The sequence below is a fragment of the Triticum aestivum genome, chromosome 2B, assembly GCF_018294505.1.
Source record: "Triticum aestivum cultivar Chinese Spring chromosome 2B, IWGSC CS RefSeq v2.1, whole genome shotgun sequence".
Classification (NCBI taxonomy): Eukaryota; Viridiplantae; Streptophyta; class Magnoliopsida; order Poales; family Poaceae; genus Triticum; species Triticum aestivum.
In genome coordinates this window covers 173969150-174041238 of record NC_057798.1, presented here as the reverse complement: position 1 = coordinate 174041238, position 72089 = coordinate 173969150, and the positions used below count along the sequence as shown (strand labels likewise).

General features: G+C 46.1%; 2 protein-coding genes across 5 annotated transcripts; both read left to right on the top strand.

The window, feature by feature from the left end:
* The first annotated feature begins 40827 nt into the window (after window positions 1-40827).
* Window positions 40828-47258, top strand: LOC123044172 (pentatricopeptide repeat-containing protein At4g28010). Of its 4 annotated transcripts, XR_006419869.1 has the most exons (5): window positions 40828-42859; window positions 43225-43952; window positions 45577-45618; window positions 45830-45928; window positions 45990-47258. XR_006419869.1 is itself a non-coding variant. In XM_044466832.1 (2 exons), exon 1 carries the CDS (start codon window positions 40952-40954, stop codon window positions 42839-42841), a length of 1890 nt encoding a protein of 629 aa, XP_044322767.1. In that variant the 5' UTR covers window positions 40828-40951; the 3' UTR covers window positions 42842-42859; window positions 43230-44129. The 4 variants fall into 4 exon arrangements, 3 of the variants coding, with proteins under 3 accessions (XP_044322767.1, XP_044322765.1, XP_044322766.1); XM_044466832.1 differs by lacking the exons at window positions 45577-45618; window positions 45830-45928; window positions 45990-47258 and having other exon boundaries at window positions 43230-44129; XM_044466830.1 differs by lacking the exons at window positions 45577-45618; window positions 45830-45928; window positions 45990-47258 and having other exon boundaries at window positions 43225-44129.
* A 548-nt stretch (window positions 47259-47806) lies between these two features.
* On the top strand, window positions 47807-49543 carry LOC123044171 (GEM-like protein 1). The gene is made up of 4 exons (XM_044466829.1): window positions 47807-48110; window positions 48276-48377; window positions 48535-48809; window positions 49170-49543. The coding sequence occupies exons 1-4, from the start codon at window positions 47957-47959 to the stop codon at window positions 49344-49346; spliced, it is 708 nt and encodes a 235-aa protein (XP_044322764.1). The 5' UTR covers window positions 47807-47956; the 3' UTR covers window positions 49347-49543.
* The last annotated feature ends 22546 nt before the right edge of the window (window positions 49544-72089 follow it).

Sequence of the window (72089 nt, the reverse complement as noted above, 5' to 3'; positions counted from 1 at the left end):
AAAGAGGAGTTGTATCGAACCTGTAAAATGAGCTTTGGAAAGTAACACCCTTTCAATTACTTTCGTTTAGCCTCATGTTCTTCGATGTGTATATGTTGTAGTTTCTGTTTCTCTTAGCCTCGTGTTCTTCGATGTGTAATAAGAAGAGTCTTAATCGTCCTAATGCTTTTGTTTTTAGCTTGATGTAGGAAGTGGGTATTCTCACCTTGTAGTCTGTTTTTATATTTTTCCTTTTGAATTCACTTTCTGAGTCATGTTTATCTGGCTTCTACTAAATGGATCTGGGTTGCTCTGAGTATTCATCTAAAAAGAAGTAACTTCATGTCAGGATGCAGTTCCTGCATGGAGGGAAGTATGGTCAACCTCAAGATCATGTTTCCAAAATGAGGCTGGATTACACACAAGGTGTCAGTTCCCTAATGATGCTGGATTAGACACAAGGTGAAAATTCCCAGATGATGCTGGATTACACACAAGCAAGGTGGAGTCGTCAGCTGTTCGTGTCCTTGTGGCTCTAGTAAAGGCTGAAAGAAAGCATGCAGCAGCCCTTGAGAATGTAGCTGAGTTCCTAAAGAAGCGAAAAGAGCAATCAGATGCTCTCTTCACCTAAGCCAAAGAAGAGATGGAAGAAGCCAGAAATAAACTAGTAGAGGCAGTGCAGGCTAGGCGTCTCCTGCTATCTACAACTATTGTCAATACAAAATTTCCTTCATAATAGCTAGGTTCAAATGTTTATCTAGTCAGCATGCCTGTTGTGATGTCCGTGCATCTACTGATGTGGCACAAAATAATATATTTTTCGGGTCATGTAATAACAACAATTACTTTCCAGACAATAACAGAAGAAGCATTCGACATGGTATAGTTCACGCGCAAGCCCGACATTCCAAGTTCAACTTCCACATCAAACTCATGTTCACAGATATCTGCACATTCATAAATAATGTCCACAACCATGATTCACTTCAAAGCCAAAAAATGGGAGGAGAGTTATAAATAAAGAAAAACCTCTAGTTCCTGCTACCAGTATGAGCAGAACAAGTCAAGACCATGCGTAATTAATTATATTTCGGTCACTTTTTGTGTTCTAAAATGTCGGCTGGCTCACGGAAGGACGCGTTGCCGGCACACACGCGGATTCAATGGAGGCACGCGGGGCAGTCTGAAGCCGGTTGCATGTAGCGAGGAGGCGTGTTTAGCCGGGCCTGCAGCGAGTGAGGCCCTTTGAAGGAAATATGCCCTAGAGGAAATAATAAAGTTATTATTTATTTCCTTATTTCATGATAAATGTTTATTATTCATGCTAGAATTGTATTAACCGGAAACTTAGTACCTGTGTGAATACATAGACAAAACATAGTGACCCTAGTATGCCTCTACTTGACTAGCTCGTTAGTCACATATGGTTATGTTTCCTAACCATAGACATGTGTTGTCATTTGATGAACGAGATCACATCATTAGGAGAATGATGTGATGGACATGACCCATCCATTAGCTTAGCATTATGATCGTTATAGTTTCATTGCTACTGCTTTCTTCATGACTTTATCATGTTCCTCAGACTATGAGATTATGCAACTCTTGAATACTGTAGGAACACCTTGTGTGCTATCCAATGTCACAACGTAACTGGGTGATTATAAAGATGTTCTACAGGTGTCTCTGAAGGTGTTTGTTGGGTCGGCATAGATCGAGATTAGGATTTGTCACTCCATGGTTCGGAGAGGTATCTCTGGGCCCTCTCGGTAATGCTCATCACTATAAGCCTTGCAAGCAATGTGACTAATGAGTTAGTTGCGAGATGAAGTATTACGGAACAAGTAAAGAGACTTGCCGATAATGAGACTGAACTAGGTATGATGATACCAACGATCGAATCTTGGGCAAGTAACATACCGATGACAAAGGGAACAACGTATATTGTTATGCGATTTGACCGATAAAGATCATTGAAGAATATGTAGGAATCAATATGAGCATCCATGTTCCACTATTAGTTATTGATCGGAGATGTGTCTTGATCATGTCTACATAGTTCTCGAACCCATAGGGTCCGCATGCTTAACGTTCGATGACGATTTGTATTATGAGTTATGTGTTTTGATGACCAAAGTTTGTTTGGAGTCCCAGATGAGTTCATGGACATGATGAGGATTCTTGAAATGGTCGAGACACAAAGATCGATATATTGGAAGGCTGTATTCGGACATCGGAAAGGTTCCGGGTGATTCGAGTATTTTTTTGGAGTACCGGAGAGTTATGGGAATTCACCGAGGGAAGTTAATGGGCCTTATTGCGCTTAGTGCAGAGAGGGAAGAAGGGCCACGAGGTGGCACGTGCCTCCCCCCTACCCAAACCGAATTGGACAAGGGGTGGGGGCGTGGCCCCCCTTTCCTTCTCCCTCTCCCCCCTTTCCGTCTTTCCTACTCTGAAAACGAAAGGGAATCCTACTAGGACTTGGGAGTCCTAGTAGGACTCCCTACACTTGGCGCGCCCCTAGGAGGGATGGCCTCTCTCCCTCCCTCCTTTATATACGTGGGCAAGGGGCACCCCAAAGACACACAAGTTGATCTTTTAGTCATGTGCGGTGCCCTCCTCCACAGTTACACACCTCGGTCATATCGTTGTAGTGCTTAGGTGAAGCCTTGCGCTGGTAACTTCATCATCACCGTCGCCACGCCGTCATGCTGAGAAACTCTCCCTCGGCTTCAATTGGATCAAGAGTACGAGGGATGTCATCGAGCTGAACATGTGCTGAATGCGGAGGTGTCGTACATTCGGTGCTTGGATCGGTTGGATCGCGAAGACGTTTGACTACATCAACCGTGTTAACTAAATGTTTCTGCTTTTGGTCTACGAGGGTACATGGACACACTCACCCCTCTTGTTGCTATGTATCACCTAGATAGATCTTGCTAATCGTAGGAATTGTTTTGAAATTACCGCGTTCACCAATAGTGGCATCCGAGCCAGGTCTATGCGTAGATGTTATATGCACGAGTAGAATACAAAGAGTTGTGGGCGATAATAGTCATACTGCTTACCAGCATGTCATACTTTGATTCGGCGGTATTGTTGGATGAAGCGGCCCAGACCGACATTACATGACCGCGTTCATGAGACTGGTTCTACCGACGTGCTTTTGCACATAGGTGGCTGGTGAGTGTCTGTTTCTCCAACTTTAGTTGAATCAAGTTTGACTATACCCGGTCCTTGTTGAAGGTTAAAACATCACACTTGACGAAAAATCATTGTGGTTTTGATGCATAGGTAAGAACGGTTCTTGCTAGAAGCCCATAGCAGCCACGTAAAACTTGCAACAACAAAGTAGAGGACGTCTAACTTGTTTTTGCAGGACTTGTTGTGATGTGATATGGTCAAGGCATGATGTGATATAAATTGTTGTATGAGATGATCATGTTTTGTAACATAGTTATCGGCAACTGGCAGGAGCCATATGGTTGTCGCTTTATTGTATGTAATGCAATCGCCATGTAATTGTTTTAATTTATTACTAAGCGGTAGCGATAGTCATAGTAACAATAGTTGGTGAGACGACAATGATGCTACGATGGAGATCAAGGTGTCGCATTGGTGACGATGGAGATCATGACAATGCTTCGGTGATGGAGATCATGAGCACAAGATAATGATGGCCATATCATGTCAGATATTTTGATTGCATGTGATGTTTATCTTTTATGCATCTTATTTTTCTTAGTACGGCGGTAGCATTATAAGATGATCCCTTACTAAATTTCAAGGTATAAGTGTTCTCCCTGAGTATGCACCATTGCTACAGTTCTTCGTGCCAAGACACCACGTGATGATCGGGTGTGATAAGCACTACGTTCACATACAACGGGTGCAAGCCAGTTTTGCACACGCAGAATACTCGGGTTAAACTTGACGAGCCTAGCATATGGAGATATGCCCTCGGAACACTGGACACCGAAGGGTCGAGCGCGAAGCATATAGTAGATATGATCAACATAGTGATGTTCACCATTGAAAACTACTCCATCTCACATGATGATCGGACATGGTTTAGTTGATTTGGATCACGTGATCATTTAGATGACTAGAGAGATGTCTGTCTAAGTGGGAGTTCTTAGGCAATATGATTAATTGAACTTTAATTTATCATGAACTTAGTCCTAATAGTGTTTTGCAAATTATGTTGTAGATCAATAGCTCGTGTTATAGCTTCCCTATGTTTTTTATATGTTCCTAGAGAAAACTAAGTTAAAAGATGATAGTAGCAATGATGCAGACTGGGTCCATGATCTGAGGTATATCCTCATTGCTGCACAGAAAAATTATGTCCTTGATGCACCGCTAGGTGACAGACCTATTGCAGGAGCAGATGCAGACCTTATGAACATTTGGCTAGCTCAATATGATGACTACTTGATAGTTTTGTGCACCATGCTTTACGGCTTAGAACAGGGAATTCAAAACATTTTGAACGCCACAGTGCATATGAGATATTCCAAGAGTTGAAATTGGTATTTCAAACTCATAACCGTGTCAAGAGGTATGAGACCTCTAACAAGTACTTCGCCTAAAAAGATGGAGGAGAATTGCTCAGCTAGTGAGCATGTGCTCAGAATGTCTGGGTACTACTATCGCTTGAATCAAGTGGGAGTTAATCTTCTAGATAAGATAGTGAGTGATAGAATGCTCTAGTCACCATCACCAAGTTACTAGAACTTGGTGATGAACTATAGTATGCAAGGGATGATGAAAACAATTCCCGAGCTCTTCGTGATGCTAAAATCGACGAAGGTAGAAATCAAGAAAGAGCATCAAGTGTTGATGATTAACAAGAACACTAGTTTCAAGAAAAGGGCAAAGGGAAAGAAAGGGAACTTCTAGTAGAATAGCAAGCAAGTTGTCACTCCCATGAAGAATCCCAAAGCTAGACCTAAGCCTGAAACTGAGTGCTTCTACTGCAAAGGAAATGGTCACTGGAAGCAGAACTACCCCAAATATTTGGCGGATAAGAGGGATGGCAAAGTGAACAAAGATATATTTGATATACATGTTATTGATGTGTACCTTGCTAGTGTTCATAGTAGCCCCTGGGTATTGGATACTTGTTCGGTTGCTAAGATTAGTAACTCAAAACAGGATTTACAGAATAAACACAGACTACTTGAGGGTGAAGTGGTGATGTATATTGGATTTGGTTCCAAGATTGATATGATCATCATCGCACACTCCTTATACTTTCGGGATTAGTGTTGAACCTAAATAAATGTTATTTGGTGTTTGCATTGAGCATAAATATGATTACATCATGTTTGTTCCAATACGGTTATTCATTGAAGACAAAGGATAATTGTTATTCTGTTTACATGAATAAAACCTTCTATGGTCATACACCCAATACTGATGGTTTACTGAATCTCGATCGTAATGATACACATATTAGTAGTATTGATGCCAAAAGATGCAAAGTTGATAATGATAGAGCAACTTATTTGTGGCACTGCATTTGGGTCATATCGGTGTAAAGCGCATGAAGAAACTCCATAAAGATGGACTTTTGGAATCACTTGATTATGAATCTTATGATACTTGCGAACCGTGCCTTATGGGAAAGATGACTAAAACTCCGTTCTTCGGAACAATGGAACGAGCTAATGACTTATTGGAAATAATACATACCGATGTATGCAGTCCGATGAATGTTGAGGCTCGTGGCGGGTCTCATTATTTTTTGACCTTCACAGATGATTTGAGCAGATATGGGTATATCTACTTAATGAAACACAAGTCTGAAACATTTGAAAAGTTCAAAAAAAATCGGAGTGAAGTGGAGAATCATCATTACAAGAAAATAAAGTTTCTACGATCTGATCATGGAGGAGAATATTTGAGTTATGAGTTTGGCTTTCATTTAAAACAATGTGGAATAGTTTCACAGCTCACGCCGCCTGGAACACCACAACGTAATGGTGTGTCTGAACGTCGTAACCGCACTTTATTGGATATGTGCAATCTATGATGTCTCTTACCGATTTACCACTATCATTTTGGGTTATGCATTAGAGACAACTGCATTCACGTTAAACAGGGCACCATCGAAATCCGTTGAGATGACGCCTTATAAACTGAGGTTTGGCAAAGAAACCAAAGTTGTCGTTTCTTAAAGTTTGGGGCTGTGATGCTTATGTAAAAAAGTTTCAACCTGATAAGCTCGAACCCAAATCGGAGAAGTGCGTCTTCATAGGATACCCAAAGGAAACTGTTGGGTACACCTTCTATCACAGATCCGAAGGCAAGATATTCATTGCTAAGAATGGATCCTTTCTAGAGAAGGAGTTTCTCTCAAAACAAGTGAGTGGGAGGAAAGTAGAACTTGATAAGGTAATTGTACCTTCTCCCGAATTGGAAAGTAGTTCATCACAGAAATCAGTTCCAGTTATTCCTACACCAATTAGTGAGGAAGCTAATGATGATGATCATGAAACTTCAGATCAAGTTACTACAGAACCTTGTAGGTCTTCCAGAGTATGGTCCACACCAGAGTAGTGCGGTAATCCTATTCTGGAAGTCATGTTACTATACCATGATGAACCTACGAACTATGAGGAAGCGATGATGAGCCCAGATTTCGCGAAATGGCTTGAGACCATGAAATCTGACATGGGATCCATGTATGAGAACAAAGTGTGGACTTTGGTGGACTTGCTCGATGATCGGCAAGCCATAGAAAATAAATGGATCTTCAAGAGGAAGACGGACGCTGATAGTAGTGTTACTATCTATGAAGCTCGACTTGTCGCAAAAGGTTTTCGACAAGTTCAAGGTGTTGACTACAATGAGATTTTCTCAACTGTAGCGATGCTTAAATCCGTCTGTATCATGTTAGCAATTGCCATATTTTATGAAATCTGGCAAATGGATGTCAAAATTGCATTCCTTAAATGGATATTTCTTAAAGAAGAGTTGTATATGATGCAACCAGAAGGTTTTGTCAATCCTAAAGGTGATAACAAAGTGTACGAGCTCCAGCGATCCATCTGTGGACTGGTGCAAGCATCTCGGAGTTGGAATATATGCTTTGATAAGGTGATCAAAGCATATGGTTTTATACAGACTTATGGAGAAGCCTGTATTTACAAGAAAGTGAGTGGAAGCACTACATCCTTTCTGATAAGTATATGTGAATGACATATTGTTGATCGGAAATGATGTAGAATTTTCTGGAAAGCATAAAGGAGAGTTTGAAAGGAGATTTTCAAAGAAAGACCTCGGTGAAACTGCTTACATATTGGGCATCAAGATCTGTAGAGATAGATCAAGACGCCTGATAAAGATTTTTCAATGAGTAGATACCTTGACAAGTTTTTGAAAGAGTTCAAAATGGATCAGTCAGAGAAGGAGTTCTTGTCTGTATAACAAGGCGTAAAGTTGAGTAAGACTCAAAACCCAACCACAGCAGAAAATAGAAAGAGAATGAAAGTCATTCCCTATGCCTCAGCCATAGGTTCTATAAAGTATGCTATGTTGTGTACCAGACCTATTGTGTACCTTGCCATGAGTTTGGCAAAGGGGTACAATAGTGATCTAGGAGTAGATCACTGGACAGCGGTCAAAATTATCCTTAGTGAGAACTAAGGAAATGTTTCTCGGTTATGGGGGTGGTAAAGAGTTCGTCATAAAGAGTTACGTCGATGCAAGCTTTTACACCAATCCAGATGACTCTAAGTCTCAATCTGGATACATATTGAAAGTGGGAGCAATTAGCTGGAGTAGCTCCATGCAGAGCATTGTAGACATAGAATATTTGCAAAATACATACGACTATGAATGTGACAGACCCGTTGACTAAACTTCTCTCATGAGCAAAACATGATCACACCTCAGTACTCTTTGGGTGTTAATCACATAGCAATATGAACTATATTATTGACTCTAGTAAACCCTTTGGGTGTTGGTCACATAGCGATGTGAACTATGGGTGTTAATCACATACAGATGTGAACTATTGGTGTTAAATCACATGGAGATGTGAACTAGATTATTGACTCTAGTGCAAGTGGGAGACTGAAGGAAATATGCCCTAGAGGCCATAATAACGTTATTATTTATTTCCTTATTTCATGATAAATGTTTATTATTCATGCTAGAATTGTATTAACTGGAAACTTAGTACATGTGTGAATACATAGACAAAACATAGTGTCCCTAGTATGCCTCTACTTGACTAGCTCGTTAATCAAAGATGGTTATGTTTCCTAACCATAGACATGTGTTGTCATTTGATGAACGGGATAAAATCATTAGGAGAATGATGTGATGGACATGACCCATCTATTAGCTTAGCATTATGATCGTTACAGTTTCATTGCTGCTGCTTTCTTCATGACTTATACATGTTCCTCAGACTATGAGATTATGCAACTCCCGAATACCGAAGGAACGCCTTGTGTGCTATCAAACGTCACAACGTAACTAGGTGATTATAAAGATGTTCTACAGGTGTCTCCGAAGGTGTTTGTTGGGTTGGCATAGATCAAGATTAGGATTTGTCACTCCGTGTTTCGGAGAGGTATCTCTGGGCCCTCTCGGTAATGCTCATCACTATAAGCCTTGCAAGCAATGTGACTAATGAGTTAGTTGTGATATGAAGTATTACAGAACGAGTAAAGAGACTTGCCAGTAACAAGATTGAACTAGGTATGATGATATCGACGATCGAATCTCGGGCAAGTAACATACCGATGACAAAGGGAACAACGTATGTTGTTATGCGGTTTGACCGATAAAGATCTTTGAATATGTAGGAACCAATATAAGCATCCAGGTTCCGATATTGGTTATTGATCGGAGATGTGTCTCGATCATGTCTACATAGTTCTCGAACCCGTAGGGTCCGCATGCTTAACGATCGATGACAATTTGTATTATGAGTTATGTGTTTTGATGACCGAAGTTTGTTCAGAGTCCCAGATGAGATCACAGATGTGACGAGGAGTCTCAAAATGGTTGAGACATAAAGATAGATATATTGGAAGGCTATATTCGGACATCAGAAAGGTTCTGAGTGATTCGAGTATTTTTCGGAGTACCGGAGAGTTACGGGAATTCGTTGGGGGAAGTTAATGGGCCTTATTGGGCTTTAGTGGAGAGAGGGAAGAAGGGCCACGAGGTGGCGCGTGCCTCCCCCCTGCCCAAACCGAATTGGACAAGGGGTGGGGGCATGGCCCCCCCTTTCCTTCTCCCTCTCCCTCCTTTCCTTCTTTCCTACTCCGGAAAGGAAAGGGAATCCTACTAGGACTTGGGAGTCCTAGTAGGACTCCCTACATTTGGCACGCCCCTAGGAGGGCCGGCCTCTCTCCCTCCCTCCTTTATATATGTGGGCAAGGGGCACTCCAAAGACACACAAGTTGATCTTTTAGCCGTGTGCAGTGCCTGAGGGAGTCCTGGATTAGGGGGTATCCGGATAGCCGGATTGTGTACAACATCCGGACTATTGAAGCGTGAAGATACAAGACTCAAGACTTCGGCCCGTGTCCGGATGGGACTCTCCTTTGCGTGGAAGGCAAGCTTGGCAATCCAGATATTGTGTTTCCTTTCTTATAACCGACTCCATGTAAACCCTAGCCCTCTCCAGTGTCTATATAAACCGGAGAGGTTGGTCCTTAGAAGGCCGATCACAATTACAATCATACCATCATAGGCTAGCTCTTAGGGTTTAGCCTCTACGATCTCGTGGTAGATCTACTCTTGTACCACCCATATCTTCAATATTAATCAAGCAGGAAGTAGGGTTTTACCTCCATCGAGAGGGCCCGAACCTGGGTAAACATTTGTGTCCCTTGCTTCCTGTTACCATCAGCCTTGACGCACAGATCGGGACCCCCTACCCGAGATATGCCGGTTTTGACACCGACATTGGTGCTTTCATTGAGAGTTCTTCTGTGAAATCGCCGCAAGGCTCGATGGCTCATCTCACCATCAAGGATGACATTACCTCTGAGGGAGCTCTGGCTATAGGCCAGACTCTCCGACTCGGCGGCTTTGTCATGGCCGCCCCCTCGGCGGCGGCGCCGACGCTGGCCTCTCGGGTCATAAATCATAGCCTTCGCGTCAGTTCGGAACTTGCCGAATGGATGGATCCAATGGAGCTCTCCTCCCTTAATGAGCTCTTGGATCGCATCGCCGCTCTGGGAGTCGCTACAGACTACGACCGGATCGGGCTTAAACCCGACCAGAGGGACATCAGATCTCCGCCGGCACCCATGAGATAGCGATAGTGGAGGAACCACACGCGGATTGCCCCTCAACTCTGAGAACAAATTATGTTCGGATCACCGAACTCCTTGAGCCGAACACCTGCTCAAAGGGAGACATGACCCAGGTCCCGGGATTAGAATCGGGCATTGGGCTAAAGAAATTGGGCAGCACCCCGGATTATGGGCTGTTAAGCTCGGAACCGCCTGCGCCCTAGGGCGTTGGATCGGATCAAAATCTAGATTTAGCTAACAACATCTACCTGGACTTAAACTGTCTCTCCCGCATCAGGCAAGAGCCCCAGGAAACCGTACATCACTACTGGGCCAGATTCCTCCTTGCGCTCAACAAGGTCAGGGATCATCGCGAGGAGAACGTGGTCTCGCTCTTCTACAAAAACTGCACGGACGAAGGACTCCTCAATGCTATAAGCCACCGTGACATAGTACGCTTCGCGGACTTGGCAATCATAGTACGGAAGTACTATGCGATGGAAAGCACTTGGAAAACCCAAACAAAATTTTGGGATAGTACTACTCTCACCAAGACCTTTGTCTGCACTAAACGGACAAAATCTCGTAATTCATCCGATCCAATCGCCAAGAAACCAAAGCCCACCCCAGGGCAGAGATCCGTATTGGAGAATGGCTCAACGGGCCATGTAAGCTCCACGGTGCTTTGGATATGATACCAACTCATAGCCTTAGGGCATGTTGGATACTCCGGCAGGTGGCAAAAAGTGGTGAGGATCTTCTTGTAGGCCATAAAGCAGAACAACATCCTGCCAGCGAACACAATATGGTATTAAAAGTCTTCGAGACTTTTGCCTCGAACAATAGGCGCAAGCGAGCTCATTGAAGTTCCGCTGAAATTTGCCATGTGGCAAAAATAAACCCCTGGAACGACACTGCTATAACTTTTAATGCCAGTGATGAACCTCGATTCCAGACTATCCAGGCGCCAGTCGCTCTGGTCCTTAGCCCGATCGTAGATGACTTTTGGCTCACCAAAGTACTCATGGACAGCGGAAGCGGATTAAATCTGATTTATGAAGAAACACTCAGCAAGATGGAAATTGATAAAAGCCGCATTGAACAAAGCGGCACAACCTTCAGGGGAATTATCCCTACTCGGGAATTGCGGTGTGCGGGAAAAATCACACTCGATGTGGTATTCGGCACCCCGAAGAATTACAGGTCCGAAGAAATCACATTCCAAGTGGTTCCCTTTAGCAGCGGATACCACGCCCTTCTAGGGCGGGACACGTTTACAAGCTTTCAAGTTGTACCCCATTACGGGTACATGAAGCTTAAAATGCCCGGACCCAATGGAATTATCACTCTAGCCAGTGATCCGGACGTTGCACTTCGCGCCAAAAATAAAACTGCAGCACTAGCCCTGGAAGCATTTTCTGAATCCCTAGCAGCCGAAGAGTTAACAACACTGTGGTCCACCATGGACAGGAACGACGTGATACTAGACAAGCGACCCAAGTCCACCTCATTTAAACCTGCAGACGAGATAGTCAAATTCCAAGTCCATCCAACGGACCCCACGAAGGCAACTTCCATCGGGACACAGTTGAGCCCCGCGATGGACGCCGCACTGCAAGATTTCTTACGCAAAAATTGGGACATTTTCGCCTGGCACCCATCGGACATGCCAGGTATCCCACGCAGATTGGTCGAACACAGCCTCAATATTATAAAAGGATACAAACCGGTCAAGCAGACCCTAAGGCGATTCTCAGAGCCCAAACGACAAGCAATGGGAGAAGAGTTAGCCAAGCTACTTGAGGCCAGATTCATCAGAGATATTAAACATCCGGATTGGCTGGCAAATTTGGTGATGGTGCCAAAGAAGGACAAATCCTGGCGCCTATGCGTCGACTTCAAAGACCTCAACAAGGCTTGCCCCAAGGATCCCTTTCCCCTCCCTCGCATCGATCAGATTATCGATGCCACAACTGGACACGACTCGCTGTGTTTTCTCGACGCATACTCTGGATACCATCAAATAAAGATGGCAGAGTCCGACCAAGCTGCAACAGCTTTCATAACGCCATACGACCCTTTTTGCTTCAACAATATGCCTTTCAGGCTCAAGAATGCCGGCGCAACCTATCAACGCATGATTCAAACATGCCTGGAAAAACAACTCGGCAAAACAATGGAAGCATATGTGGACGACGTGGTCATAAAAACTAGACACGTCGAAACCCTAATAGATGACTTGAGGCTTACATTCGATAACCTCCGGACATACGACATTAAGTTGAATCCAGAAAAATGCGTCTTCGGTGTCCCCTCGGGGAAACTGCTGGGCTTCATTGTTTCCAATAGAGGAATTGAAGCGAATCTGGCAAAAATCCGAGCTCTGTCACAGTTGGCTATACCAATAGACCTCAAGAACATCCAGAAGCTAGCCGGATGTGTGGCCGCTTTGAGCCGCTTTATCTCCAGGCTAGGAGAAAAGGCATTGCCTCTTTACCGCCTCCTTCGGCGCACCGAACACTTCGTATGGACAGATGCGGCCACGGCCGGACTCGATGAAATAAAGACCTTACTGGCTAGTAATCCAGTCCTAACAGCACCGAACATCGGCGAGCCTATGCTACTGTACATAGCTGCAACACATCAAGTTGTAAGCACAACACTTGTCGTCGAACGAGAGGTTGACGGATACAAATTCTCACTCCAAAAGTCGATTTACTACATATCCACAGTCCTCACTCCATGCAAATTCCGATACCCACACTATCAAAAAATAGCATACGCGATCTTCATGGCACCCCGGAAGCTGCGACACTACTTTCAAGACTGCTCGATTATAGTAGCCTCCGAAGTACCACTCAATGACATAATAAACAACCGCGACTCTATGGGCCGGATTGCTAAATGGGCCATCGAGCTCCTTCCATTTGACATAATGCACAAACCACAGCGGGCCATCAAGTCGCAAGTACTAGCCAACTTTGTCGCCGAATGGATGGAAGCCGAACTCCCTAAAGAGTACGGCGCATACTCCAACTGCATCATGCACTTCGACGGCTCTAAAATGCTGGCCGGATTGGGAGGAGGTGTAGTCCTGACATCTCCCACCGGAGACACGGTCCAGTAGTCCTCCAGATACTATACACAGACTCCAACAATGCAGCCGAATATGAGGCTCTGTTGCATGGTCTTTGGATGGTAGTCTCTACGGGCATCCAACGCCTGGAAGTGCGTGGGGATTCGAACCTTGCAATATCACAAATGAATGGAGACTTTGATGCCAAGGATCCGAAAATGGCGGCCTACCGTAATGTCGTCCTCAAAATGTCAGCTCGGTTCGAAGGGCTCGAATTCCACCATGTGGCTCGAGAAAACAATCAAGCGGCGGACGTCTTCGCCCGCATCGGCGCCAAACACGACCCTATCCCACCTAACATATTCCTGGAAAGGTTGTTCAAGCCATCCGTGGTTTGGGAAGGGGAGTCCGGCAATACCAGCACGGATCCGAACACACCCCCAGATTCCAAACCATCAGACACAATAGGAGGCTCTGCCACCAAAATAACATCTTCGGCCCACAAAGTCATGGCCGTAATTGCCCCGTGGACTGAGCCTTTCTTGGCCTACCTAAATAGGCAGGAACTCCCCGAAGACCAAAATGAAGCACACTGCATAGTCCGGCGTTCTAAAGCTTACAAAGTCCACGAAGGGGAACTCTATAAGAAAAGCGTGACTGGAGTGCTCCAAAGGTGCATCTCCGAAGAGGAAGGGCGGCAACTCTTGGCTGAAATCCATGCCAGACTGGGCGGACACCACGCCGCGACTCGAGCGCTAGTCAGCAAAGCCTTCCGTACAGGCTTCTATTGGCCGACAGCCCGAGCAGACGCACAGGACCTTGTCCAACATTGCGTTGGTTGCCAGCTATTCACCAATCAGAGTCATATGCCCCCTACCGCTCTCCAAACAATCCCCATAACTTGGCCCTTCGCGGTCTGGGGGCTGGATATGGTCGGACCCCATAAAGGGGGAAGCCATAAGAAAAAATACTTATTGGTCATGGTGGACAAGTTCACCAAATGGATAGAAGCCAAACCAGTTAAACGGCCGAATCCAGACCAGTAATAGACTTCATATCCGGGGTCGTACACCGATACGGTGTCCCCCACAGCATCATCACTGATAATGGCTCAAATTTCACAGCCGATGAACTGAAAACTTGGTGCGGCAAAATGGGCATTAAGCTCGACTATGCTTCCGTCTACCACCCCCAAACAAACGGCCAGGTCGAACGGGCAAACGGTCTCATCATGAGAGGCATCAAATCCAGACTAGTGCGATCTTTAACAGAATGGGATACGCACTGGGTGGAGGAGCTCGACTCCATACTCTGGGGGCTGGGGACCACACCAAATCGCACCACCGGATATACACCATTTTTTATGGTGTACGGTGCGGAAGCAGTACTACCCTGCGACATAATACATGATTTGCCGCGCGTACGCGTGTACGAAGAGAAGGAAGCCGAGTTAGATTGGCAGGATAACTTGGATGCCCTGGAGGAGGAGCGCGATGTCGCAAAAGCCCGTTCCGCATTCTATCAGCAGCAGGCTCAACGATATCAAAGCAAAGAAGTGCGGGCCAAAACTTACAATATTGGCGAGCTCGTTCTACGCCTACCGGAGAAGAAGAAGGACAAACTCAAACCCAAGTGGGAAGGTCCCTTCGTCATTGACAAAAGTTCCCACTGGAGGAGCGTACCGCTTACATAATGCATCGGATAACAGACTCGAGCCGAACCCATGGAACGCGGCCAGACTCCGGAGATTCTACGCCTAATGCCGAACTCAATGTTCGTCCCCTTACTCCCCCCCCCTTGTTTTACTTACGCTCCACCCCACTTTTCCTTTCTCGACCTCTTTTCTCTTCACACAAAGTACTTCATACAGTGCGGACCCCCGGATTATTCCGGCCGCACTATATGTGTAAGAAATACCTGGGGACTTCCTATTCGGAAGCTAAATATAATTACTTTAAATGGCTTTTTGCCCATCACATATGCGTTCTTTTTCCATATGTGCCTTTTCTTCACCATTATATGCATCGATATGACTTAAGATGTGGCCAAGCTGGGTTGCCTGGCTCTTGTGTTTATGCCCTACGTTCCCGTTAATTCGGCTAGGGAATAAGGGGAGCACCTCTGCGATTGTTACTGCCGGTTCAGCCGAATGTGTACCTCAGACTGGGTGAAGCCGAAAGCTAGTTTCCTTAAGAGAATATTCGATCGGTGAACAAAGGATGTATTCATTGGTTACAACAAAAAAACCCAAAAGTTTTGTATCCTGTGCCATCGTTCACAATCCGGACATGTGCATTGACGCATGCATACCCAGGGAAAGGAACCCCTAATGGAACTATTCTCCCTGGAAGATATTTCTTACTATCCATGTAATATAACATAACTAGTTGGGTACTTGTCTGTTCAAGCATTTATGACCCCTATGCTAGGTCTCCACACATACCCCGGTTTTGTATAACTGAGCGGGTATTCGGACACACCCCGGACTGTAGGATCCGGGTGCTAAAGCGAAAAGGTCCGCCATGACAAATGATTTTAATCCGGCTAGGGGCTACTTATGCCCATTAAATTACATAGTCACTTGGACTGACTATATTCCTCCTCTATACCATCTAACAGGCTATCTAGCTTACAATCCTGTTGAGAATACTTAGTGGCTAACGCTACCTGGTCATATACCAGACTTACGGGAATTTCTTGCCCATCGGGCCCCGCCGGTCCTACTTCGGCCATATGGTTCGGGTCCAGCTTGGTGTAGCGCGTCTTCACCATTGCCCAAGCTTCTCTTGCACCTTGTCGGCATGCTGATATCTTCCACAGATGGAAGCGCCACCGGGCTCCTTGAAGCAGGTCTGCAAACTCTCCCATGCCATTTGGAAGGAGGCTTGATGGCCACAAGGCCTGAGCAACGCCGTGCATCACCTGCCGAGCACGCTCGTGCAACTGCGAAAGTTCTTGCAGCAAATCACTTGCAGATGAGGGCATCTCCTCTTCAGGGCGACCTATTAACATTCCTGCAAGCAAAATTCATTCAAAATACTTCCTCGCCGAACTATCATACAGTTCGCTTGAGCACTCACCATAAATGCCGCGTCGAAGCCTTTTGTTCTCCTTCACGGAGTCCGCCGGTTGAGCGCGGATGTCCTTTAATTCGATGTCCAGCCGAATATTGGCATCTTGTAGCTTGTTCTTCTCTTGTGTCACTTGCGTAAGGATGCGCTTGCCAGCCTTTAGCTGCCTTTTGAGATGCGAGTCGTCATCTGTTACGCCCTCCGGTTTCACCCGGGATTGTCTGCAGAATTTTCTGTTAGACTAATCACACCAGCCATTTACTAACTGGTACATCTGCGTACAATTGAGACAAACATCACCAGAGGGGGCCTTCTGGGATTCCTCTAACTTGGCAACCGTGTCCATCAGCTGGGCCTTACATGCCTCCAGCTCCCGAGCCAATTGTTCATTCTTGTCCACAAGGACATGTGCATAAATTGATCCTTCAAACAATTGTCCCAACTATTTCAAGTCTCAGGGGCTACTGCTATACATACTTGTTAAAGTTTCTTACCCGTATATCTTTGGTCTACTGGTTCGTCACTTGGACAAGCCCGCCACGAGCAGCTTGGATGTATGCGTCTGCCAAATTGAAGGCATTAAAAGCCTCTTCGGAAAAGATGTTGTTCCGAAGCACGGCCCTCCGGCGCCGGTGATTCATGGTGCTCTCCACTTCGGAGTTCGTAGCCAAACACATATCCGCATCCTCTACCGGAGAACTATGCGGTACTGGCCCCGTGTCCATCTCCGCCCTCAGAGCCCATTCTGGAACCCGACTGGTGGAGGCGTGATTGGCGGGATCCCCGGATATAGTTCGGCTGCTCCTCTTCCTGCCAGACACAAAGGGCACTGTCATATTTCAAATACTATGATCGCAGGACAGGTTATCACTTTACCTCTGCAGCGGTGTGTCGACCCTCACCGCCTTCCTCTTGAGCCTGCCCGATCTGGACGTCTGTGGTTGACGAGTCCCTAGGGGCTCGGCCCCGCGCTCCGACCGTCGTCTCTGCAAATAGCACGACGCCTTAAGGGTAAGGCATAATGCCTGAGGGAAGTCCTCCTCGGAGGATAGGGTTTTTTTAGTTTGGCTTACACGCGACACAGGGAGCAGTCCAGGATAGTCGGCTGTAATGGCCACTGACGCACCATCCCAACTTGCTTGATAAAATACCCCCTTGACAAGCTCCACGGTAATATCCGGATCTTCTTTGAGTCCCGGATCTAGGGCCCTTCCGGGGTCCTCTGGCTGCAGGGAGGGGCTGAAGATTCCTTCTACGGCCCTCCTTAGTTCCTGTTCGGAAACATCGATGCAGGTAATCTTAGCAGAAGAACGCTAGAGTAAGTGAAGCAGGGAAAAGAATGGCAACTTACCCACTCTGGGGGGTTGTACATGGAGAATCCGTCCCGCGTTTTAATGCGAAGGAATTCCTCCTCTTCCCCTTTGTACAAATCGGACAATATCCTTGCCAAAGCGGCGGCGGATTCCGGACCCTTACGGCCGCAGCGGGTGGCGTCGTCTTCCCCGTTGAAGTGCCACATGGGCTTCCCTCGATATTGAAGCGGTTGCACTCCCTGCCTTATGCATATCGCCATGACCTCAACTATCGTCAGTCCGGATTTGGCTAGTAGCTTTATCCTGCTCATCAGGGAGTGTATTTCCCTTGTGTCCTCTTCTTGAGGGCCCCGGGGGCGCCATCTTAGGCGTGCCCTCGGCGGGGCATTGCTGAACTTGGGAAGACTTGTCCGGACTGGATCCGGAAGGGGAACGTCATCTATATAGAACCACTCTATAGGCCAGTTTTCTGGTGCCTTCTCAGGAGTGCCGGACAGGTATCCGGTCTCGGCAATGCGCCATAATTCGGCCCCGCCCACTTGGCATAGGGATTCTCCCTGGGTGCGGGGGACGAGGCAGAACAGCTTCCTCCATAATCCGAAGTGTGGTTTGCAGCCTAAAAACAGCTCGCAAAGGGCGACATACCCCGCTATGTGCAGAATGGAGGCAGGGGTAAGGTTGTGTAACTGGAGGCCGTAGAACTCCAGGAGCCCGTGAAGAAACTGGTGGATAGGAAACCCGACACCCCTCAACACATGCGGGATGAGGCATATACGCTCCTCTAGAGATGGATTAGGAGATCCCTCTGCTTGTTCCCCTCCGTCATAAGTGGCTATTCCAGCCCGGACAGGGACCATGAACGCCTGTGGGAGAAACCCTTGGGTTTGTAACTCTATCAAATGGCTATGAGGAACTGAACACTCTCCTGAATCCCCCGACTTGGAACGAGAAGGGCGAGTAGAAGAGTTGCGACGGCCAGCCATGTTGGAATGGTTTTTCGCAGAGCGCTCTGTTGGATGCTAGCTCTGGGAGGGAGAGTGAGGTTTGGATCTGAGAATCCCCGTCCCTTCAAATAGACGGTCAGCCCAGAGGATTGATGGTGGCAAATGCAAAAATGCCTTGGCTCCTCGCATTCGCTCGACACGTGGAGATGGTCATTATTGAGGCACCGAAGCCGAGGAGCACAACATTGATTGGAGGCCGGACATTATTCGTTGTAACAGGTACTTTGGAGTTTTCGGAGGAGGAACCCGCCTTGCAATGCCGAAGACAATACTGCGTGCCGGACTCATCGTCATTGAAGCCTGGTTCAGGGGCTACTGAGGGAGTCCTGGATTAGGGGGTATCCGTGCAGCCGGATTGTGTACAACGTCCGGACTATTGAAGCGTGAAGATACAAGACTCAAGACTTCGCCCCGTGTCCGGATGGGACTCTCCTTTGCGTGGAAGGCAAGCTTGGCAATCCGGATATTGTGTTTCCTTTCTTGTAACCGACTCCATGTAAACCCTAGCACTCTCCGGTGTCTATATAAACCGGAGAGGTTGGTCCTTAGAAGGCCGATCACAATTACAATCATACCATCATAGGCTAGCTCTTAGGGTTTAGCCTCTACGATCTCGTGGTAGATCTACTCTTGTACTACCCATATCTTCAATATTAATCAAGTAGGAAGTAGGGTTTTACCTCCATCGAGAGGGCCCGAACCTGGGTAAACATCTGTGTCCCTTGCTTCCTATTACCATCAGCCTTGACGCACAGATCGGGACCCCCTACCCGAGATCTGCCGGTTTTGACACCGACAGTGCCCCCCTCCATAGTTACACACCTCGGTCATATCATCATAGTGCTTAGGCGAAGCCCTACGCTAGTAACTTCATCATCACCGTTGCCACGCCATCGTGCTAACGAAACTCTCCCTCGGCCTCAACTGGATCAAGAGTACGAGGGACGTCATTGAGCTGAACGTGTGCAGAACACGGAGGTGCCATATGTTCGGTGCTTGGATCGGTTGGATCGTGAAGATGTTCGACTACATCAACCGCGTTAACTAAATGCTTCCACTTTTGGTATACGAGGGTACGTGGACACACTCTTCCCTCTCGTTGCTATGCATCACCTAGATAGATCTTGTGTGATCGTTGGAATTTTTTTTGAAATTACCGTGTTCCCCAACACCCTCTTGGCCGGTGTGCCGGCAGAATGCCTGCGCTATGAGAGGTCGCGTCCGTGTCAGAGCAATCACTCCCTCCAGTCCTTTTCTATTTGGGTATAACAAAAACTCGTTTTCCATTCACATTTTACAAGTAAAATTCATGGACAAACTTTGACCCAAAATACAACGGGGACTAGTAAACCAGAACGGAGGTAGTAGTTTTTTTAATCAAAGAAGGGTTTCCCCCTTCCGATTTTCATTACTGAAAACCAACATCTAAACCATAGTATTTTCCCTAGAACTACCAGGTTCAACATCTCGCAACATAAACCCGTACAACCATACGCCATGGAGGTAGTAGTTAAATTCCATTTTCGCTCCATACCTATCGTTCTAAAAACTACTTAGTACTTATAACGCGCATTGAAAATCGGAACTCTTACCCCGCTAAAAAATGATATTTTAAACGTGGCTACTCGATCTGTGGCAACTAGCGAGCCACCACCTCCAGGTCGTTCACCTATGGTCCTGACCATCAACTCCTACAGATCAAATTAACACGCGAGCTGACTATTCCTACAAAGGTGCGCTCCACCACGTACCCGGTACTCACGCATGCAGCAATCGTGCACCTAGGGTTTTAGGGTTTATTTGTTAATGGTGCCTTTACGTAACTCTCATGTGTGCAAGACAACGAGAGACCGACTGCGTGCCTGCACCTCTTCTCTTCGTATATGTAGTCCACCGTTTGTCTAGTGTCCAAAAAATTATAGAGTGGTAATAACTACTAGCAATGTGCCAATGCGTTGCCACATGATCAAAGTAGATTAATACATATTCACCGATTTGATAGGAAAAAGAGCCTAGTTTTGAAATACGTATATCACTAAAAATGTGTTATGTTTCACTCAAAATATAATCCTTTGGCGGTTTTGATGAGATAAGGGAGGAATGTTGTTGGTTTCAAGATTCGAGAAGTGGTATATGTGTAATTTCTACTCTTACTAGCAAGATTCTCGTGCGTTGAATGGAACATCAAGATCTTGTGGGAGAAAAGGATGAACGAGGGAAGGCCTTATCTGCAAATGTGGAGAGGAGTGTGGGTAAATTGCCACAGTTTCCTTCCTATCCATTAGATATAGATTGGACGACCTATATTGCAGGATGGCAGGCACACCATCATCACCGACTATGCTTTCTATAAGAGTAGAGATAAAAAAATAGAGTTGGTGATGATGGTGTGCCTACCATCCTGCAATATAGGCCGTCCGATTTATATCTGACGGATAGGAAGGAAACTATGGCAATTTTGCAAAAAGATACCCACACCCCTCTCCACATTTGCAAATAAGGCCTTCCCTCATTCATCCTTTTCTCCCACAAGATAAACTACTCATACAAATGCATCTTGATGTTCCGTGCAATGCATGGGCATCTTGCTAGTTGTTACAAAATGCCCATGTGTGTGTGAGAGAGAGGGAGAGAGGAGGAGGTTGGAGTGCATGTGTGACAAAGACACAAAGAGTGTGTGTGTGCGAGAGGTATCAGCTTAAAATGAGGTGATAGTGTGTGTGTGCACGATCGAGAGGGCGTGTCTCAAGAAGGGAAGCAAAATCGACATAGACACAAGGAGCGCGAGAGAGACATGTATGTGATAGTGGACGCACGAGTGTGCGGGTGTATAAACCTACCTAGAGGCTAGTCGATAAATGTTTGTGAGAGAAATACGAGTCAGAGGTACGAAAGTGAGAGCTTTGTGTGTGAGAGAGAGACGGTAGTCGGGAAGGGGAGTGGAAGCAGGAGTTGTATGTGTGTGTGTGTGAGAGAGAGGGGGGGAGTTTGTCTGATCGCTAAACAAATGAATAATGTCAGTTTTATAACTGGGATGAGACGGAAAGGAGACCGCAACAAATGGTGTGTCTGCAGGAGAGTAATTTTAGTGGTATGAGTCATATCTAGAGACATATAGGGTGTGTGAGAGAACCCCATAGAGAGAAAGACAAAGTGAAAGACGAGTGAGACTGTGTGTGTGGCGGTGAAAAAGAAAGCTTAGGTACCTAGTGATACCAGAGAACGGTAGAGACGTGAGAGATAATGAAAACCGTGTAATTTATAATGATAGGGAGAGTGTGACACTTCTCAAGGGAGACGTCGAGAGACCATGTTTGCAAAGATAGGATAAACATGAAGTGAGCATGTGGGTGAGCTAGAGAAAAGAGAGTGATAGCTACATGAAGGAGCATGCATGCGAGAGAGTTGGGCGTGAAAGGAGTCAACATAGAAGGGATTCAAATATTTGAATTCGAGATGATGATACATGTAATTCATACTCGAACCAAAATTGATCTATCAAACATGCATACTCATATGAATTCACGCGCATCTATGTTATTTAATATGTAGATATTATTGATCAATACATTTTAGTAGAACATAATTTGGTTTAATTTTTTTGAATTCAACCTTATGCTTTTGAGATCATTGTATTTGTAAATCATATTATACATATAAAGGAGCAGAATTCTTTGTTGTGCTTTTGAAAGTATATAAAAAAATGATGTATATAGAATTTTATTCCAATCGAAAATGGATCCTGCCCGAACATAAATAGAATACAAGCTGGATTCGAATTGAGTTGGCATGGTAAACATGCACTCTTGCTCAGCAAAAATTTGAACGAAGCGGGGAAAGTCGCAGTAACCGCACAAACCAAAATCCACGAGAAGGAAATTACTGCCTATCCCTGACACGCAAAGCCTATCGGCTCGATTTCTATAGGTTTCAAAAGGGGTAGGTTTGTAATTTCACTCAAACGTGACATAGCCTCTCACCCAGATTCATACACGGTGGGTGCCAAAACACAGTGTCTCCTCGGCCGAAATCGACTCCCTCCCCGATTCATACACGATGGGCGCCAAAAACAAACTCTCGCCGGCAAATATTCGGTGTATGCAAGATTACCATCCTATCCCCAACCTACTAATATTGTTGTGATGTAGGAAATTTTAAATGGGGGCTAAGTTTGTAAATTTCCTCGCATTTGAGACAATCGTGCCCTGAAGACATGGTTCCCCCTTCCTCTCTCCCTCCATTTCCCCATTCGTACCCCGTGGGTGCTAAAACACCCTCTCCACCACAGCCTCCTCCGTCCGCCACCCCATCCACCGCCGTCCTCCTCCACCATGCCGGAGCTGATACCCCGACGTCGTCCTCCATTACAAGAGACCGACCTCTTTCATCCATGGCTTCAGACCGGGATCCTTGCATCCCGTCCTCCCGCTTCATCCCCACCGTTCTCCACCTTGCCGGTGCCGCTCCTATGACCGTCTCGTCCACCGCGCCCCGCCGCCACCGTCTACCCTCCTAGATCTGCTTCACCGCCGCTGATAGCCATCGCTACCGCAGCACCATCAAATTCTCAGCAGATGCATACACGACGTTGCACCAGAGGCGGTACTCTTTCGTATCTGCTCAACTTATTTATAGCAGCAAGAAAATAGATCGCCACTGCTTTACTCTGATTTTTGTCCATCACTTACTTGCTAGTTGAAAGCATACACTGGTTGCGAAGTTGCCTTTGTCCGGTTTGCACCTTCAGATCCGCCATGGCACGCTCAACACTATACTCGCAATGCTTATGGTTTTCTCCTTTTATATTCCACACTAGTTAAATGAGAGTATACTAAATTTCAAAATTGGGTCAGTCGATTTTGAGAGCTCGCCGGAGTTCGCTGGTGCGAAGGAAGGGGCTCGGGTGGGGACGGTGGTTGTGGGGGCAGTGGTGGGGCCTCGCTGAATGAAGAAAACTCGACGCGGGTGGGGGCAGGGGTGGGGGGTGGGGGCGGCGGAGGAACACAGGAGGTGGGGGCGGTGGTCTGACCGGCGGCCCGTGCGGTGTTCTGTATGGGAAGAATCAGAGACAAGGAAGAAGAAGGGTTATGAGACGTAGGATCTTCACCCAACCGCCTGAAATGGTCGACTGACCCAAATGACAAAAGTCACGCGACTTGCATGCAGACATGCCTTTATATTCAGTACCATCATCATACCTGCTTAGCACTGCTCCTGAATCCATCAAGATAAACAACGTGCCACTCATAATTCCAAACTTGTTGCTCAAATACGAATATGATATGATGCTGATATTACTAAAACAGATAACATTTAATTGGTCAGCTAATGTTCCTACTTTACTTTCGAAAAGCACGTGCACCACATATAGAGAGACAATAGGGAGTTGCATTCTTAATGTGCTCTGGTTCATCATGTGTGGGCACTGCGCAACGAACATTTTATTATCCAAAATCTGCTTGCTCTTCTTTAGCATGTTCCTCTTCCGTTCTTCTTTAATAAGTACTCCCTCCGTTCCTAAATACAAGTCTTTGTATAGGTTCCACCATGGACTATATATGGAGCAAAATGAGTGAATCTACACTCTAAAATGTATCTGTATACATCTATATGTGATCCATAGTGGAAATCTCTACAAAGACTTATATTTTGGAACGGAGGGAGTATGATAGTAGTACAATATGTTCCTTGTAGTGAAGATGAGCATGGACATTTGGAGTGTAGAGTTCTATATGGTCAGTTGTGATGGACACTTTGAACTCTTCAGGCCTCTTTGATTCGTAGGATTTTGTAAACATAGGAATAGGATTTGTAGTGGCCTGCCCACTTGAATCCTATAAGAATAGCAGGGAAATGTGGGGAGTTGTGTCGCCTTTGAGAGTTACACTGGTATTAACAGTACCGCACCTTCAGTTGAAGAGAGCTGGTATCTGAAGCCTTTCTAGTCGTACCGGCAATACTAGCACATATATTCCAGCAAGTTCCACTTTGCTTATTTTACTCTAATGCTTATGGTTTTCCCGTTATATCTACACTATGATCTGTGTAGCTGCTTTGTGTCGCACTAACAGTAGTCCATTCTTGAAGCTAAACACACCAATCATAAGTCCAAAGCTTACTTCTTCAAATACGAATTGTGATATGATACTGATATTAGTTAATAGACACACATTTATTTGGTCAGGTAATGCTCCCACTTGATTTTCCAAATGCATGTGGCCACATATAGAGAGACAACATGGAATTGCATTTCTTTGGGCGTTGTGATTCATCATGAGTGGGCAACCAACATTGTATGCAATGAAGCGGAACCTCAAGAATATGCTTCATCTTCTGTTCTTTAACATATTCCTCTTTTGTTATTCTGTATTTAGTACGTACAGTATGTTCCTTGTCAGGAAGGGGAGCAGGGACATCTGCAGTCAACAGCTGATAGAGATGGCCTGTACGTGATCGATAGGCTTTCAATTACTAGCGGAAATACAACACCGTATTTTCCAGCCAGTTCCACTTTCCCGATTTATATATCGTGGTTATGGTGTACCCCTTTTATGTACACTACGATCTGCCTAGTTGCTATGTGCTATTGTTATCATGGTTTGGCAATAAACTCTCTATATAGTATATTATGAACCTATCATCTGCCAACTATCCTTACTTCTAGAGCCTATTTTTTGTGTACTTGTGTCAGATTATATTAATGCACGCACCATATTACAGCACACATGATCTCTCTCTTCAGAATCCAGTGATATCACACAAGGGTTTACAGGGGTGCCCCTATATTAGAATATCCTTTGCATTACAAAGATAATCTCACTACTATTTATGCTTTCATGGTTCTCAGATATTATACGTAATTATAGTGAATATCAGAATTCGCGCATCACAAGAATATTGTGGAACACTGCAATGACTTACAAAATTGGCACCAAGGCATTGAGTGCCATTCTAGATGCAATGACACTCATACGCTCCCCACCTATAGATTTTTGTTCAGAATATGATCCTAATGACTATTCTAACCTCGAGGAGTCAAAGGAAGATGGCATGTCCTGTTCACCCATCAAGGTGCATGTTCTAATTTGGCAAGGTTTTATTGATTGCGCGTATCTTGCATATGTTGTCTTGTATTTCTTCTACTTTGTTGCACCGCCATCTGCTTTGTTTACTCATCATATATGTCGAGATTCCATGCCCATCCATTATCAATACATATTCCATCTGTCATCATACCATGTTTTTTCACTCAAATGTTGTTCTTGTGCATCAGACATCAAAAAGGAAGAGGGTGATTGTCGAACCTGAAGGAGCACCAGCAAAGTCCTTGAAAAACATGGTGGTGCCGGAGAAATCAGATAGCACCCCACTTATATTGGTTGTACAACCAATGACACAAAATGTAGGACCGACTCCAGCAGACTGTACCCATACTTCACTGGCCACACCACTAGCCCCACCACACAGGACCTGCACTCCAGCAAAAGGTATGCCGATTTCAGTTGCCATAGCACCAGCCGTACCACAAAAAAATCCCACTCCAGCAAAAAGTACAGCAAGTCCACCGACCGAAGACCTATCCCAACTACAGAGACGGCCAATTCCTGCAGATTGGAACCCCGTTCTAGTTATTCCCAGTTTAAAAGAAAATGCTTTCAATGTTGTTAGGGACTACGTGCATATATTCCCATCATGGGACGATTATAGTGAAGACAAACACCATTTTCACATCTTCCTGTCCCACTTACGTGTAAGTGCTATTATTTCATGGTGATTATTTTTCCTGTTTTCTGCTGATTGAACACATCAATGATTTACATTACATTGTTTTAAGTAGGCGAGGGTCAATCTGGATAGTCATGACGAGCAAAGCTTGCTTGCACTTTTCAAGGAAGCATTGCAGCAGTATCGGTGTTACCTGAGGAAACCACACTCTGATGGCAAGTCTATAAACGAATTTTTGATGAAGTCTCCTGTGCTAAATTTAGAAGACATTGAATGGAAAAACCTTGTTATGCACTAGTCTCGTTCCCAGGATGAGGTACTGTCTATGATATCACATGACAATTTGAACTTCTACTTTTCCGCATGTGCCTTACAGATCTTTTTTGCAGGAAATCTGCTCGAAGAAGAATTCTGGTTTGAAAAGAATGACAGGATATCGCGAATATGTTGCCCGCTGCTTTGCTCTTGTTAGTACCTGTTGTCCTGTATCACTGTACTTGCATACATACCTGGTTCATTATGTGACAGCAGTATGCATGATAGCTTGCTTATCAATTGTTCGCTCCAAATTATCTGATATGTATGAATGGTTACATTAGTGTAGAATATATCCAATGCCAAAAAAAATTTTAGCTCTGCATTGTTCTTATAACTACTTGTTGTCCTCTATTAGTGTACTTATATTGATAGGTGATACATCTCCAATGTATCTATAATTTTTGATTGTTCCATGCTATTATATTACCCGTTTTGGATGTTTATGGGCTTTACTTTACACATTTATATCATTTTTGGGACTAACCTACTAACCAGAGGCCCAACCTGTATTGCTGTTTTTTTTTGCCTATTTCAGTATTTCGAAGAAAAGGAATATCAAACGGAGTCCAAACGGAGTGAAACCTCCGGGAGCGTGATTTTTTGAACAAATGTGATCCAGAGGACTTGGAGTGCAAGTCAAGAAGCAGCCGAGGCGGCCACGAGGGTGGAGGGAGCGCCCACCCCTACAGGGCGCACCCCCTATCTCGTGGGCCCCTCGGGCAGCCACCGACCTACTTCTTCCTCCTATATATACCCATGTACCCCGAAAACATCCAGAGAGCCAACGAAAACCTATTTCCACCGTCGTAACCTTCTGTATCAACGAAATCCCATCTTGGAGCCTTCGCCGATGCTCCGCCGGAGGGGGAATCGACCATGGAGGGCTTCTACATCAACACCATAGCCCCTCCGATGAGTTGTGAGTAGTTTACCACAGACCTTTGGGTCCATAGTTATTAGCTAGATGGCTTCTTCTCTCTTTTTGGATCTCAATACCATGTTCTCCTTGATCTTCTTGGAGATCTATTCGATGTAACTCTTTTTGCAGTGTGTTTGTCAAGATCCAATGAATTGTGGGTTTATGGTCAAGTTTATCTATGAGAAATATTTGAATCTCCTCTGAATTATTTTATATATGATTGAGTTATCTTTGCAAGTCTCTTCGAATTATCAGTTTGGTTTGGCCTACTAGATTGATCTTTCTTGCAATGGGAGAAGTGCTTAGCTTTGGGTTCAATCTTGCAGTGTCCTTTCCCAGTGACAGCAGGGGCAGCAAGGCACGTATTGTATTGTTGCCATCGAGGATAAAAAGATGGGGTTTATATCATATTGCATGAGTTTATCACTCTACATCATGTCATCTTTCTTAATGCGTTACTATATTCTTATGAACTTAATACTCTAGATGCATGCTGGATAGCGGTCGATGTGTGGAGTAATAGTAGTAGATACAGGCATGAGTCGGTCTACTTGTCACGAAAGTGATGCCTATATACATGATCATGCCTAGATAATCTCATAATTATTCGTTTTTCTATCAATTGCTCGATAGTAATTTGTTCACCCACCGTAATATTTATGCTATCTTGAGAGAAGCCACTAGTGAAACCTATGGCCCCCGGGTCTATCTTTTATCATATAAGCTTTCAATCTACTTTTATTTGCATCTTTACTTTTCCAATCTATATTACAAAATACCAAAAATATATTTATCTTATCATACTATCTCTATCAGATCTCACTTTCGCAAGTGGCCGTGAAGGGATTGACAACCCCTTTATTGCGTTGGTTGCGAGTTCTTTGTTTGTTTGTGTAGGTGCGTGGGACTTTTGAGGAGCCTCCTACTAGATTGATACCTTGGTTCTCAAAAACTGAGGGAAATACTTACGCTACTATTGCTGCATCACCCTTTCCTCTTCAAGGAAAACCAACGCAAGCTCAAGACGTAGCAAGAAGGATTTCTGGCGCCGTTGCCGGGGAGGTCTTCGCTCAAGTCAAGACATACCAAGTACCCATCACAAACTCATCTCCCTCGCATTTACATTATTTTACATTTGCCTCTTGTTTTCCTCTCCCCCACTTCACCCTTGCCGTTTTATTTGTCTTCTCTTTCCCAATCTCCTCTCACTTTTTCGCTTGCCTCTCTCTGTTTGCTTGTGTGTTGGATTACTTGTCGCCATGGCGCAATATAATACCAAATTGTATGATTTATCCAATACCAATAATAATGATTTCCTTAGTACTCCGATTACTCCTCTTAATGATGTTGAGTCTTGTGAAATCAATACTGCTTTGCTGAATCTTGTTATGAAAGATCAATTCGTCGGCCTTCCTAGTGAAGATGTCGCTACTCATCTAAACAACTTTGTTGATTTGTGTGATATGCAAAAGAAGAAAGATACCGATAATGATATTGTTAAATTGAAGTTATTTCTGTTTTCTCTTAGAGATCTTGCTAAAGTTTGGTTTTCGTCTTTGCCTAAAAATAGTATTGATTCTTGGAACAAGTGCAAAGATGCTTTTATCTTTAAGTATTTTCCTCCCGCTAAGATCATCACTCTTAAGAACAATATTATGAATTTTAAACAATTTGATCATGAGCATGTTGCCCAATCTTGGGAAAGAATGAAATTGATGATTCGCAATTGCCCTACTCATGGTTTAAATTTATGGATGATCATACAAAATTTTTATGCCGGCTTGAATTTTGCTTCTAGAAATCTTTTACATTCGGCCGCGGGAGGCACGTTTATGGAAATCACTTTAGGAGATGCTACAAAACTCCTTGATAATATTATGGCTAATTATTCTCAATGGCACACCAAAAGATCTACTAGTAAAAAAGTGCATGCTATAGAAGAAATCAATGTTTTGAGTGGAAAGATGGATGAACTTATGAAACTGTTTGCTACTAAGAGTTCTCCTCTTGATCCTAATGGTATGGCTTTTTCTACTTTGATTGAGAATAATAATCAATCTATGGATGTGAATTTTGTTGGTAGGAATAGTTTCGGTAACAATGCTTATAGAGGAAACTTTAATCCTAGACCGTTCCCTAGTAATTCCTTTAATAATTATGGAAATTCCTACAATAATTCTTATGGTAATTTTAATAAGATTCCCTCTGATTTTGAGAATAGTGTGAAAGAATTTATGATCTCTCAAAAGAATTTTAATGCCTTGCTTGAAGAAAAATTGCTCAAAGTTGATGATTTGGCTAGGAACGTTGATAGACTTTCGCTTGATGTTGATTCTCTTAAACTTAGATCTACTCCTCCTAAGCATGATATCAATGAGTCTCTCAAAGCAATGAGAATGTCCATTGATGAGTGCAAGGAAAGAACCGCTAGATTGCGTGCTAAGAAAGATTGCTTTGTAAAAGCGTGTTCTTCAAGTTTCAATGAAAATAATGATGAAGATCTTAAAGTTATTGATGTGTCCCCTTTTAGATCTTTGTTTTGCAATATGAATCTTAATAATGATGGGACTAGAGATTAGTCAACTTTAGTAAAAGGCGTCCCAATAGTTCAGAGTTTTTAGATCTTGATGCTAAATTTGGTAAAAGTGGGATTGGAGAGGTCAAGACTTTAAATAGCATTGAACCCACTATCTTGGATTTCAAGGAATTTGATTATGATAATTGTTCTTTAGAAGGTTGTATTTCCTTGTTGCAATCCGTTGTTAATTCTCCTCATGCTTATAGTCAAAATAAAGCTTTTACCAAACACATTGTTGATGCCTTGATGCAATTTTTTGATGAAAAACTTAATTTGGAAGTTTCTATACCTAGAAAACTTAATGATGAGTGGGAACCTACTATAAAGATTAGAATTAAAGATCATGAGTGTTATGCTTTGTGTGATTTGGGTGCTAGTGTTTCCACGATTCCGAAAACTTTATGTGATATTCTAGGTTTCCATGATCTTGATGATTGCTCTTTAAATTTGCACCTTGCGGATTCCACCATTAAAAAGCCAGTGGGAAGGATCAATGATGTTCTCATTGTTGCAAATAGAAATTTGGTGCCCGTAGATTTTATCGTTGTTGATATAGATTGCAATCTTTCTTGCCCTATTATTCTTGGTAGACCTTTCCTTAGAACAACTGACGCGATTATTGATATGAAGGAAGGGAACATTAGATTCCAATTTCCATTAAGGAAAGGCATGGAGCACTTTCCAAGAAAAAAATTAAATTACCTTATGAATCTATCATGCGAGCTACTTATGAATTGAGTGCCAAAGATGGCACTACTTAGATCTATCCTCTCTTTTATGCCTAGCTAGGAGCGTTAAACGATAGCGCTAGTTGGGAGGAAACCCAATTTTATTTGTGTTTTTGTTTTTGTTTATGTTTAGTAATAAATTTTGCATCCACTTTCTGTTTAGATGTGTTTTTATGTTTTAATTAGTGTTTGTGTCAAGTAGAACCTATATGATAACCTATGGTGATAGTTAATTTGATTCTGCTGAAAAACAAAAACTTTGCACGCACGAAATTAGTTTTGTTAAATCACAGAAACGTGATTTTGCGTTGATCCTTCTTGTTGTAGATCAATAGAAAAATTTCCCAGGACTTCTTATTTTGGTAGGATTTTTAGAGTTCCAGAAGTATTCGTGGGTTACAGATTGCTACAGAATGTTCCGTTTTTGACAGATTCTGTTTTTCGTGTGTTGTTTGCTTATTTTGATGCATCTCTGGCTAGTATTAAGTGGTATGAACCATAGAGAACTTGTAATACAGTAGGTTTAACACCAATATAAATAAAGAATGAGTTCATTACAGTACCTTATGTGGTGGTTTTGCTTTCTTTCACTAACGGAGCTTATGAGATTTCTTGTTGAGTTTTGTGTTGTGAAGTTTTCAAGTTTTGCATAAAGATTTGATGGACTATGGAATAAGGAGTGGCAAGAGCCTAAGGTTGGGGATGCCCATGGCACCCCAAGATATTCAAGAATAGCCAAAAGCCTAAGCTTGGGGATGCCCCCGGAAGGCATCCCCTCTTTCGTCTTTGTTCATTGGTAACTTTACTTGGAGCTATATTTTTATTCGCCACATGATATGTGTTTTGCTTGGAGCATCTTGTATGATATTAGTTTTTACTTTTTAGTCTACCATAATCATCCTTGCTGTACACACCTTTTGGGAGAAGTCCACTTGATTGGAATTTATTAGAATACTCTATGTGCTTCACTTATATCTTTTGAGCTAGATAGTTTTTGCTCTAGTGCTTCACTTATATCTTTTAGAGCACATCGGTGGCTTAATTTTGTAGAAATTGTTAGTCTCTCATGCTTCACTTATATTATTTTGAGAGTCTCTTAGAATAGCATGGTATTTGCTATGGTTACAAAATTGGTCCTAGAATGGTGGGCATCCAAGTTGGGGATAATAAAAACTATCATAAGAAGTGAATTGGATGCTATGATCAATTTGATACTTGATAATTGTTTTGAGATATGGAGGTAGTGATATTAAAGTCATACTAGTTGGGTGATTATGAATTTAGAGAATGCTTGTGTTGAAGTTATCAAGTCCCGTAGCATGCACGTATGGTTAAAGTTGTGTAACAAATTTGAAACATGAGGTGTCCTTGGATTGCGCATCCTTATGAGTGGCGGTCGGAGACGAGCGATGGTCTTTTCCTACCAATCTATCCCTCTAGGAGCATGCACGTAATGCTTGGTTTTTGATGACTTGTAGATTTTTGCAATAAGTATATGAGTTCTTTTGACTAATGTTGAGTCCATGGATTATACACACTTTTACCTTTCCATCATTGCTAGCCTCTTCGGTACCATGCATTGCCCTTTCTCACCTTGAGAGTTGGTGCAAACTTCGCCGGTGCATCTAAACCCCGTGATATGATACTCTCTATCACACATAAACCTCCTTATATCTTCCTCAAAACAGCCACCATACCTACCTATTATGGCATTTCCATAGCCATTCCGAGATATATTGCCATGCAACTTTCCACCGTTCCGTTTATCATCATGACACGCATTACTATTGTCATATTGCCATTGCATGATCATGTAGTTGACATCGTATTTGTGGCAAGGCCACTTTGCATAATTTTTCATACATGTCACTCTTGATTCATTGCACCATCCCGGTACACCGCCGGAGGCATTCATATAGAGTCATATCTTATTCTAGTTTTGAGTTGTAATTCATTAGTTGTAAATCAATAAAAGTGTGATGATCATCATTATTAGAGCATTGTCCCCAAAAAGAAAAAAAAAGAAAGGCCAAAAAGAAAAAAAAAAGGCCAAAGAAAAAAAAGAAAAAAGAAAAAAAAGAAGGCAAAAAAAGGAAGGCCCAAAAAAAGTAAAAGAAAAATAAATAAATAAAAAGGGGGCAATGTTACTATCTCTTTTCCACACTTATGCTTCAAAGTAGCACCATGTTCTTCATATAGAGAGTCTCATATGTTGTCACTTTCATATACTAGTGGGAATTTTTCATTATAGAACTTGGCTTGTATATTCCTACGATGGGCTTCCTCAAAATTCCCTAGGTCTTCGTGAGCAAGCAAGTTGGATGCACTAGTTTTCTTTTGTCGAGCTTTCATACATTTATAGCTCTAGTGCATCCGTTGCATGGCAATCCCTACTCCTCATGTTGACATCAATTGATGGGCATCTCCAAAGCCTGTTGATTATCCTCGTCAATGTGAGACTTTCTCCTTTTTTGTCTTCTCCACACAATCCCCATCATCATATTCTATTCCACCCATAGTGCTATATCCATGGCTCACGCTCATGTATTGCGTGAAAGTTGAAAAAGTTTGAGATTATTTAAGTACGAAACAATTGCTTGGCTTGTCATCGGGGGTGTATAATTTGGGAGCATTTTTGTGTGACGAAAATGAAGCATAGCCTAACTATATGATTTTGTAGGGATGAACTTTCTTTAGCCATGTTATTTTGAGAAGACATGATTGCTTTGATTAGGATGCTTGAAGTATTACTATTTCCTATGTCAATATGAACTTTTATTTTGAATCATTTGGATCTGAACATTCATGCCACAATAAAGAAAATTACATTGAGAATTATGCTAGGTAGCATTCCACATCAAAAATTCTGTTTTTATCATTTACCTACTCGAGGACGAGCAGGAATTAAGCTTGGGGATGCTTGATACGTCTCCAACGTATCTATAATTTTTGATTGTTCCATGCTATTATATTACCCGTTTTGGATGTTTATGGGCTTTACTTTACACATTTATATCATTTTTGGGACTAACCTACTAACCGGAGGCCCAGCCCGTATTGCATTTTTTTGCCTATTTCAGTATTTTGAAGAAAGGGAATATCAAACGGAGTCCAAACAGAATGAAACCTTTGGGAGCGTGATTTTTGGAACAAACGTGATCCAGAGGACTTGGAGTGCAAGTCAAGAAGCAGCCGAGGGGGCCACGAGGGTGGAGGGCGCGCCCACCCCTACAGGGTGCACCCCCCTATCTCATGGGCCCCTCGGGCGGCCACTGACCTACTTCTTCCTCCTATATATACCCACGTACCCCAAAAACATCCAGAGAGCCAACAAAAACATATTTCCACCGCCGTAACCTTCTGTATCCGCGAGATCCCATCTTGGAGCCTTCGCCGGTGCTCCACCGGAGGGGGAATCGACCACGGAGGGCTTCTACATCAACACCACCGCCCCTCCGATGAGTTGTGAGTAGTTTACCATAGACCTTCGGGTCCATAGTTATTAGATAGATGGCTTCTTCTCTCTTTTTGGATCTCAATACCATGTTCTCCTCGATCTTCTTGGAGATCTATTCGATGTAACTATTTTTGCGGTGTGTTTGTCGAGATCCGATGAATTGTAGGTTTATGATCAAGTTTATCTATGAGAAATATTTGAATCTCCTCTGAATTCTTTTATGTATGATTGAGTTATCTTTGCAAGTCTCTTCGAATTATCAGTTTGGTTTGGCCTACTAGATTGATCTTTCTTGCAATGGGAGAAGTGCTTAGCTTTGGGTTCAATCTTGCGGTGTCCTTTCCCAGTGACAGCAGGGGCAGCAAGGCACGTATTGTATTGTTGCCATCGAGGATAAAAAGATGGGGTTTATATCATATTTGCATGAGTTTATCCCTCTACATCATGTCATCTTTCTTAATGCGTTACTCTGTTCTTATGAAATTAATACTCTAGATGCATGTTGGATAGCGGTCGATGTGTGGAGTAATAGTAGTAGATGCAGGCAGGAGTCGGTCTACTTGTCGCGGACGTGATGCCTATATGCATGATCATGCCTAGATAATCTCATAATTATTCGTTTTTCTATTAATTGCTTGACAGTAATTTGTTCACCCACCGTAATACTTATGCTATCTTGAGAGAAGCCACTAGTGAAACCTATGGCCCCCGGGTCTATCTTTTATCATATAAGCTTTCAATCTACTTGTATTTGCATCTTTACTTTTCCAATCTATATTACAAAATACCAAAAATATATTTATCTTATCATACTATCTCTATCAGATCTCACTTTCGCAAGTGGCCGTGAAGGGATTGACAACCTCTTTATTGCGTTGTTTGCGAGTTCTTTGTTTGTTTGTGTAGGTGCGTGGGACTTTTGAGGAGCCTCCTACTGGATTGATACCTTGGTTCTCAAAAACTGAGGGAAATACTTACGCTACTATTGCTGCATCACCCTTTCCTCTTCAAGGAAAACCAACGCAAGCTCAAGACGTAGCAACAGGTAGTTGTTCATGTACCATCCCTCTGCAGCTTATTTTCTTTTGCCCTCCATTTTCTACACATCAGATCTATATTACTCTTACCATAAGGTTAGATAACACCGATGGTACTGAAGAAGTTTAGCTCTGCATTGCTCTTGGCTGTACCTTTCGCCTGTATCGTTGTACTTACATTTATAGCTACTTGGTTATGTAGCATAACTCTTCATCTTATCTTAAATATTCTCCATTTTTTCTTATATTATCATATCTATATTTACTCTTAACAAAATTAAGAATAAAGGCAATGCTTATGAAGAAGATTCTATGGTAAACTTCTTGAATTGCCTCCCCCCCATCAGCATGGACAAGGGCTTTATAGAGCCTGTCTTCACCAATAATGTAAGTTTGTCCCTCTCAAGCCTTCAAACTTTGTTGTGTATATTTGTTAGACATGACTGCAACAACTGTTTATTTTTGGTGTTTGCATCAAATTGCATGTTTAAAGTTTATTATGTAGTTCATAAAGAAAAGTATGCCCTTCTCAAATTAAGTTTTCAGTTGTACAACCAAGTTCCTTCTTCATATCATGTAAATTAAACTATACAGAGCAAGTGATCTTCTTTTGCACTGCATGTACGCTTCTGTTCTTGATCTGTAATCCAGTGGTGTGGTGAACCTACCCACTACAGCACAATGTCATATTCTGCAATGTCTTAACTATGAACAATGTCATATCATTCTACTATTATTTAAACCGCCTGTTTATTTGCCAATCTAAAATGGGATAAATTGACAGCACACTAACCATTGATACTTATGAGTTCTTGATCTGTAATCCAGTGGTGTTGTGAAGCTGCCAACTCCTTCACAATGTCATTTCTTGCCATGTATTGACCGGAACAATACCATATTGTGTTAACGCTATTTTAAACTGTGTCACTTTATTCACCAGTATGAAATGTGATGAATTGTCAGCACTAATACTTATATGTGCAAAGCATGTCATCTATCTGCTTGTTTATCTTTCAGAGTGAGGAGGATATAAGTGTCAAACAAGCGCAGTCTCATTAGCTTGCTCAGCTGCTTGTGCTGCAGCTCCCGAGCAGGGCTAACCTTTCTTAAACTCTTTTGAAGTGCTGTCAGTTTTGTATATTATTTTGTTGGCGTGTTTATTTGCACTTGTGGCGATCTTTGATGCCCAGTGTATGTAATCTGCTGTCTTCTTGTGCTTTATTATCATAGTGGCGAACTTTGATGCCCAGTGGATGTAATATGCCGTAATTTATTTATTGTATAGTCTAGGTTTTTTCTTATTCACGATGCTGCAGTTATTTTACTGTATATATATCCTGTCTTCGCAGTAAACCGACCAAACCGTAAAATTACGATACATAATTGGGTCGTCATGCAATCACGATGTATGATCTGCATCATGGGCCCCATCATCTTGGTCCATTAAAAGGCCAAAAGTAAACTGACCCACTAATAGATTCGGGCCTTTAATAGGCCGAGTAACCCCTGGCCTTCTTTTCGCAAGAAAACTCAACGGGCTTTTAGGAGGCTGAGAAGTAGGTTGGGCCTGAAACATGCTGAACAGCTCACGGGCCGGCAGCAGCCCGAAATGGACCCCGGCCCATGATTGTGCGAATCAAATCATAGGCTTTTAACAGGCCAAAATTGTCTCGGTCCTTGTCTGGCCCAATCAGATATCGGTTGCGAGCAGGTCAGATGCAAACCGAGTCGTAGTTAGGCCCAACTATATGACGGGCTTTTAACATGCCGAAATTAATATAGGGTCAAAATGTTAAACGGGCCCTTAATAGGCCGAAACTAATATCAGGCCGAATTACTAAATGGGCCTTTAGCAAGTGGGCCCAAAAGCATAACATCCAGTTGATGGGCCGAATCTGATATAGGCCATAATTGAGCCCAAAGCCTCTTAAAGGGCCGGACCTGATCTGGGCCGTGATTTAGCCCAGAATGTGGTAGGCTTTTAACGGGCCGGATCTCATATGGGCCGTTATTAGGCCCGGAACGTGGCAGGCTGTTAATGGACCGGATCAAATATGGGCCGGCATCAAAACATGGCAGCCTGTTAATGGGCCGACCCACTAGTGTCCTCAAAATCTTGTGGGCCTTTAGTTGGGTCGGCCCATTATGGTCGGCGAAATCTCGTGCGCCTTTAACTGGGCCGGCCCATTATGGTCCGCAAAATCTTGTGGGCCTTTAGCTGGGCCGGCCCATTATGGTCCACAAAAATCTTGTGGGTCTTTAGCTGGGTCGACCCATTATGGTCCGCAAAATCTTGTGGGCCTTCAGTTGGGCTAGCCCATTTAATCTTTATGGGCCACTTTTGGGCCGGTCCACGTGTCAACATATCATAGGCGCATCTCGCCCATTGGATGAGTGACACCTATGCCAACGCGGAGCTCACACGTGGTTCCGTCGGCCAATGGGAATTTTCCACGTGGAAAATCGGCATTGGTCGTGGCTGTTGGCGGGTTATCGAATTCAAAACCGGGCCCGATAGCTTAACGACGTCCCGTTACGGTGGATGCCATGTGTCAGTCACCCTTGATGAAAGCACTTCTATGACACACGATTTATCATCATGGAAGTGGACACATCCGTGATGATAATTTTGGTAATGTCATGGAACACTTCTACGACAGCACAGGTATGACTATCTTGATTCTGTCATAAAATCATCATGGATGTACATGCATGACAGAAAACGTGACCTACTGTGACAAACACGTATTATCACAGAAGTGTATTTTTTTAGTGTACTACTGAACTGGGCCCTAGTGGCCGCAGTGCAGCCCAGCCCACCCCGGCGTCTTCCCCCTTCTCTGTTCACGAGAGAGGTCGTGGCCTCCATCGCTGCCGCCATGGCTTCGATCATTGCCGTGGCAACCATCCACCGGACCCCCCGAGTTACAAGGACCCCGAGGCCCCTCCCATGAAACCCTAGCCTCGCCACTCCCCCACATCTTCTTCCTCACGCACTGCCGAGCCTCCAACACCATGGATCCCCTTGCCCCCATGCTCCCCACACTCCCCGCCGACCGAGACCGCGTATGGCAACTCCAACATGCTTGACTACTTCGTCTACACTCAAGAACGCGAGCCGGAATCCTCATCATCAGTGGATCGGCCCCATCTTCCTCGTCTTGATCCACTAGTCGCCGTCGTCTTCCTCGTGTACATCATCATCCGCCGCCAGATGCCGCTGCTCCATGTCATCCCCGACCTCCCAAACTCATCCTCGAGCACCGAGTGAGTCCCACCTCTGATTCCCCCGCTTTTCCCCCTTCCTACCTGTCTTTCACATCGTCTTCCCACGCGCCTGAGTTCCCGGCAGGCTCGTGGTCGCCGCGCTCTCTGGCCGCGTCGGGCCGCGCCCTTGGCCGCCCAGCGCGCGCCCTAGTTGCGCCTACCTTCACTGTTGCAACTCCTGCCGTAGGCCACAACCATCGCTGCCGCTGCTCCCGCGAGGAACTGCTGTCGCTGCTTCTGTTAAACAACTGTTGCCGCTGGACTCTACTCCCCGCCCCACGTAAGCCCCATCGCGGCCAGGCCGCGCCTTCCCATGCCGCTGCTGCCGCTGCCGCCGCTCGCCGGCCGCACCCCGCAGCTGCCTCCGTCCCCTTGTCAACCCTACTCGCCCCCACTGCTACACGCCGCCGCTCGCTGATTCTGCCGCCACAGCTACGGCCTTCCCGTGAGGCTTATGCTAGGAGAAGCCTGTTCTGATCTGCGGGAGGCTTATGCTTCTTTAAGGGGTTCACCTCCTCAATGTCACCATCTAACTTGCGCTTCCTTGGCATTGTGACCTGACACACAAAAATAACAAAGATAAAAAAAGTGAGCATAAATGATGCATAGCTGCTGAATTAATAGTCACACACACATTGCTTATGATACATTGGTAACTTGTGAACATACAAAAGATAACTCATGCACAACAGAGAAGGAAAAAAAGGACATGTGTGCTTTTACTAGATATTGAATACCTGATTTTTTTTGCTTATGATACACTGATAAAAAGTATGTATCGGGCAAGATAACTTCTGCAAATTAGGGATGGCAACAACTTACACACACACACACACACACACACACACACATATTGGACATCACAGCAATGAGTATTGAAAAATCAGTGACATGATTAAATTTTACGGTGGACTCCTGATAAATTATTCACACCACTGATGGTAATATTCACAATTAAGATCAGGTAAGTTAAACGATGGCACACCATCAGTTAGAAACACAAAATACATCATGAAACGAGACACCGCTGATAGTGCTAGAACAATCAATCCATCATGACAGCCTAAACACAAAACGAGATGAACTGCATATAAAAACACAAATAGTAGGGGATTCTCAACAGCAACCAAATTATACGGGTGGTAATTCAATGCGTTCACTGCAACCATAAGAGCATAAACAGAGCATGATAAAATGGAGCCCAACATAGATACAGAGAGAGGAGACTGGTTGCAAAATCCCCGCACCAAACCCTACCCGCGACCAAATAACGACAAAAATCATCATAGGATAACGGCCGCGAATAATGAACAGAAACATAATGGTTATGCATCTAGAGAAAACCCTAAAAATCAAAATCGAAGCGTGTAACAGAGGGGATTAGTTCAAAAATGACCACAACTACCTGCAAAATCGAAAATGACAAATTAAGCAATAAAACGATGTGCATGCGAAACATGGGCTAACAAATAGCAAATGCACCACAGATTGAACGCATTGGGCGCATCCCTCGTCTGTTCTAACATGCGACCAACCCGACGAACATCCCCCCACTAACGACTTCCAGAAACAAAGCACGAACTATCATTGTTCAACTTTTTTTTGAGGGATGAAAAACTGCTTTATTCATCAAAATCCACATGGAGTGGGATACAAGTTTGGTCGTGGGGAACACCAAACCAAACATGGCGACCCAGACCTCTAGAAAGAGTAAACTTAGCTAAACGATGTGCTTCATAATTAGCAGCACGGGTTTCAAAAGAAAAATTACAAGATAAAGTAGCAGCTAGGATGTTGATCTCACTAATGACAGCGCCATAGACACCTCTTGACCCCCTGTTGATATCGAGAACGACCTGACTACAGTCCGAGGCCACCATGAACTGATGGATGCCCAAATCCTCCGCAAGAGACAAGGCTTCCCGACATGCAATCGCTTCCAGGGTTGGGGGATCAAAAATTCCTCAGCCCATCATTGTTCAACTATCATTGTTCAACTATGCTCCACGCCCCGAATGAGGCAATCTGGCCCAAGGCCTCAGCCCATCATTGTTCAAGCGAGGCCGAGCCAACAAACTTTGAGTGGGCACGTGAGGCAGGGCAGCCCGAACACGGCCACGACCCTCCGGACAAACTTGTCGCAACGACGCGCGAAACCAGCTCCTGTTCCGACCCGCGCCGCCGCCGCCGCCTCCGCTGCGCCACCAGCCCGCCATGACGAGGAAGCACGCGGGCGCCGGCGTCCTCCACGCCCTCGTCGCCGTCGCGGCCTCCGTCGCGTCCGCCTCGTCCCGGAAGCCCCCGAGGCGCGCCGCGCCCTACCTCGCCGTCCTCCTCCGCCGGGGCCGCGCCGAGGCCGCGGCGCGCCTCAACCGCCACCTCCGCCTGCTGCCTCTCCCGGAGTCCCCCGCCCTCCTCTCGGCGCTCCCCTCCGTCCGCGACGCCGTCTCCTACAACACCGTCCTCGCCGCGCTCTGCCGCCAGGGCTGCCTCGACGCCGCGCTCCTCCTCCTCCGCGTCATGTCGCACGAGCCCCGCCTCGCCTGCCGCCCCAACGCCATCTCCTACACCACTCTCATGCGCGCGCTCTGCGCCGACCGTCGCGCGGGCCAGGCCGTCGGGCTGCTTCGGTCCATGCAGGACTGCGGCGTCCGCCCCGACGTGGTCACCTACGGCACGCTCATCCGCGGGCTGTGCGACGCCGCGGACGTTGACAAGGCCGTGGAGCTGGTGAATGAGATGTGCGAGAGTGGTATCGAGCCTAACGTGGTTGTGTACAGCTGTTTACTCCATGGTTATTGCAAGACCGGGAGGTGGGAAAGCGTAGGCAAGGTGTTCGAAGAAATGTCTGACAGGGGTATTGAGCCCGATGTTGTGATGTACACTAGTTTGATCGATAGCCTGTGTAGACACGGGAAGGTAACAAAGGCAGCGCGGGTGATGGAAATGATGGCGGAGCGGGGGTTGGAGCCAAACGTGGTGACCTACAATGTGCTGATCAATTCCATGTGCAAGGAAGGGTCTGTGAGGGAGGCGCTCGATTTGCGGAAGAATATGCTGGAGAAGGGCGTGCAACCAGATGTTGTGACATATAACACACTCATCACAGGGCTATCTAGTGTGCTTGAGATGGATGAGGCGATGGCGTTGCTAGAGGAGATGATGCAAGGTGAAACTAAAGTTAGGCCTGATTTGATGACATTCAACTCGGTTATACATGGACTTTGTAAGATTGGTTGGATGCGGCAAGCGTTCGAGGTCCGTGCCATGATGGCTGAGAATGGATGCAGGTGTAACTTGGTGACATTTAACCTGCTGATTGGTGGACTCCTTAGAGTCCACAAGGTAAAGAAGGCCATGAAGCTGAAGGATGAGATGGCTAGTTCTGGACTGCAGCCTGATTCATTCACCTACAGCATATTGATAAATGGCTTCTGTAAAATGCGGCAAGTTGAACGTGCGGAAAGCCTCTTGTCTGAAATGAGACGTCATGGGATGGAGCCTGAGCCAGTTCACTATATTCCTTTGCTTAAAGCTATGTGTGATCAAGGCATGATGGGTCAGGCTAGGGATTTGTTCAATGAAATGGATAGGAACTGCAAATTAGATGCTGCTGCATATAGCACTATGATCCATGGTGCCTTCAAATCAGGGGAGAAGAAAATTGCAGAAGAGTTTCTTAAAGATATGATTGATGAGGGGCTGATTCCTGATGCTGTGACATATTCTATCCCAATCAACATGTTTGCAAAATCTGGAGACCTAGCAGCGGCGGAGCGGGTGCTTAAACAGATGACAGCAAGTGGCTTTGTGCCTGACGTTGCTGTATTTGATTCACTGATCCAAGGTTATGGAGCTAAAGGCGACACTGAGAAGGTTCTTGAGTTAACTCGTAAAATGACAGCCAAGGGTGTAGCACTTGATCCTAAAATTATTTCAACTATTGTCACTTCTCTTGGGGCAAGCATTGAAGGGCAAAAGTTATTGCAGAGTTTGCCTGGTTTTGATACAGAAATGTCAAAAGGCGACGTCATCTCACCCCATGATGTAATGAATATGCTACAAAAACATTGCACCAAATCTGAATCCCCTGCTCTTTGCTGAGCTCTGATCCCAGTTCAGGTGCTTGCGTGTATGTTGCCTTCATATTTGAAATCTAATATATGTTCGGTTAGTCTAAATCTGCTAAATTTCTTTGATATTTTCGTCCATTGCTGGAGCATGGGTGTTAGTATATTACTTTCAGCTGGCCGATATCCTAAATTATGAGAAATAATCATATTATGGTTATTGCATGTTATGTACTACTCCCTCCGTCCCAAAATTCTTGTCTTAGATTTGTCTAGATACGGATGTACCTATTTATGTTTAGGTACATCCGTATCTAGACAAATCTAAGACAAGAATTTTGGGACGGAGGGAGTACCTATTACCCTCATGATTAATGCAGGATTACTTAATCTGCTCTTCTCTTCTCAATGGACCAGTGCAGTCTATATCATCCAAGGCAAAGCTGAAAGCAATGACATGTGAGAGCAAAAGTACGTACTCGAACGATCAAATCTTGCACAGACACAGTCCCACTGTTGGTTAAACGGCATCTTCAAATTTCACGTGGTATGGCAATTCAGCATCCTTGAAGAGTTGTGGATATTTTGACATGTAGTCGTATGTATCTTCAGATAAACTAAACAGTTGGGAGTGTTGACATCAAAGATGGGATGTGCCACCCTCACTAGGTTTTAAGATGAGCATGCCCACGACAAATATGGTTCATAAGGGGCTAACCGGCAAACCTTGTAGGGGCTATTCACAGGTTCCAAACCCACTGAGGTAGCCTGAACCAAACAAAACAGCTGCTCCATTTACCAGGTTTGGTATGGGTTTCAAACCAAACCTGTCTATACTGATACCCAACCAGTGTGGTATGGTTACAGCGTACCGGACACTTTGAGCCTGAGTTACGTGGTGGAGTCGTCGATGGCAGTATGGCGCCGTCTCACATCAAAGCCCAGAACTTGCTGCTGTGTTTCCTTGACATGCTACTACCTCCGAGCAAGAGTTTTTCTACCAGCGATGACGAACGGATCAAGAACCATTCCTGCAATCCTGCTTACATGCCAGTCATCTCTGCAGCTAATGTTCCAAAGGCCTTATACTAGTCGGCAGAGTTAGAGGTGGCCGGTGGGCATCTGTATTGCCAAGGCCTAATATGGTAATGATCGTCTCTTTTTAGCTCTCCTTCTCTTTGACGGACCAATTTTGTTGTATTTTCATGTACTATATATGTAGCTTCTTGTCCGCATAAAAAATTGTGATTTAATCTTGTTCCCACTCTCAATTTCTTTTATTGTAATATATTGTTACACTGCAGTACCATTCGTTTGGTTCACATTTTTGTTAAGAAGATAACATGTTCAAAATTTCTTTTTTAGAAGACACACGTTCAAATTACTAGCTATGTAGATTGCCTCCTCATTAGTCATTAATATGCCAAAGTACGAGCTGGATGCAACCAACTCGAAGCTTAAAATTGTTATTAATACTTTAATACTACTGTTGCTGAAACAGCTGCAGTGACAGGACGTACTATGTGTAAACTCAGACTTTGGCAGTTTGGAGAAGACAGTGCCTTTGGTTACCTATCAAGGCTTGAATTGGTCACCAATCAGCTCGAATATCATGCCTTGTTTACGGACAGAGTTTTGCTCTGTTCTTAGGAAAACTACAAAGGATTCATCCGTTTAATTTCCGCGGTCAATTTTCAAGTGTGTTCTTTGTCCTGTGAGGGTTGCAGTGGGAAAGTGAGGACATCATTTGTTATGTGTTTCCCAAAGTTGCACTTGTGTTAGTCGGGCAGTTCTTTTGGCGGTAGGTTTATAATTTGAAACAAAGGTCTGGTAGTGTGATGCTATACGGTCCTTATTTCAGGAACATCTCGTTTAAATACTGACTTTGAAGCTTATTGTTTCCCTGACAAAAATTCTTTGTACGTGTAAAAAATTGATTGGATCATTGTTCTCCTTATTTTGTAATTGTATCAAGGGATGATGATTTCCTCCCTATGCTGGCTTTGGTCTAATAATCTTTGGTACTCCCTCCGTCCCATAATATAAGACGTTTTTTGACACTACATTAGGGTCAAAAAACATCTTACATTATGGGACAGAGGAGTACCTTTCAAACATGTAACCACAGCTTTGTGCTGTTTTCCTTGTTTACCTCGTTTTTTTCTTTTCTTTTGATCTTTGTGTCTGTCTTGCTGTTACTCTCTGTGCCTGTTGGTCTCGAAAAAGAGGCTCGTCAGTAGTCAGACAATTCGATCATACAACTAACCTTTGCATTAGCTAGTATTTTCATGGCCGGTGGGCATCTGTATGGCCAAGGCCTAATATGGGTAATGCTCATCTCTTTTTACTTCTACTTCTCTTTGATCAACTGATTTGTTGTATTCTCATGTATACATTTTGCAGTACTATTCGTATGGTTCACATTTGATAACATGTTCAGAATTACTCCCTCTGTAAAGAAATATAAGAGCGTTTAGATCACTACTTTAGTGATCTAAACACTCTTATATTTGTTTACAGAGGGAGTACTAGCTATATTGATTACCTTCTCATTAGTCATTAATATGACAAAACACCAGATTACCTCCTCATAAGTAATTATTAACAATAAGTCTGGAGAAGACAGTGCGTCTGGTTACCTATCAGGCTTGAATATTGGTTTCGTCACCGATCGGCATGAATATCATGCCTCGTTTACTGCCACAGTTTTTGCTCTGTTAGAAGAACTGCAACGGGTTAATCTATTTAGTTTCTGCTACCAATTTTCAGGTGTCTTCTTTGCCCTGTGAGGGTTTGCAGTGGGAAAGTGAGGTGATCATTTGTTATGCTCTTTGCAAGTTCCAGTTATGTTAGTCAGGCTCAGGCAGTTCTTTTGGTTGTAGGTGTATACCCCGAAAAAGGTTCAGCTAGTATGATGCCGTGCGCTCTGTTATTTCATGAATATCTTGTTTAAATGTTTACCAGTTGTGGCTTATTATTATTTCCCCCTAATTAAGTTAAAATTATTTGCGTGAATTGTCAGAAATTGCTTGGATCATTGTGCTGCTTGTTTTGGTAAAGTAATTGCCGAAAATTAGAGCGTCGCCCAGATTGGAGGAAGATAAATTGGCTTGGGGCCCTGGTAAGTTTGGCATGTACACAGTAAAGAGTTCATATCAGCTAGGTTTTGATGAAATGCACAGGAGTGCAGCGACTGGCTCTAGCTCCAGACCTGACGGACAACGCTCCTGCTGGCAACTCATTTGGTCTTCGGATGTTCCACCAACAGTACGCAACTTCACTTGGAGGGTTGCCACTGATTCACTTCCAACATGGAGGAGCACCTTGAAACTAGCGACTTATGTCCAATTTGTGCTACTGAAACTGAGGATAGTTTTCATGCACTGTGTCGATGCACTTTGTCTCAAGTCCTCTGGGATACAATGACGGGTGTGTGGTCATTGCCAAATATTTCTTCCATGGTGAATACTGGGAAAGAGTGAATCTTACATGCTCTACAGCCGATGTCTGAAATTGAAAGGTCTATGCTTCCTATGAAGTTATGGCGGGCGTGGCATATACGTAATGAGGTGGTCCACCATAAATCTCCTCCGGCCATGGATGCTTCTAGACGTTTCTTGGTAAGCTACCTAGAGTCCCTCATCGGTGTTAAGATAGACCTATCAGCTGATCCAAGTAATGTCCGAGATACCACATGTGATAACAAAAAATGAGGCCACGTGGAGTGCTCCAAAATCTGGCTGGGTAATTTTATGCACTGATGGCTTGTTCGTGGACGATGGTTCAGCTGGTGCAGGGATGGTCCTGAGAGATGACAAGGGTGCAATTACATTCTCATCATGTAGGCAACTCTTCTCATGTCGTGAAGCCCTTGAAGCTGAACTATGTGCTTGTATGGAGGGGTTGTCGTTGGCTCTCCAGAGAAGTGATCTTCCGGTCGTGATCGAGATGGATTCGCTTATCGCTGTGAATTTGATTCAGGCCAGGGAAGTGGACATATCAATCTACACTTCGTTCATTAAGGAGATTAGATATCTTCTATCACTCCATGAATCTTGTATTACTCGTATCAGTCGTAGTAAAAAAAAAGTTAGTGATAGTCTAGCTAAGGGCCCATTCGGCAATCCAGCGGCTCCTCAAAATCCATGGATGTGAGGAGCACCGTTTCGCACGCTCCCAGGTTTCTGGTTGCAGCTCCGTCCGCTTCGGAAGCGGAGCAAAACCAAACGGGCCCTAAGTTTGCTCGTTTACAAGGTAGAACTATGACTTGGTTCGGTCCAGGGCCTTTGGTCGCTACAGACCTCGCTGCGATTGATTGTATGAATTTGTCGAAGTGAGTAATACAATATTTCACCCGAAAAAAAGGAATTGTGTGGAGGGATGATCGTTATTTCCTCCCTGTGTTGGCTTGGTCTAATGATAATGATGTTTGGGAGTAGTACTGTACCTTTGAAGCATTAACTTTTTGCTGATTTCGTTCTACGAAGCTTTAACTTTCTGCTGGTTTCCTTGCACCTCACGGAAATTGTTTGGATCATTGTGCTGCTTGGTTGGTAAGGTAATTGGGTCGAGGGATGATCATTTCCTCCCTGTGGCCGGCCGCGGTACGCCGGCAAAGGCATCGAGCCCAAAACTTGATGTGTGCAGGCTCTCCAAGAAAGAGGGAGAGCCGAAGGTTGGGGCTGACCCCTAAGCCAGTCCCATAACCCTTTTTTTGTTTCTTTTCTTTTTGAGGATCTTTCTTTACCCTTTTTTTGTTTCTGTAGTGGTGTGTCAGTAGACAGCTGCATTTCAAACGGGCAAAAGATGAGGAAAAACTAGCTGCGTGTGCTCTGCAGGTTGGGGCTGTTTGCCGCGCGCCATCAACGGACAACGGCACTAGTTTGCGGCAGCCGATCGCAACGACACGACACGGACGGTTGCGCTCACGCTGTGTCGACGCGGAGCGCGTCGGTTACTTGTGCCAACTGGACGCTCGCTCCACCATTATAGCCTCACGCGCTTGATTGCGTCGCCGTGTCGCACTCGCACCCCCACCAGTCCACCACGTCTCTTTCGGAGCCGTCAACTCTGCCCACTGCTCTCCCTCGTTCCTGATCTCTCTCCCCTTCCCGTCCCCGCTTGCTCCTCCTGCTCCTGCCGATCGCTCATGGATTCCAAGCCCCAAGCCCCGCCGTCGGAGGGCGCGGCGTACCCGCGCATGTCCCCGGAGGACCTCGCGCCGCCGCCGCCGCCGGTCGTGGCGCCCGCGGGCTCCAACCCCTACGTGCTGTCCTCGCCCTCCTCCGGACCGCCCGCCAAGAGTAAGTCACCTACCACTGCCAACCACCACCTATCTCCTCGCCTCCTGCTCTCTGCTGCTCCAGCTCCTGTTCCGAGACTGGATTCGACATGGTTAGTGTTTTCTTTCGCGGGGGGCATGGTTAGTGTTTGTGCTGACGTTTCTTTTGGGGAATCGATTGCTGCAGGCACCAAGGAGAATCTGAGGGAGATGTTCGGCTCGGTGGGGAAGAGGTTCAGCGAGGCCGCGCGCAAGACCGAGGGCATCGCCGGCGACGTCTGGCAGCACTGTGAGTCTCCCGATTCCCCAACAGATTAGGTGATGAACCATATACCGCACGAGATGATGAACCTCGGCACCCAACCGATTAGACATCTTTCAGTTCAGTAATTCTCCATACATGCTGACCAGTGACCCATGAACCTGTGTGGTGTGGACTTGTGCAGTGAAAACTGGGCCTAGCATTACGGATGCTGCAATGGGGAGGATCGCTCAGGTATCCAAGGTCATATCGGAAGGGGGATACGACAAGATATTCCAGCAGACGTTTGAGTGCTTGCCTGACGAGAAGCTCAAGAAGGCGTACGCGTGCTACCTCTCGACCTCTCATGGTCCGATAATGGGCGTCTTATACGTCTCCACCGCCAAGCTTGCATTCTGTAGTGACAGCCCCGTGGCATATGTCACTGAGGATAATCAGACCGCGTCAGCCATTTACAAGGTAGGTGATCTGCAATACTAGTTCTTATATATTCATTTTAAAACTTAGTTTGGTCTAGAAACGAACATTTTCATATCTTTACCACTACATACTTATACTTAATGAGAAAACACATTATTGCATCACAACCGCTTTATTATACTCCCATTCTGTGTTGTTGAGTCAAACTCAATCTGCTTTGACAGAGCATAAGATTTGTAATGTTTTGCTAATCTGCAAGTCCCATACTAATAGCATTGAACAAGATATGGAAACATCGCTTGTTTTTGTTGTTCCTCTGGGTCATCTAAGCCGAGAGTGATCATTTTTGTTTTGTTTTGTACTCCAACTGATCATATTCATATTTGCATGTTTTCGCAGATAGTTGTACCTGTACCTCACCTGAGATCAGTCACTCCTACCGCAAGTCAACAGAACCCTGCGGAGAGGTACATCCAGGTCGTTTCTGTCGATAACCATGACTTCTGGTTCATGGGCTTCGTGAACTATGACAGCGCTGTGAAGTGTCTCCAGGATGCTGCTCGTGGTGGCGCCTAGACATCACTTCCCCGTCGCATGTATCCGTTGTGATGGCCCATGTTGATGTCTATAGACCATTCTTGTGTATTTTGGTTCAAATTTCTGGCTTAAATAAGCAGTGCATTCATGTATCAGTATTCAGTAGTGTGGATACTTTTCTGGCCCAAGTGTGTTGTAAATATCAGAGGAATCTTAAGCTTTGTTTGCTGCCCTCATTCTTGCACTGCAAATTATGTGTATTATGAGCCAAAGATGCTCCTGCCAGTGCCTTGATAACTTGAGGTTAGTGCATGCTTCAACACACTATCGGTATATGTCTATGGTGAATGCGGCATGCTTCAACACACTCCGAGTGGTTTTGAGTTTAAAATCTACCGAGAGAAAAATCCCAAAGCGAAAAAAATAGATAGTGGTTTAGCATCACTCGAATCTTAAGTCCAATACGCGAGCTGCGAACTCTCTAGACGGTTAGGTGTCAAGTTCTTCAGTGACCAAGGGTGATTGTGCTTCACGAAGAAGAAGTCTATAAAGGTTCGGAGATCACCTCAAGTATCTACCACGAGTTCAGTGACAAAGAGTGATTGTGCTTCATGAAGAAGAAGTCTATAAAGGTCCGGAGATCACCTCAAATATCTACCACGAGTGATCGACAGATTGTTCTTCAGGAAGAAGTCTATAAAGATTCACGAAGAAGAGTCTTAAATAAAGTGAAACATTGTGTAATGGATTATATGAATGAAACTCTTTTAGCACCTTACACGGTGGAGGAAGTGAGGAATGCTCTGTTTAGCATTGGTGACTTAAAAGGCCCCGGGGCCGGATGGGCCACATGCCATTTTCTATAAAAAGTTCTAACCTATTTAGGTGAGGACTTGATTAGGGAAGTGCTCCAGGTAGTAAACAGTGGCAGAAATCACATATTTGACCTGAGGACGAAATCAAATCATAACCTGACCTGGTTACGAAAAAATTTCACTCTGCTGACCCTTTGGTGTGGCGCCCGACAGCTGGGCGCCGCACCCTACTGTGCAGCGCCCATCACTTAGGCGTCACACTTCCTGCCAGCGTGGCAGCCCTGGTCCAGTTGCGGCCCCACACGCACCTGTGCAGCGCCTAAGGGATAGGCGCCACACTATGACGTGCAGCGCCTATACCTTAGGCGCTGCACAGTGACTTAAGCGCGGCTGCCCCAGCCCGACCAGGCAGTTTCTTCATCTCTCCGCTCTCTGGACAGAGAGCAGCGGCGGCGCCCCCATCTAACCCCCCCTCATCCCTCTCCGATCTGAAGATTTGATCATGGATTCGATCCCCAATCCATCCTACTAGGTAAACTCCTCCGTTCTCTTTCTTTTGCTCCGTAAATTTGTTGCCATTTTAGAGATTTGTCCAAGATTTGATGGAACCCTTGATTTGTTTGATTTGCTCGATTTAGGATGTGTATTCATATTGGTAGTACCGTAGTGTTATTTATTTGTTAGTGAAACCCTAGATTGTTTAGTTTTTTTAGATATATATGAGATGCCTATTTTTATAGATAACTATGAGATGTTGATTTTTGTAGACATATATGAGATGTTTGTTTAGATATATGTTAGATGTTGAGTTCATTTGAAATATTAAATGTTTAGTTTATTTGAAATATTAGATGTTTAGTTTATTTGAACACATATGGCATATTCATTGTGTGAGAAGGAGATGTTGAGATTCTTTTAGTTGAACACATGTTATATGTTTAGTGTATATTTGAGATGAAGATGAACTCATGTATGTTTATTGTTTGAAATTGTAAGGATGGTTTGGCTTCTGGACGATGTCTACGACATGCAACACCGGTCCTACATGATGCGCGAGAAGGATAAGGTAATAATGAGTAATCTAAATCTTTTGCAAATTTGCATTTAGTTGAAATTTACATGCCCTAAGATTTGTCATTACTTGTTTTTTGCAGAAGCTTGAACCTCTGAAGATTCGGTATCACGGGGCCTCTGGTCCTGCCATGCCTTACGACGAGCGGTAAACACCGTACATCAAGCAGGCAGGACTACTCCCGTGGATTCTGTTGGTCAGCCGGTCCACGCCGAATCTGAACGCTCCACTGGTGTCCGCTCTTGTTGATCGATGGAGGCCGGAGACGCACAGTTTCCATCTTCGGACTGGGGAGATGACCGTGACGCTCGAGGATGTCTCGTTGATCACCGGTCTTGCTATCGACGGGAGGCCTCTCTGTATGAGCACCGATTCTGATGGGTGGCGCGAGCAGATGATTGCTCTTATCGGTATGGCTCCTACCGAGGCTGAGGCTGATGTAGAGGAGGGAGAAGAGAAGAAGAAGAGGGAAAGGAAAGCAGCCGGAGCTGCTATCACGTGGATTCAAAATAACTTTGCGACGTGCCCTCCGGATGCCACTGATGATGTGATCCAGACACATGCTCGTGTGTATATGTGGTACGTTGTGTCTAGGACTTTGTTTCCTGACTCCACTGGCAAGAACGCTCCATGGATGTGGCTGAAGGCGTTGACCGTCTTCGATAGCAAATGGAGCTGGGGTTCAGCGACTCTTGCCTACTTGTACCGGCAGGTAGTTGGTCTGTTTTGTGATCAACTCATTTCTTCATTAGCAATGCAAGCTTGCTGTCAAGTTAACATTGTTTTTCTTTCATATGTAGCTGGACGATGCGTGTTGCAGGATCACAGATAGTGCAGGCATTGGTGGTAATCTGCTTCTACTTTCTGTATGGAGCTGGGAGCGTCTGCCTGTTGGACGCCCGAAGAGCGTCAGGTTTGATCCTTGGTATGCAGATGAACATGACGAATTACGGTGCCCCACGTGAGCTTACAAGTGGGATATCGTTTCCGAGATGACGAACGATGTCAATCTCATGTACCAAAAGTACATTGCCGAGTTGGACACGATTACGCCTGAGCAGGTAAGGAGGTCATTACTTCAGTCCTTTCTCATGCTTGCTTGAAAAATAGTCATCAAATTTGCATTGTTGCCCTGTTTCATAGGTGGAATGGCAGCCATATGGCACGGCTGAGAGCTTGGGGTACACCCAGGAGTTCCGCCTCAACCCGATGTGCTTGCGGGATAAGGATCTCTGGCTTATGCGGTGCCCATTGATATGCAACTGGGCGGTTGAGTTTCATTTGCCGCATCGCGTGTATCGTCAGTTTGGTATGTTCCAGCCTCACCCACCGGACTGGGTGGACACGGACAAAGCACTTCATAGGTAAGAGAGCATGTCTGCGTATTGTCTAAGCATCGGGACTCCTTTTGATTCTGCTAATGCTTGGTTTTATACCACGTAGGTTGGACAGGAGAAGGCAGCGGAAGATAAAGGACTAGGGCAAGCATCATGCTCCGCATGTTACCCGCTTCCAGCTTTCTGTGGAGCAAGCTCGTAGCACTGCACGCGCCCCACTTCGTGAGCACAGCCAACAAGCTTTTGATAACTATGTACGATGGTTTATTGGAACTACTCGAGTTGAGATATGCCCGCCGGCATATAATGAGGATATTCTTGAAGAACTCGTAACCTTTGAGGATCTAGCAAAGGGGAAGTACAACAGAGATGTCAAGAAAGGCCACGGAGTCCCTGCTGTTCCGGTGATTAACTATGTGGTAAAGTGTTCCCTTCTTTACTTTCCCGTTGACCGTATTACACATGTTTGAATGGCTAACGCATTCATTCTTTCTCATCCGTAGCGCACCGAGATCAAGAAAGCAGCCGATGAGAGCCAGTCTATTCTGGAGAAGACACTAGTTGGAACTGGCAATGATGATGGTTCACTACGAGCATTCCTCAAGGTACATATCGCATTCACTATGAGAGCCAGTCTATGTTGCGAAGTTTGATATCTTACACACTTGTTCATGTTACAACGTCAGGCCAAGAAGTTAAGGCGGTTATCGAACCTTCTCGGTTGCCGTGATCCTGAATATGATGAACCATCTGCCTCTAGGTCTGGTACACCATCAGACCCTGCATCTCACCATGAGGGGGACGATGTGAGTTCCTCATATGCTTATATGGATGATGAGGGTGGGATCACCCAAGAGGTATGACTAACCCTTTAGATGTGATTCTCACTTGATTACGACACCGGCCTTCACCATATTGTTTCGTTGTGTGATAGGGCCATGAGCTTGATGATGACATGACTTTGGCGGACGCTCAAGCTCGGTCCGCATATGTGTTCAAGCCTAGGCAGCCCAGACGCCGGTACACGCACAACGACTATGACAATAGAGGCAACCCAAAGGTGGTCGTAGGGACCTCACGGATGGCTAGCTTGGATGATGAGGCGGAGGAGGAGGCGGAGGCGGAGCCGCATGCGGAGGAGGAAGTGCACGAAGAGGAGCCTCGTGCTCCTAAGAAGAAGAAGATTGCCTGCAGGCGTGGCACCAGGAACACGTGCGGAAGGCATTAGTGCTTTGTGTTAGGTTGATGAACTTGTGAGGTTATGTTATATGATGAACTTGTGAACTTGTGAGGTTGATGAACTTGTGAGGTTATGTTATGGTATTTGTGTTTGCAAACTTGAAGTAATGTTGAATTGTCTTAAATGATATGATGTTCAAGTTATTAGTTCTCTTTGCTTAGCATGTCCAGTTTATAGTACTTTTATTGATGTTCTAGTTATGTGAGTGCTGCTGCAGGAGGCCAAAATGGCATCTGTTTCTGCAGTTTTGCTTATAGCAGCAGTGCAGCGCCCTACCCTTAGGCGCTGCACTACTCCCATGGCTTGCATCACATCCATAATACTTACAATGACTGCAGCATCACAATAATTTGAACAAACACAAATTTTATGCCGACGAGTTCATAACTTAAGATAATTCAAACATTAGTACAACATGGTTCACGACACATTCATTACAAATGACAAATGGCAGCTTGCCCTAGAAGATAGTTGACGACGAGTGCACCGAAGCGAAGTCCCTACTGAGTAGAGCGAGGCCATTTCCCCTTCTTGTCACGTGCCGAGTCCTCCTCTTGCGCCTCGTGAGCCTTTGCAAGCTTTCTTGCCCTCTCCTCCTCACGAGCAAGTTTCGCTTGGCGTGCCCTCTCCTCCTCTCGTTTCTTCTGCTCCATCCTCTCCTTCTGACGACGCTCTTCCTCCAAGCCTCTTCGAAACGATTCTTTGAACCGCCGTTGCCGCCTAAGACAATCTGCGTATTGGTCCTTTTTCACATATTCTGGCACTTCAAGATCTATCCACGTGAAGTACTTGCATAGAGGAGGCGGTGACTGCATAAAAATTTGTTATTAGTGTTGACACACATTTGAGAGTAACATTTTCTCGAGCTTAGTGTTGCATAGAGCAGGCGGTGAAGTACTTCTCGAGCTTACCGGTGGTTGGTCATAGGCGTTAGTTGGAAGTGCACGATCATAAGCATAGTTCGGGCATACAAAATATCTCCGCCCTTCCGTCCATGCTTTCTTTCGGTCGGTGAACACCTTCACCTTGCAAACATCTCCACACCAACATGGCAGGATGTTGACATCTTTCTCCTTCACCTTGTCCAAAGATGCGTCCTCCCACTTGTTCGGCATGTCTTCTTGGTTAGCACACGGTGGCCTCGTCATGGAACCGGATGAAGCCATGCCTACAAAACCGAGAATTATTGGTCAACCCTAACCCCCACTTAACAATGAACACAACCCTAAGACCAACATAACCCTAACACCAACATCAAACACACATAACCCTAACCCTAGCATACTATGAAAGCCTAACCATACCAAATTAGCAAAGAAACACAAATTTGCAAATCCAAGTCAAAACTAGGGTTTCCCCCAAACTAGCAAGATTTGAGAAAATGTGACAATTCCTATGGATGAAAACGAGGGGATCGGAGGAGATTACCTTAAGGGAGGGGTTGGCTTCGAAATCCATGGTCAAATACTCCGGATTTGCAAGATTTGAGAAGGATTTGAGAGGGGGGGAGAGGGGAAGAGAGGAGGGCCGCAAGCCTAAGGGTTTGGGTGGGGTGGGGGTGTGTGGGGTGGGGATGGGAGGGGAGAGAGGGTGGGGCCAGCCCAAGTGGAACACAGACTGTGCCGCGCCCAAGTGCTAGGCACTGCACATTACATGTGTGGCGCCTATCCCTTAGGCGCTGCAGTGCTGTCTGTGGGGCCGAAACTGGACCAGGGCTGCCACGCTGGCAGGAAGTGTGACGCCTAAGTGATGAGCGCTGCACAGTAGGGTGCGGCGCCCAGCTGTCGGGCGCCACACCAAAGGGTCAGCAGAGTGAAATTTTTTCGTGACCAGGTCAGTTTGTGATTTGATTTCGTCCTCAGGTCAAATATGTGATTTCTGCCGTAAACAGTGGTGTAATACCGGAGGGATGAAATCAAACCACTATTGTTCTTATACCAAAAATTGACAATCCAGAGAAGGTAGCTCAGTTTCATCCAATAAGTCTTTGCAATGTTGTCTATAAGTTAATATCTAAAATGTTGGCAGCAAGACTGAAACTGTTATTGCCTAATATAATTAGTGAGACGCAGAGTGCCTTTGTCCCCGACCAGATTATCACTTATTGAACTTATGTGCTAGCCAAGTTTCTCCAAAGTTCGAACTAATGAAGAGACCAGCCGCCTCTCTTCACGTCTTGCGCGTGGCTAGACGACATTCCCCCTCACGTCTAGACCGTGGACGTACAAGAAGAACTTAGACGTGGGATTGAGATTACATCACAACTATTTTTATATTAAATAGTCGTTGACTAGGATTTGATCCCGAGACCTTGTGACTCCAATACCATATTGAATTCATGCTCCAGCGAGTTGCTCCAAAAGTCCGAACTATGGAAGAGGGTCGGACATTGTACTCCAACATCACTGATAATGTTATTGTTGCATATGAGTGTTTACACACAATGAAGAAAAGAAAGACATGAAAAGTGGGCGCATGCGCGGTAAAACTGGATATGCATAAGGCGTATGATAGAGTTGAATGAGTCTTTTTGAAAGCAATCCTAGGGAAGCTTGGTTTTGATCAGAGATGGATTCAGCTGGTCATAGCGTGCGTCACTTCCGTTGAATACAAAGTGAGGTTTAATTCTAGTGAAACTTTACCGTTCTCCCTAACAAGAAGTCTTAGGTAGGGGGATCCCTTGTCTCCCTATCTATTTCTGCTCTGTGCGGAAGGACTATCTGCGCCCCATGAAGAGGCGTCTGGTAATTTAAAGGGTGTTCAGGTCTGTCGTGACTCTCCCAGAATTTCTCATTTATTCTTCGCTGATGATTCACTTATATTGATGAAAGCAGATCAGTTAAATGCCCAGATGTTGAGAACGATCTTGGATGAGTATTGTTCGGCCTCCGAACAATTGGTAAGCAAGGCCAAATATTCTATAGTTTTTAGTCCCAATACTGATGTGGAGGTTAAAGCTGAGATATATCAAATACTGCATATTATGACGGAGTCACTGTCGGATAAATTTTTGGGGCTTCCCTCTATGATTGGTGTTGATCGGGTTAATTGCTTCAAACACTTAATAGAGAGGATCCAGAAATTGGTGAATGGATGGAAAGAGATAACCCTCTCCTTTGGAGGTAAGGAGGCCTTACTGAAAGAGGTGGCCCAAGCCATCCCTACATACGCGATGAGTGTGTTTAAATTACCAAAGGAAATTTGTAAGGGGATCACTGATGCAATGTCGCAATATTGGTGGGGTGACGAGGATGACCAACATAGGATGCACTGGTTTGTATGGTGGAAAATGTGTGTGCCAAAGGAGCAAGGAGGTATGGGTTTCCGTGACGTTCATAGTTTCAATTTGGCGATGCTGGCAAAACAATGTTGCAAGTTGATTGAGAGCAATGAATCATTGTGTGCCAGAGTGTTGAGAGCTAGATATTACCCCAATGGGGATATTCTTAACCATGAATTAAAAAGGGTCATCGTATGTATAACAGAGTATATGGGCAGGGATCCAAACCTTCAAGAAGGGCTGCATGTGGAGAGTAGGAGATGATGCAAAACTAGTTATTTAGAGTGATTGTTGGATCCCAAGCAGTGCATCAAGGAAAGTGGTGACAGTAAGGGTAATCAAGTATTGTCAAGAGCAAATTTCTTCGCTATCGTCAGTGCAAAACTGCTAAGGAATTGTGGGACATCCTCAACAAAATCAATGAAGGTGTTTCCACTCAAAAGGAAGCTCGCATCGATACCCTTCATGCCAAGTTCAACCGGTACAAGAGAATTGGTAATGAAATCTGTGAACAAACTTTCGATCGACTATGTGAGATTACAAATGGGGTGGGCCTAGGGGCCAAAGACACCACAGATCATGAAGTTGTGAAGAAGTTGCTCAGATCTCTGGACAGTTCATTCGACACTCTGGTTCTGATAATCAGGGAAAGAGTTCTAAATTCTCGATTGTCGGAGTAAATGACCACGGGTAGCCTAGACGGTTCCCCCTGGCTCGTCAAAAAATAATGGGCCAGTCAAGCCTTCAAGCACCCAAGACACGGGGCCGCCTTCCCCCGGCCGGCTATCCCACAAGCCGACTACTGGAAGGCGGCCTGGCCCTGAAACCCTCATGAAGAAAGCCGCGAGGGGGCCAACTCCAAGAAGCCGACCACAAGATGTCCGACTCCAAGAAGCCGGCCCCTGACAGGCGGCCAAGATCGTGCCCTCAAAGTTTGCACCCACATAACGGAGATGGGACGGGGCGTGGCAACAGTGAAGCCTGCCACCCCCGAATCCCGGAGTACGCATGGCTATAGTACACCGTACGGGGTAGCCATGACCCGTCCGGCGTGGTACTGTTGCCATGTTGACCATGACGTCACCCACGACAGGCTGTCAGTACGGCCCGCAGGCGGCGGGCCCCTTCAGTCAGAGAGACATCCTAAGGCGGCCACGCTTCCCCTAGTCGGCCTGGGACGTAGCCGACTCTCACCAGCCGGCTCGCTCCCTCCCTCAGAGTATGCGCACCATTAAGGAGACAAGACGAGGTAAGGCTACAGTGAGAGCCCGCTAGGCGGCGGCACTGTAGCCATGCTTACCTCGACAAAGCCCTCGTCATCAAGAGTGAGGCAACAGTAACCAGCACCCGACAAGACCCCCAAGCAGTGGGACCTACATGTCGTCCAGGAAGCCGGCAGCCGGCGGGACCCACCAGTCGGCGGGCCCCAATGGTCGGCGGAGAAGCCGGCGAACGTAGACACTAACGGCTCGGGCCCACGCCTAGCCGGATTACCATTGTACCCCTGGGGGGTAGGCCTATATAAACCCCCCAGGGCAACCATGCAAAGGGTTGGACTTTGATAGTTTTAGACACAACTTGGAGAGGAGAGGAGAGCTAGCCTTGCCCTTTCTTCTTCCTCTCGCCAAACAGCTCAAGGAGCCTCTTGTAGCCACTTGTTGATCTAGTGATCATGCGGAGACCCCGTAGAGCAGGACTAGGGGTGTTATCTCCACGGAGAGCCCCGAACCTGGGTAAGATCCGCCGGCGTGCATGTCTTCGCCTCATCCCGTTTCCAGGCACCGGCGATGTCTTATTGGCTCCCACAATGATAAGCCATCCGTTGGCATATGTCGCACCTACCACCTGACTTTGGCACCCACCATGGGGCCAGGTGCACCGTCGTCCGGAGACCTGCTCTGGACGGGAACTGTCGGGGATATACCCCGCGGTATGACCCGATTGGAGTTGTAAACCTGCTGGGACTTGGTAAACCGGTGGAGAGTCAAGACAGATGGCTAAGGCAGACGGTAAACTGGCGGATGGTAAACCGGCGGAGAGTCAAGACAGATGGCTAAGACAGACGTTAAACCGGCAGACAATGTTAAACCGGCAGACAATGTTAAACCGACAGACGTTAAGAAGCCCAGGAAGGGAAGTCAAAATAGTTTAAGTTAAAGTCCGAGTTGGACTCCACATGTAACCCGCCCCTTCAACATATATAAGGAGGGGCAGGGCTCCTCAAAGGGGGAGAAGAAAGAAACAATCTTTAGGGCTAGACACAACTAGAGGAGAGCCGGTTTATGGCGACTCCCTCGTGATGATAATGAGATCTAGCCTCAAACAACATGTAGGGTTGTTACCTGATGATGTTTCCCGAGGCCCGAAGCTGTCTAAACCTTTGTCTTGTGTTGCGTCTCTCGATTCCGCTCAACCCCTCTCAAGCTACCACATAGATGCATTGGCCTCGCGACTAAGTCCTCACAGTAAGGACATCTGACGTGTCAATTCCACGATAGTTGGCGCCTACCGTGGGGCCCGCGCATGATGGTGTTGAGTTCTTGGAGGGATCTCATCTAGGGTTTGAGAAGTTCGCAACCGGTTGAAGAAAAGACTGGTTTTTTGAAAGGACCTATATCAACTGCGAGTTCACTCAGTCAAGATCAAAAATACAAGTTTTCAGCGGCTACATATGAAAGATTAAGGTCAAGAGGAGTTAGGATTACGCCACCGTCTTGCGAATTTATCCGGTGGAATTTGAGTCACCGAGATCAAACTGCTACTACCCGCTTTGGACAGCCCGGGTCGTTTGTGTTGTCATGGCCGGCCTCCAAAGTCGCTGTTTCCACCGCGCTGGTTTCACCGCGTGAGCCGCCGCCCACAATCCGGCCTTCCCTGGTTAGAAATCGCGAGGCCCCGTTGTGCCAATTACTACTCCGAACCGTCCAGCTTCGCACTGACCCGCCAGGACCCGCTTCTTGGAGTTGCTGAACCCGATAAGCCGCCGTCAACGAGTCACGAGCGTCCGTTGTTGCTCTACGGATTCGCCTTAAGCCGGCCATGACTCGGGAACGGATTATCCACCATCAACCAGACTTGTTGGACTTACCTTTCCCCATCACGTCAAGGATCAAGTTTGACCAAAAAACAAAATGGGGGAACGACCCAGAAGGGAACAAAGATGTGGTTGAACCGGCCACAATTCGCCCGTTGCCTCCACCTTCACCGTCCGCCTTTGCTGTGGTGGCCTTGACCCGCCCGCCGTCGAACCGGTTTGTCTCCGCCGCGAGTGAGCCGCCGGGACCTTCTGCAGTTCGCTGCGCCGTCTCCGCATCGCCACAGGCTTCCCCGCGCCCGAGCTCCTCTCTCACCAGGCCTGCGCCTGAACCGTTGTCTCTACCGTCCACCTCTGCTACAACCTGTGCAGACCAGGACGCCGGGCGTCCCCGCGGCAGAACCGCTGCGGCCTTGCTTGACTCCGAGCCGCCCCGGCCCAGCGCTATTTACGCCGCGGCCAACTGTGCCTTCAAGTCGCCGCCTGGAAATCACCTTCTAGTCGCCGCCTGGAAATCGCCTTCAAGTCGGCGCAAACCGGATTCTTCAAAATAGCCACCCGGACTCGCCGCGCCCGCGGGATGGCTCCGCCTCACTGCTGGGCTCGTCATTCCTCAGTTGACCCATCTGGCGGTTTACACATCTGTGGCCCGATCTCCACCGGTGCTGCTTCTGCTGGCCTTGGCGGGGCTGCCTCGCCGGGTTACCTCCACCACCACGAGCTGGCCTCACCATCGCTCCTGTTGTGGCCGGCCCCGAGGAGTCTCTGCTTCAAACCGCTGCTGTATGTTGGCTCGCCTTGCGGGATCCCCTCCGCGCCGGCCGCATTGAAATAGCCACGGCTACCGGGTCCCCACCGCGGCCGAGCTGCCAGCGCCACTGCACCATCCCTCTTCAACCCGGGCCGTCTGCGCCCATGACTCCGCCGCCATGGTCACGGCCTCGCTCTGTCGAGAGTCGCCGCCGAGCGCCCGCCTGTTTTCTGCTGCAGAGCCGTCGACCCGCCGGCACCCCTGGTGATCCGCCATCAGCGCCACGCCCCCCGTCGCGCCTTTCTTTCGCTGCGAGAGCCGCCCGCCGTCGCGCCTTTCGCCGCAGGACAGCCAGAGCCACCGCCGCGGGCGCCGTCGTCCTTCGCTACAAGAATCGCCGCAGATCGCGGCCGACCGTCGCGCCCTTCGACAGCTGGAGGCCGCCGCCCATCGCGCGCCAGGGGAGCCGTCGTAGCCCTTCGCCCTGGGACAGCCGGAGGCTGCCACCATCGCGCGCCAGGGGAGCCGCCGCAGCCCTTCACCGCGGGACAGCCGGAGCCTTCAAACTGCGGCCTTACCTCCTCCAAAACCGCCGTCGCGCCCGGTCGTTTCCTCCAAGCCGACGGCCACTGCCGGCTGCTGCCGCGGGTCTTGCGCCTGCATGCCCGTCACCTGAGCAGCCAGCCAGCGGTCCCCGTCGCCACGGCCTCTGCTTCAACCCGCCGTCGCGCATTGACCCGGGCTGCTGCCACTGCAGTTTCTCACCAACCCGCGGCCTCACACTTATGTAGTTACAGCCTTGTCCATAATTGGGAGAGAGGAAAAGAGAGAGACAGAATAAACAACCACGCATGGGACAACCATTGATTTTTAAGGCATCTTACGTGGAAAGTGTTACCACAGTCTGTATATGGATCATCTGTCCAATGGACATCTGACAAACAGTGGCACACAGATCATCTACCGTCCAGATCATCGGGTGATATTCATCCAGTTTACTTTTATCAGTTTTTTTGAAAACAACCACTCTGCACTATAGTGTTGTTGTATACAGTCGTCGCCCCTGCGGTCCGGTCTACATCAACGTGCCAGCCGGCTTACAATGCCACGGCCGACTCATCTGTCTGTGCCACCTCTAATGCTGCGGACGTATTTCCCGTCCCTCTCTCGCGACCTGGTCTACATCAACACGCCAGGCCGCACCTATCTGCATGAGCTATTTTATTGAGTATGAGCAAGTCACAACTTGGGTAGCCCGGTTTTTCTTCCAATACCTTGGAGGCAAATTATCATTCAGCCGCCGTCTGCACGGGATGGATCAAAGGACATGCGCACAAATCGCTGCCACTACAGTTTGGTCCACATCAAACAACCAGTTGGAAGAAACCATTGGCTGAGTTGCTGACACGGCTCATACGAGATCATTTATAATCCGCCGCAGTCACCTCAACCTTCGGTGGATTGACATTGCGTTATCAACACCGATGATACATACCTTCTGCTATGGTTAAATACGGAGAATCTCAAGACAACTCCTTGAGTCATCTTAAGACTCGGGGGCTATGATGATATGACTCAGCAAGTCTTGCCAGTTTCAACATTTCAAGTGCCCCAGGATGTTGAAGAGAAAGATAACCCGGTCCCGGAGGCTATTGTTATATTTATGAAAGTTTAAAGGCCGTCAGAAAAATTCCGGCTTAGAAAGGATATGACAGTTACAAGATCCCGGCTTAAGGAAGAAGTTCCGGGTCATCAGAAAGGATTTCGGTTTAAAATCCGGCTCAAGGGCAGTCAGTCTCACTGAAGCTCTCAAATATCCGGTTTACAACCCGGTTCAAGGGAAATCTGTTCTCCCACAAAGCTATGACGCTCTGAAATCCGGTTTAAGAATGTCCGGTTCGAAAAGAATTAACTTCTCGCAAGTTCGAGTTTAAAGGCCGTCAGGAAAATTCCGGTTGAAAATAAAGATTTTGGTTTAAGGTCCGGTTCAAGGGAAAGATGTCTCGCATAAAGCTCCGACGCTCTCAATATCCGGTTCAAAATCCCGGTTCAAGAAGAATTTATCTCTTGCAAAAAGTTAAAGGTTGCCAAAGAGGACCTGCTGCCCTAACGCGCGGTTCAAACATGGGTGTCCCGCCTTATTGGCTTATTATATTATTGGTTACATGGGGGCTTCAGCTGACAAAGCGGAGTTCTGTCCATTAAACCGGCTATCACGCCACAACAAAGCTTGGGAGCTTCACACCCAAGGGGCCAAAGAGAGTCTTGTTGCTATGCACAGCTCAAACATAGGCACCCATTGAGCACAGCTCACAAAGTTACTTGGGGGCTCTTTGTGCAACGCAACAAAGAGTTTGAAAGGACCCTTGTAATTGGGTATCGACCCACGACTTGGAAGCCTGGTGTATTCACCTAAAACCCCGGGTTAACCTGCCTTCATCAAGTAAGCCACTCCTATCCAGGTAATCCTGGCATGACCCGCCGAACGTTTGACAGTTGCTCTCATTGAGACCCTGAACTTGTCAAAGTTAAAATGACGATTGGTTAGTTGGAGGCCCATCTTAAAAGGCTTTGTCAAATGGTTTAACTCAGCGGCCTCGCAGCCCATGAAAAGCCTTGAATTTGGGCCTGGCAGCCCTTGAAAAGCCTCGGCTACACGGTTTTATTTGCCTTTGTCAAGATTTTTCTCTTTTGATAAATTTTATGTTGAACCAGGTGTCTATTGACCCGGCATGACTATCAGTCATCAAATTAACCCGGTGTTCGTTAACCCGGCTCGACTTTCAACTACAAGTTGTCAGTACATAATCACTTATAATCCGGTGTTTATTGACCCGACCTGGCTTTGGACTATAAGTCGCCAGTATATATTTGGATTGCACTATTGGAATTATGCGCTTATAAATTATTGTCAGGACCCCGACTCGATGTCACATCGATCTAGCCGGTAACACCTCATATCACTTTGCGGCCTCACGCACGGTATCCCCACGGGTGTCGCCTTACCTTTGCCCGGGACCGTTTGCGCATTTTGGCTCACGTATATGATAGTGTCGCTAGCATCCATATGATAAAGAGCCCGGGCTGACATGACTAGTCGTAAACCCAAAGTGGCACAGACTTACAGGGACAGGCATCCATGACCCAGCTTCGAACGTGTCGGTCATCAGCAAGTGGGTCCGGGCTGTAGCACTGGGCTAGCAGGACTCCGGTAAACCGGGCTGTAGCGGGCTAACAGGACTCCGGTACTCAAAGCGTGACATTTCCCCGAAGGGACAGACACAGGAACGAAGAAGGACACATGCCGGCCAGCCTAAGTGTTCCAGAGCAGGGCTCAGCGGTAACACTAGGAGACATTTCCCGGTAAGAGAGGCTACTAAAGATAAACAACTAGATAGTCAGATCCCACACATACCAAGCATTTCAATCATACACACAATATGCTCGATATGTGCAAATACAACGAAGCATCACAACATGACTCTACGACACAAGTACTTTATTTAAGGCTCAGAGAGCCATACATAACATACACACAAAGGTACGGGTCTCACGACCCAACATACAAGTCATACAGTCATACAGGCCAACAGCGGAAGTAACTTGTCTGAGTACAGACAACTAGTAAAATAAAAGAGGCTTGGAAAGCCTAGCTATACTACGTGGTCCTCCACAAGCTCAGGGTCACCACCTGGGTCTTTAGCCTACTCGTTGATGTCAACGTCTACATAGAACCCATCAGAAGGGGTTGCAGCGTCTTCTGTAAAAATGTAGATTATAGCAACATGAGTACAAAGGTACTCAGCAAGACTTACATCAGATCCTACATACATGCACAGTATCAAGAAGGGTTGGTGGAGTTATTGCAGCAAGCCAGCTTTGACTCTTGGCTAGACTATCCTACGATACTCCAACTTGAAAAGGTTTTGCGCACACGAGTCCACTACTCACCACTTCAATACACTACCGAGGATCCACCTCCGTCTTCCTACGGAAGAGCCAACCTCGGCACTCACACTTATCTTGAGGCTTTTAATAGTATCCATTTACTTGTCTATGAACTGTATAGGCAACCAAGTAGTCCTTTACCGCGGACGCGGCTATTCGAATAGATCATGTTAACCCTGCAGGGGTGTACTTCTTCATACATGTTTCCACCACTTAGCGTCTGCACACGACATGTGCTCGGCAGACTTCAAGCGAAAGCCGACGTGGGTGTAGACCACGACCTACCTAAACACTTAAGCCTCTAGTCTAGGTTTATCGCCTATTCAGGTTCCATCCGCAGGGAGTCCGGCCGAGGTTTCCCATACGGCCCCGAACGATGTGAACAGGGTTCCCGAGATACCTAACGGGTATTCGGTACACCCGGCCACGTACCTACCGCATCACAGCCCACCCCTACGGTCAGCGCTGTCCACGGCCTCCAGTAGGCTACAAACACCAGAAACTACTTGCAACTCCTGGATGGAGAACTAGGGTGAATAAGAAGCCGAGAGGGTCCATTGGTTTCGGGCCCAATGCATGGTAGTAGCTGATTCTTAAATCACACATACAGATCTCAGTGCTTAAGGTCGGCTTCAATGAAACAACCCACCATGTACTCCTACATGGCCTCTCATCGATACCTTTACCAAATCGTGTTCACCACACCACTCTCATTACCGACATAAACATTTCACTCTAGCCCATCACCCAGATGAACTAGACCTGACACGACTCTAAGCATAGCAGGCATAGCAAGGTAGGAACAACACATACATATGGCTCAATCAACTCCTACACATGCTAGTGGGTTTCATCTAGTTACTGTGGCAATGACAGGTCATGCAGAGGAAATGGGTTCAACTACCGTAGCACACAGCAGTTTGAAACGCGTTGTCTTAATGCAGTAAAAGAGAGCAGGAGCAAGAACATGGGGTTGTATCGATATGATCAAATGGTTGGTTGCTTGCCTGACGGGTCGGTGCACTGGTATTGCTCTTCGTCGGGGTTATCACGGTACTCCTCGGGGCAGAACCTGCCGCAGAGAGCACCGATACACAAACATTACCAAACAGTATGCAACAATATGATGCATGCATGAGACATGGCAAAATGAGTGTATTGGGCTAATGCAACTAGGAACAGATGGGTTTGAACTAATTTGAACCATTGATTCAAAGTTCAAACTCATATATGGCCTTTTAAAGTGCTTTTCCTTGTTCTGCTTGAAACATCAATTTAACTTGTTTGATCATGCATGAAAATAGTACAGATGGATAGATTGGATTTTTTTGATCATTTTTCATATATAATTTGTCCAATTTGGAGTTACAGAATAAAAGTTATGAATTTTTGAAGTTTAAATTATATTCTGGAATTTCCTGATTTAAATTAAATCCAGAAAATCAATTACTGCGTCAGCCTGACGTCAGTGTGACGTCAGCAGGTCAACGGAACAGGTCTGGGTCAAACCTGACAGTGGATCCCGCATGTCAGGGTGATTATTTTAATTAGGATTTAATTAAAACTAATCCTGTATAATTAACAGGGCTGGGCCCCACCTGTCATTGACTCAGGGGGTCAACCGGGGCCCACCCGTGGTCAAAGTCAAAGCCAGCGACGCTGGCGTTTAGCCGCCGGCGAGCCCGGCGCGGCGGCGGGAGTGGTTTTGGCCATTTCGGCCACCAAATGGGCCGCGGAGACCACCGGAGTGGAGCTGAGGACAAACCGCAGCTCTTGGCGGAGTCCGTTGGGGTCGGGGTGGCCGGAGTTAGCGCCGGCGACGACTTTGGCGGCCACCGGGGTTCGGTCGAAGATGAACTTGGCGCTAGAGGGGTCGGTGAGGCTCGTGGAGTGGCTAGCTAGGTGTTGTGGGACTCGGTGAGTAAGATGGACACCATCTTGTGGCCGGAGTGTGGCCGGAAGCACGTCGGCGACGAGGTCCGCGACGGCGCGTGCGGGTGAGCTTGGTGTGCTCGCTGTGGTGCACGAGAGAGAGAAAGAGAGGAAGGGGGAGTTAGCCCAGCTCACTGTGGTCTTGATGGAAAGGACGGCGTGGTCGGGGACGAGCTGCTGCGGCGGCGACGGCGAAGGGGATCTCCGGCGATGGCGGTTCCGGCGAGGTTGGTGCGGCGGCTTCGAGGCACGCGAGCGCTCGGGGCTCGACTAGCTCGAAGAAGTGGAGGACGGCGGAGCTTCTGGACACGGTGGCGCGGCGTGGAGACGAAGGGGAGCACGGCTACGGCGGAGGTGCGGCGACGGTGGCGTCGGCCATGGCGTGGGAGCACGAGGGAGAGGAACTGGGGGCGAATGGAGGTGTCCAGGAGGGTCGGGGCGCGACGTGGAGCTCGTCTAGGCCATCAGGGCGGCGAGAGGGGGAGGCAGGGCGGCGTGCAGCTGCGTGGCGAGCTGCGGTGCCGCCGCCTAGCACCTTGGCTGCCTGCCTGGCGAGCCAAGCAGCTCGCTGGAGCGGTGGCCGGGCTGGGCCGGCCAGGTGGGCTGGCTGGTGGGCCTGCGGTGGCGCCAGGTAAGTTTTCCCCCTTTTTTTCTGTTTCTGTTTTTATTTAATATATCTGCAACTTTGTTGAATTTAATAAAATACCTAGGCAACTTCAAAAATCACCAAACTATTCCTAGCCCATAGTTGGATTATTTCCAACATGAAACATTTTAGTTTGGAGATATTTGAGCATTTAAATATTTTATATAATTTTAAATGCCCAAATTCAAATATTTATGATTTAATTCAAAAACCCTAAGATGGCCTAGGAAAATGTGCACCACTTTTGGCAGAGGTTCTGAACCAAGACAAAAATGATGGGCATTTTAGAAGGGCATTTCAGGTTCATTGAAAATTATTTTAGTAACCCTAGTAGGTTTCAGAGGGGACTGGGGGTTCTGTCATCCCCATTTCAAGTTTCTGATGAAAAAGTAAACATGATGCAACACTCTAATGCATGACTAGCTAGGGTGTGACAACTCACCCCCACTCAAAAGAATCTCGTCCCGAGATTTGGGTTCCTCCGGGAAGAAGGCGGGATACTCGAGTCGAAGACGATCCTCCCTTTCCCAAGTTGCTTCATCCTCAGAATGGTGCGACCATTGAACCTTGAGAAACTTGATATTATGACGTCGAGTGGTACGTTCGGCCTGATCGAGGATACTAATGGGGTACTCTCGATATGTAAGATTATCTTGGAGATCAAGCGTTTCGTGGTCCACTCCACGGATAGGATCCGAGAAGCAACGCCTGAGTTGAGAAACGTGGAAGACATCGTGGACTCTGGAGAGATGCGGAGGTAGTTCCAGTTGGTAGGCAACTTCCCCTCGTTTGGCAAGAATGCGAAAAGGTCCAATGTAACGAGGAGCCAATTTGCCTTTGATACCGAAACGATGGGTTCCCTTCAGAGGGGTGACCCGAAGATAAGCCTTCTCGTCAACCTCGAAAGTCATAGCCTTATGTTTTCGGTCATATTGACTCTTTTGACGAGATTGGGCTGTTTTCAACTTTTCACGAATGATACGAACTTGTTCTTCTGCTTCCTGAATCATATCCGGGCCAAAGAATTGTCTTTCCCCGGTCTCTGACCAGTTAAGGGGTGTTCGACACCGTCGTCCATAGAGAACTTCAAAAGGGGCTTTACCCAAGCTAGATTGATAGCTGTTGTTGTAGGCGAATTCGGCAAATGGAAGACACTTCTCCCAGTCCATTCCAAATGAGATAACAGAGGCTCGAAGCATGTCTTCTAGAATTTGGTTGACGCGTTCCACTTGACCACTCGACTGAGGGTGGAAAGCGGTGCTAAGGGAGAGACGGGTTCCCATAGCATTTTGGAAACTTTCCCAAAATCGAGAGGTGAAAAGACTTCCTCGATCCGAGTTAATTTCCAAAGGAACACCATGGAGGGACACTATTCGGGAGATGTATAAGTCTGCCAGCTGGCTAGCGGTTATACTCTCACGAACAGGTAAGAAATGGGCTACTTTGGAAAGACGATCGACCACGACGAAAATAGCATTATTCCCTCTCTTGGTCCTGGGAAAACCGGTAATGAAATCCATACCAATTTTATCCCATTTCCATTCAGGAATAGCTAAGGGTTGAAGGGTGCCAGCAGGCCGTTGGTGCTCTGCTTTTACACGACGACAGACGTCGCAATTTGCAATATACTGAGCAATTTCTCTCTTCATCCTAGTCCACCAGAACCTCTGGCGTAGGTCCTGATACATCTTAGTGCTACCGGGATGAATGGTGAGAGGAGATTCATGAGCTTCCTTAAGGATCAAACGCCTCAGGTTTCGCACTTTGGGAACCACTAGTCGATTCCCGAAGTATACGACCCCTTGATCATTAATGGAGAAGCAATTCGCAATTCCTTTCCGAATGTTTCTCTTGATGCGGGAGATTCCCGGATCTACCTTCTGTGCCTTGATAATCTGATCCATAAGGGTAGGTTTTGCCACCAAGGTGGAAAGAAAACCTTGAGGAACAATGTGAAGGTTAAGCTTCCGAAATTCCTCATGGAGAAGCGGTTGACTTTGTTGTAACATCAGATTGTTACAATAAGATTTACGACTTAGCGCATCAGCCATGACGTTGGCTTTCCCTGGGGTGTAGGTTATTCCTAAGTCGAAGTCTGTGATCAATTCAACCCAACGTCTTTGCCTGAGGTTCAGATCCGGTTGGGTGAAGATGTACTTCAAACTTTGGTGATCAGTGAATATTTCGCAACGATTACCGAGGAGGTAATGTCGCCAGGTCTTAAGTGCATAGACTACAGCTGCAAGCTCTAGATCATGAGTAGGATAATTCTCCTCGTGTGGGTGCAATTGCCGTGAAGCGTAGGCAATTACGTGTCGATCTTGCATGAGAATGCAACCTAGTCCTTGTCGCGAGGCGTCGCAGTAGATAACAAAGTCCTTGGAGAAGTCTGGCGGTACCAGTACGGGAGCAGAAGTCAGGCGTCTTTTCAGTTCCTGAAAGCTGTGCTCACATTGTGGAGTCCACTCGAACTTCTTATCTTTCTTGAGGAGTTCGGTTAGAGGTTTGGCAACCTTGGAGAAATTCTCGACAAAGCGACGACAATAGCTCGCTAAGCCCAGAAAACTCCGAACTTGCTTGACCGATTCAGGTGGAGTCCAATTAAGGACGGCTTGAACTCGCTCAGGGTTAACAGCAATACCTTTACCAGATATTACATGACCCAGATATGTCACTTCTGACAACCAAAATTCACATTTAGAAAATTTGGCATAAAGGCGATGCTCTCGAAGTTTCTTCAACACTAGCCTTAGATGTTCGGCATGTTCTTCCTCGTTCTTGGAGTAGATGAGTATATCATCGAGGTAAACCACGACAAATTTATCCAAATACTCCATGAAGATTGAGTTCATTAACCGAGAAAAGGTGGCTGGAGCGTTGGTTAAACCGAAGGACATGACGGTGTACTCGTATTGGCCGTAACGAGTAACAAAGGCCGTTTTAGGGATGTCCCCGTTTCTGATTTTGATTTGATGGTAGCCCAACCTCAAATCCATCTTGGAGAAGACTGAGGATCCAGCGAGCTGATCGTACAGGTCGTTGATCCTGGGAAGCGGATATTTGTTCTTGATTGTGACCAAATTGACAGGTCGGTAATCTACAACCATCCGGTCCGTACCATCCTTCTTCTTGACGAATAGGACGGGGCAAGCCCACGGAGAGGAGCTAGGTCGGATGAAACCCTTTTTCAAGGACTCATCGAGTTGTTTCTTAAGCTCGGCTAGTTCTAAGGGTGCCATCTTATAAGGTCTTCTAGCAATCGGAACGGTTCTTGGAATGAGGTCTATTACGAACTCAACATCCCTGTCAGGTGGAACACCTGGCAATTCTTCTGGGAAGACATCCGGGAAGTCACGGACTACCGGCACGTCCTCAAGGTCTGGCAAAGGGCTGGCGTTAAGAGAATATAATTGTCGCTTGGCTATTCGGGTCAAGACATTGACTATCTTCCCCGAAGGATGGGTGAGTTGAACAGTCCTAGAGAAGCAATCAATTTTGGCTTGATGAGCTGACATCCAGTCCATACCCAAAATGATATTAATATCTGAAGATTTAAGGGCTATCAAAGACGCGAGGAAAACAAGTCTGTCGACTTGGATTTCATTTCCATGGCTTACTCTAGAAGTTTGCCATTTAGATCCCGGAGTTTGAATTACCATAGAGGTTGGCATATCACCGAATGCGACGTTATGCAAGCGAGCATAGTTTTCAGATATAAAAGAATGAGAGGCTCCTGTATCGAAAAGAACAGATGCCGGGTGGCAATTAACAAGAAGCGTACCGAGAACGACGTTGGGATCCTCTTGAGCTTCTTCGGCAGAGATACAGTTGACATGGCCACGTGAAGCGGTGACCGGCTTGGCGTGGAATATTTTTCCTGTCGGCTTGCCACGGCTAACAGCTTTAGCAGACTGGTTGGGGTTGGTCTGGGGACACTCACGCATATAGTGACCAGATTCCCCACACTTGAAACAAGTCACGGAACTGGTACGTGGAGGAGCATTGTTAGTTGGACCCCCATAGGGCTTGGCTGGAGCAGACTGTTGAACAGGGCGAGGCGCTTGGAAAGATGGCCTCGGTGTGAACCTGGGTGGCAGGGCGGTGTTGGGTACCCACACGCGGCGCTTCTGAGGACCAGCACCGGATGAGGAACCCATGTCACGGCCATGCTTGCGTGTTGCGTCATAGTCAGTCTGACCAGTTTCAGCACTGATGGCTTTGTTGACAAGTTTCTGAAAAGATGTGCACTCATGCAGACGGAGATCGCGGCGAAGCTCAGGACTAAGGCCCTTACGGAACCTTGCTTGCTTCTTGGCATCAGTAGACACTTCCTCAGTTGCATATCGTGCGAGATTACCAAACTCCCTGTTGTAAGCATCCACAGAAAGTCGGCCTTGGGTGAAACTGCAAAATTCTTCACGTTTACGGTCCATGAGACCCTCCGGAATGTGATGTTCACGGAAAGCCTCACTGAACTCAGCCCAAGTAGTGACATGGCCCGCCGGGCGCATAGCTCCATAATTCTCCCACCATAGACTGGTGGGGCCTTCAAGATGATATGCAGCAAAGGTGACCTTGTCAGCCTCCGCTACCAGCGCGGAACGCAGTTTGTGAGAGATACTGCGAAGCCAGTCATCAGCGTCGAGAGGCTCGACGGAGTGGTGGAACGTGGGTGGATGTAATTTGATAAAATCACTGAGTGACACCACGTTAGTCCTCTGATGGTG

Coding starts and splice junctions, on each gene's coding strand:
- LOC123044172 (XM_044466832.1), top strand. CDS start 40,952: ATGACGAGGAAGCACGCGGGCGCCGGCGTCCTCCACGCCCTCGTCGCC.
- LOC123044171 (XM_044466829.1), top strand. CDS start 47,957: ATGGATTCCAAGCCCCAAGCCCCGCCGTCGGAGGGCGCGGCGTACCCG. Junction 48,111..48,275: donor CTCCGGACCGCCCGCCAAGA/GTAAGTCACCTA, acceptor CGATTGCTGCAG/GCACCAAGGAGAATCTGAGG. Junction 48,378..48,534: donor CGGCGACGTCTGGCAGCACT/GTGAGTCTCCCG, acceptor GGACTTGTGCAG/TGAAAACTGGGCCTAGCATT.